Genomic DNA, 72,089 nt, shown 5'->3' with positions numbered 1-72,089 from the left:
CTGGGACCCAAGTTCTTGGGCCACCATCCGCTGTTTTCCCAGGTGCATGAATAGGGAGACGGATCTGAACCTGAGTCGCTGCTCTGGGATACAGGTGTCTCAAACATTGACTTGATCCGTGACACAACACTAGGCCCTTATGTTCCAGGTAAACATCCATGTAGATGTTGATGCCCTTTTTCTTACAAGAGATCTCGGTGGAAATTTCACCTTCAGCTCAGTAAATGTGCCCCGAGGGGAAACAGCAATAGCAGGATTCATCCCTATGAGTGGAATAATTAGTAAGATGTATTTAACGCTAAGCAGAGCATGATTAAGAGAGAGGGGAAAAAAGAAAGAAGACTGATCCACATTACTGGAAATGAAATGTAAATTTTCCAGAGACGTGATTATGGGTGAAATTGGATGTGTTCAGTGTGCTGGTTGCTATGCAGAGTGTCAGTAGGTTCATCAAGGGGGTTCTGCTTGGCACTCGAGTCTGGCTGCTGTGAAACGAGGCAGTGGCTTCGTCATGGCGTGTGCAATGCCTCTCCCATCCTCCCCTTTCCCTCCACCTTGGCTGCCTCAGCCCATGTCCATGAGTCATGTTGCGTGTGTACACATCACCATGCCAGGGGCAGGATGGACAAAACTCCACCCATTCAACAAACACGCGTGACCACCTATCAGGCAGAGTGGTCCCACATTGGCTTCAATACTCTGTTGGGGTCATCTATAAAATCTCCATTTTTTAAATAAGTCAAGCAAACCAAATCAAATGCAAATCTCTCGTCTCAGACACAGGCCGGTGTCTAGAATTCTATGTGGGCCCTGGCCATGAGGGGTGGGTCCAACAAAGTGGAAAGAGGAGAAGGAAGTGGACAGGGTTCCCTGGGTGAGGGGCTAGTTTAACAAATCCCAAGACTCAAGTGTTTGCTAGGAGAGGTTCAGTGGGCAGGAGAGCATTAGGGCCTCTGGGAGAAAGGATTCCTTCATGAGCGAGGGCATGGAGGTGCCCTAGGCAGGTGTCTTTATATATTTCTAGCAAGGTGGGCTCGGGTCTGATGGATGCAACGTGGTGAGAGAAAAGGCCTGTAAAAGACTTGCTCCACAAGTTGCTGACTTGCTGTCAAGAGGAAATCAGCTTGAGTCATTCTGCAACAAAAGCATACATGGCAACACTCCATAGCACCCCCCCCACACACACACAATTAGCACTTGTCAGTTAAATCCAATGCTCCAATCAAATGTTTAAGCACACTAGAATTCTTTTATTGCATTATGCCAATGCTCCATCTCAAGTGCAATCAGAATTTCAGGGATTCACGCAAAGGCATTGATAGTTTTGAAAGAAATTCAAGTCTTTCTATCTAAGTTAGCTTAATCTGACTACCTCAGATTGAAGCTGTGCAGTCAGGGTGTAGGTATCATACTAATAAAACTGTACAGTGGGGGAGGTGAGCCCAGCAGTGAAGACACCCACATCTCACCCCAGAATACCTGGGTTCAAGTCCTCATTCTGCTCCCCATTGCAGATTCCTGCTAATGCATGCCCTGGGAGGTAGCAATGATGGCTCAAGTGCTTGGGTCCCTGGCACCCACATGGGAGCCTTAACAGAATTCCCAGTAGAGAAGAGCCCAAAGCCTTGGGACCCTGCATCCACATGGGAGACTTGGAAGGAGCTCTGGCTCCTGGCTCTGGATTGGCTCAGCTCCTGCTGTTGCGGCCACTTGGGAATGAACCAGCGGATGCAAGATCTTGCTCTCTGTATCTCCTTCTCTTTATAAATTTTCTTTTCCAATAAAAACAAGTAAACCTTTAAAAAAAATTCATTGACTTCTGATCAGTTAGTTCTTCTGTGAATAACAGCTCTAAGGAAACACTGAGGCAGGCGTGGCAGATGATACATCACAGATTTAATGTTTTGATACTGTACAACCCTTTTCAACCTCACTAGCTATGAGCCTAAAGGGATGGCGAAGGAAATTAAATATTTATTCGTAGTTTCATGAAGTAAGGTGATAGTTTCTTCATCCTTTATTTTTTGAGTCATATGAAAGACTGACTAATTTCTAGGTTTCCTACCTGCTATATGGCTGGTTGTATTGTTATACCATGTGGGCTGATATGAGAAGGTCATGTTATACATTTTATGTCAGTATGTGTCTTTTATTTAATAAAAATACCTCTCCCTTTGAGACACTTACAACTTCACATTATGAGCAGAGCATGGTAAAGATAGTCTCCCTCCAGTAATATTATCTTTCATTTTATGAGAAAACCTTTTATCAAGTTAATTGACTAATATATTTCAAATGTCCATTGGTAGATAATGATTTTTAGCATAATGTCAACCAGCCATTAGGTTAACAATGTTTAAATGTTGACTTTTAAACAAATGAAGTGTAAATAAATTTTACTTTAAAGGAAAATATTTTATAAGAAACACTGGGCAAAATAACTCAAAGAGCAATACATGAAATGGCAAAGTTTTGAGTCAGTATCATTGGTCTTGCACCACAAAAAAGGCTGAGTGTACACCATTCACCTGCGGTTTATTTTTGGATCTCTACTCCTATTTCCCTCAATTTTTTTTCTTTTTGCAATTGGGCTGATATCGCTCTTTTTTTTCCACCTTACTTCTTGTTTGGGAAGAAGGCTAGGTCCCTTTACCACCCAGCGACAACTACTCTTATTTGAGGCTATATTAAAAAGTTTATGGAAAATGGAGTTAAAAGACGCTTATCTTGGTGCAAAGATATTTGAAGAAGTCTTCAAAAAATTCATAGAATTTTATCATACACATTATGATAAAAAGCATTATGAAAAAAGTGCATGGATCTCTCCATGGTGGGAGGGTTTGGGGAGGGGTGGGGAGAATCCAAGTACCTATGAAACTGTGTCACATAATACGATGTAATTAATGAATAAAAAAAAAAAGTGCATGGATCTCAAATTTTTTTTGTAGCAAGATAAATGTACCTTTAAAAAAAAAGATTTGTTTTATGTATTGGAAAGGCAGAGAATTAGAGAGAAAGCGAGAGATCGTCCATCGACCAGTTTAATTCCTAAATAGCTGTAATAGCCAGGACTGGGCCAGGCCCAAGTCAGGGAGCTAGAAACCCCTCTAGGTCTCCTTCGTGGGTGACGGGGTTGCAGTACTTTGGCCGTTTTTGCTGCTTGTCCAGATGCATAATAGGGAGCTGGATCCGAAGCAGAGTAGCAGGAACTCAATGAGTGCTCTTCTGTGGGATGCTAGTGCTGCTTTGGCAGCTTAATGTGTTGTGCCACAAGGCCCCTAAACTTCTCTTTAGATTCTACTTTTCATGAACTTCTTGAAGTGCCCTCATAAGCGTGAAACTGAATCTTGTGTGAGGCTTTGTCGTGCCAAGAGTGCACAGAGAAGATTGCAGAAAATTTAGAGAATAGGAACTAGAAGAGAATTGAGCAGCAATCACAAAGTTGAATTTCGAATGTCAGAAGGTAAGGAAACACTAGATGAGTGAGAATTATTTAATCTTGGGAAGAATGAACTTTCCATACAATCCATAGTCATTCCGAGTTGATGACAGTAGCAGCTCGCAGTTGGGGAGGGCGTACTGTGTGGGAACTAGGAAGAATTAGTACATACATAGACTGGAAACAAAGCAACCGGAGAGTTGAGTGTAGGGGTTCACATTTTTACGATCTACTGAAATGCAAATAGTAGAGGGTCTGACCAATGAAAAGAGGTCTTGTCCTCTTAGTGGGTGCTGCCCAAGCCTTGGCCTTTACCCATGAGAAATCACCTCCCCCTCTTCCATGTAGAAAACACCCACCCAGGCCCACGTGGTTTCCTGGCAGAGAGGGGACATCCCACCACGTTGAGAACATTGACTAACTGCATGTGAATCCTCAAAGAGGAGGAAGGAAGATCATAATGCTATTTAGGGGAACACAGCCCCTGGGACTCCTCAGAGAAGAACACCCCCTTTTCACCACATTTGCTGTACTTTATTAAAGCAATGGTGGTTATTTTGAAATATTTATTTATTTATTTATTTATTTATTTGAAAGGCAGAGAGAAAGACAGATTTTCCATCTATTGGTTCATTGGCCAAAGAGTCTTAAGAGCTAGACCCGGCCAAAACCAGGAACCAAACACTCAATGTAGGTCTCCCATTTGGGTGGCAGGGACCCGAGGACTTGAGGCATCACCAGTTCCCTCCCAAGGCGCACCTGAGCAGGGATTCTCCAGTGCAGCACGAAGGTGCCCCACGTGGCATCTTAGCCCTGCCCCAAACGGCTGCCCCTGAGAGGTGGTGACTGCAAGAGAGCCTGCTGCGTGGAAGTGTTTTTGTTCATTTCACTGGCACAGATGAAGTGAGATTCCCTCCGACAACCAGAGGCTGTGTCAGGGCGTTAGCACCTGAGAAAGGGGGTCTGCCCCAGCACTGTATCAGCACTGTGTCATTACCTGATTGTCCCAGCTACCTCCCGCCCACTTTTGGGTGATAGCAGCGTATTCCGCCATAAGTGTGCCTCTTCGACTGAAGGATTATTTCAAGTTCAAGGCTCTTGGAAGCAGCAGGTGCAGCAGAGGTTCTCACATCCTGTTTCTGTCTGAGCAAAGAAACACAGTTGTCACCGTGATGAGGACTCCAGGCTGACAGAAAGCTATACAAACCTACCCCACATGCTAACCTGGAACTTCCGAGTTGCTTTCTACAGTTTCCTGCCCCAAGTTGAGTTTCTTTGTTTTGCACTGTGTGTTCAACCTAGTCTATAATCATATAAGTTGTGCCATGTTTCATGACTTCAGGTTCCGAGTGGAGGGATGGGGCTCCCACAGGCAAGGAAAATCTGTGTGCTTTTTCCTGATAATTCTCAGTCCGAATAAAAGATCCTAGGAGGGTTGGAGAGCTAGGGTCTGGCACTGTGGCACAGTGGATTAGGTCCAATGCCAAACACACAGGAACCCCATATGAGTGCCAGCTGCTCCACTTCCTATCCTGCTCCCTGCTAATTTTCTTGGAAAAAAACATGGAAGATGACCCAAGTGCTTGGTCCTGTGCCACCTACGGGAATGAAGTTCCAGGCTTCTGCCTTTGGCCTAGTCCAGTCCTGCCCATTGTAACCATCTGGGGAGTAAACCAGTAAATAAATGACTTCAATCTCTCTAGCCTTCTTTTTCTGTAATTCCCTCTTTCAAATAAACAAACAAATAAGTAAAATTAAAAAAAAAAGAGGGTAGAAACAAAATTAGATCCCCTTTCATTGTGAATTCAAGGAAGCTTCCTGTTTGAATGAAGAGCTGTTCAGTTGAAGGGATATCAACTTCGGCTGAATTACATAATGAAAACCGAAGTTCTATACCAGGAGCGGTACTGTTGTATTTGTTTTTCTGTCAACACTCGCTAGCTTAGTGATCAGCATGACAGGGAAATGTTTCCAGAAGCCTCCAGAAGGGGATTTTCTCATCAACTTCTGAGTGGCAGCCTTTATCAGAATGAAAGCAAAAGCTTTTGATGGCCTTTGCGTTTGGCAAGTGGGGAAGCCCACTCTTTGATCACAATTTTCACCTGCCCAAGGCTATTCATGGGGCTGCCAAGGATCTGAGGGTCTGTAGTCTCTTCCTCAATATGTGTGAGTGAGATTCACTATGCACGGGGTGAGGATGAACAATGAACTGAAATTCTTTTCAGGCACATTTTTTAATTTTAATTACATTTCGTTTTATGACACAGTTTCATAGGCTCTGGGATTCCCCCAACCCCTCCCCAAACTCTCCCCCCATGGTGGATTCCTCCATCTTGTTGCAGTATTACAGTTCAAATCCAATCATGATTCTTTCATTGCAAGCATGTACCATGCGCGGAGTCCAGCATCTTATTGTCCAGATAAATTCAACAGTTTCTTAAGGAGACCATCTCTGTTCTGAAAGCAGAGCTGGCAGAATATCATCCCGACCAATTAAAAGCCACAACATAACATCAACAATAATTTGCAACATTATGGAGTTAATTGACATGTTATTGAGTGACCAATATGTTAGAAAATGCAAGTCCTTAACCACATCCTGTGACTACTTCATTGACATTTCTATTTTAGTTTATACACAACCAGCTGCTACACACCTTAAAATGGCTATAGGGTACTATTCAGCTGTCTCGTGTCTATTTTCATTTTAGTATTTAGCAGTTTATAGTGTTGAAGCATAATTTTTACTGAACTTGGCAGATTTTAGGATAGTCTAAACTGGCTTATAACTCTAACAAGGCATTTGTCAACAGCTGAGGTGCAGAACAGTTTTAGGAGGGGTGTACAGAGAAATATTCAATACCTTATTTAGGAGTAACTTATCTTTGTGTCCTACCTAGTAAGGTATATATGAGTCCAAACTGACTGTTTCCTGTCTGGTTCTAAGCTTTCCCTGTTGTTCTCTGTCTATCTAATCTAATTTTTTTGCAAGGTGGGGGGGCTCCGGAGTGACCCTGATGGTCTTTGCAAGAGAGGGTGGGGATCCAAAGTTTGAACTAAGTAAGGACCAGAGAAACCTCCCCTCCCGAATCCCAAATGGAATTTCCTGGTCTTCTGTTTCTGAGGTCCGCTCAGGGCTCCCAACTATTGTTCCGATGACATTAGATCCTGTGAGGAAGGATCTGGGCATCTTCCATCCCATGTGGGAGATCCAAAAGGGAGTTGGTGACCTCAGAGTTCTTGGCCTACAAGGGCAGTCCAATTCCCCATGGTCTCCTTGGCAGTTGGAATATAGGCCTTGGTGCCCATACTGATAGTCCTTGGTGAGGATCCAGGAGTCTCCAGGGATGGGATACAAACCTCCTCCTGTCCAACAGGCACATTTTTTAAGCCAAAATTCTGAGAGCTTTTCAAAATTCTTTTCAAAATGTTAAAAAGCCAATTGTTTTATTTCTCCCTCTCTGTAACTCTGCCTTTCAAATTTTTTTTTTTTTTTTTGTAAAAGAAAGAAAGAGAGAAAGAAAGCAAGTAAGAAAGAAAAAGGTGCCACTCCTGTGACCAAGGGCTGAAGCTACCACCTGCCGTGCCAGCATCTTTTAGGGACACCAGTTCTAGTGTGGGCTGCTCTACTTCTCATCTGGCTCCCTGCTAGTGCACCTGACAAAGCAGCAGCGGATGCCCCAAGTGCTTGGGTCCCTGATACCCATGTCGGATACCCTGGTGGTGTTTCTGGCTCCTCACTTCAGCCTGGGCCAGTCTCAATCATTGTGACCATTTGGGGATGTGATCTGTCTTTTCCTCTCGGTGACTCTACCTTCCAAATACATCTTTTTTTTTTTTTTTTGAAAGAAAACCAATTGGTGTATAAGAATGGCAAAACCATAATGATTGTCATTCAGCAAAAGTTAGCACTTTTGCACTTGGGCTAATGTCCACTCCCAGGTAGACAAATGACACAACCAATGAAGTTCCAGAAAAGGGGGTGGAAAACTTTTATGTGAGCCTAGGCTGGATCTGGAGAGGGTCCAGCAGCTCTCTAGAGTATTCCAATACAGTGGTCAGGGTCACACAGGTTTTGCTGGAGGTACAATTTGTCAAACCTGGATTTGATTAGCAGTTCCCTCCTTGTACTGCTATATGTCCTTGGATACGTCTCCTGGTCCTGCTGCCGATTTCTTCATTTGGAAAACTGGAGTAATTATAGAGCCCAGTTCATCGGAGTGTGGTTAGCAGGAAGTAGAACTTTGTTAAAAAATGAGTTCACAGGTGCCTGGCCCATGTGCGTTTTTATTCTGACCGATGCTGAGAGGGGCAGGGTGGCTGAGGGGCCCTTGCAGAATTTGCCTAATGGGCACTCTTCTTACTTTACTCTCCAAACCCTCCCTTACTGCTAAACTTAGCTAACTGAAAGCAATCCTATTTCCCAGACCTCTGTCAGCTAGAAAAATTGCTTCCTTTCCTCAGGTTTGTCTTTGATATTTGCAAGGAGAAACGAGCTTTTCATGCTTCTTTGGCTGTTTTCTGCAGGCACAAGCAAGTTCATGGGATCATAGAATTTTCTGGATCACCAGTCTAGTTTTGTAGGTGGTATGAAGTGGTAACTTGTAGGTCTTGGTTTTTCAGATTTCTTGATTATTCATGCCACGTTGATGGGACTTAATAGTGTTTGGGGAAGTTTTCCGATTCCCACTTTTCTGGCTTTAACGGAGGGAGTAGCTTCCGCATGGTAAATTCTCTGACTTCTGGAAATTTCTCCTGAGGAATCATCTAAGAGCCCACTTCTATAATGAAACCCATTTGTGTTCAAAACAGTTAATGGAGTCTAGTTTAAGCACCAAATCCTAACTTCAGCACTGAACAGAAGCATTCTAGGCTATTAAGCCTAACACACCATCTCAACGACGTTTGTGTTCTACCGTGATTTGGAGTAATTACGGATACAAGACCCCTTACAAAAACTATCAGATGAACACATTTATTCACAGGTGTCAGGCAATAGCAACTCTCAGTAAAATGTCAGTGTGCTCATTGCTCCTTGGCTAACGCTGGTCAATTAGCAAGCATACTATGAAAAGCATGCTTGAGTGTAAAGGAAACAACCATTTCCCTAGCAATCTGGCATAGGTAGCAAACCAGGACCATTCTGCTTTGCCTTCACACCGCACACCTGGGACAGGCAGTTTTAGCCAAGGTTTGCTGTGGAAACACCACAATGAGTTGCCTTTTCACATTTGGAATCCTTTCAGAAAGGGTCCTCTCCTACCCTGTTGGGGTCACCAGAGAACAGAGACAAGAAGTTGGGCATCTGTACAAAAGAGGGTTCGGTCAGGTGGATTTACTGATGAAATTGCTGGAAAGTGCCACAAAGTCTCCAGCTTCTCCAGGAAGTAGAAGGCATTTCCCCATCCCTCTATCTGGGTAGGCGTGCACCCTTTACTCCTGGTTCCTGCCTCCCAGCCTTTGCAGGCACTTAGGGCTGAATGAGTGGGTGAGAGCTCTGTCTTCTCAAATAAACACTTTTGAAAATACAAGCTCTGTTAAAAAGCAGGATTTCTTTTAGAGAGCCAGGAGTTAACATTTACCAGTCCTTATACAAGTTTGGTTGTTTATTGTTTTAAACTTTCAAAAATTATTTATTTGAAAGGCAGAGTTGAGAGAGAGAGAGAGAGGAGCGAGAGAGAGATCTTCCACCTGCTGGTTCACTCCCCAAATGCCTACAATGGTTGCGGCTATGTCAGGTCCAAGCCAAGAACCCAGAAGTCTCACAGGGTCTCCATGAGGGTGACAGGGATCTATATACTTGAGGCATGTTCCTCTACCTCCCAGGTGTATCATCAGGGAATTAGAGCAGAGGTGGAACACCTGGGGCTGGAACTGGCATCCATATTGGTTGGTGGCACAGCAGATGGCAGCTTAAACTACTATGCCTCAATGCCAGCCTCTTGGTTATTTATTTCGATGTCTATATGCCATAAAATTGGGCACAGGCAGGGTTTGTTACTGGTTCCATGGCCCAAAGACATCAAGGCTGGCATTGGTGCAGTTTCCTTACTTTTCTCTTGTGGTTCTAACATGTTTCTGCAGTTCATTTTGTTTTCTTTTTAAATACGTATTCATCTATTTATTTGAAAAGCAGAGTGTGAGAGAGGGAGAGATCAGGATCTTCCATCCATTGGTCCAGTGCCCAAATGGCTGCCACGGCCGGGCTGTATCAGGCTGAAGCCGGGAGCCAGGAGCTCCATCTAGATCTCCATGTGTCATCATGTGCTGCCTCCAGGCACACTTACAAGGGGCTGGGTCAAAAGGGGAACAGCCAGGATTCAAGCCAACACTCTTGCATGGGATGCAGGCAACCCACGCATCAGCTCAACCCCATTGACCACAACGCTCACCCCCTTCTGCGATTCTTACCATCATCTCCATCTTCTAGTAGGAAGAGGAAGGAAAGAATAAAAGGGAAGAGGTGGCATCCATGTTTATGAAACAAACATTTCTGAGAAACTTCCAGAAGACTTCTGAGATGCAAGGAGAGATAAGAGGAGTTTTTGAACTGAAGGCAGCACCTGCCCACCCTCTCCCCACCCCTCCCTGCATGGGATTTTTGTTAGAGAGTGGAACAGAGAGAATGGAATTTGAGTCGACATTTGGTTTGTGCCGCTGTGGGTTGATGGTGGGCAGCTCGCAGATGAATGATGCCTTAGCTTGTGCCCCAAGCACAGGTACTGAGGATTTGTGTATGAACAGCTCTCCTGCAAAATCGTGCACCTTTACTCATCATCATCCATTGAGTAGCAGAGGAAACTGAGACTGAGTCCAGTGTTCATTGCCAAGTGTGTGATTACAACTAGACCTTCTTCCCCCGACCCCAGTTCTCCCCTTCTGACCATGGAACTCTCCTGAGCAAGACAGTGAACACCAGAGAGTTTATCGGGAACTCCGTAAGATATATATGTATTTGACAAAAATGGGAAGGACAGATAAAATGCCAGAGAAGCTGAGGCAGTGCAGCCAAGGCTGGAGGACACGTGTTAACACTTTGCTCTATTTTTGCCTCAAATGCTTTGTATTTATAGCTCCTCACTTACAGTTGCTTCCTGATGGTAGAGCCAAGGCCAACGGTTTGATGTCTCACCCTGGGGAGTTCACATTTACTTCCTGGAATTTGTTCTAGGTAGTTCATGGCAATTATCTCAGTTTTAGTTCAATATTAGCCTTACCAAGTTCTGCTTGTTGTATAGATTAGCAAAGGCTTATTCACGGTCATCTGTAATTACAAACCTGGATGACTAAGCGTTGTCTTTGGTCCCACACACAAACACCAGGTGGAACGGGAGTTTTATTTTCGTTGTAGATTATCTATCTCTGCTGTGGAATGGTCTATTAAAAATATTCTTAAAAGTATAGGTGTGCTATAATCCCCTCAACTGAGGAGTTTATTCTCTTAGCCACTGACCTATACAGTCTCTCACATTAATGCGTGAAATGTTAGGTGGCATTTATTTGTCTAGTTGTGCATTGAACAGTTATTTCACAATACAGCTATCCTTTCTGTATTGTGAAAGGATAGGTTATTTCCATTTTTGCTAGTGCCGGTGCTCCTCTGGGAGTCCCGTTGTGTTAATGCATTAACTATTTGCTCTTCTTTTCTATATTCTGGATCCTCTGCCCTTCTGGATAAAGCGGACACCGCACTAGGATCAGCCAATTCTTAGGAACTGTAAATGATTTCTCTGAGAGTTTGTCTTTTACATGCAAATCAGACAATGCACATAGCTCACCACCCAAATATCTCCATATTGGGTTCTTCTACTGCTAGCCAATATCCATGTACCCTAATCCGTGCCTTTGTCACGGGTGTTAGCTCCTGTGCCCCACAGCCGACCCTAAACCTGCTAACCCTGCTTCCCTGTCCTCCATTACAGCACAGTATAGGCTCTCAGGGGTATCTGTCCCCCTGTTGCTGCCTGACTCACCAGGGTACTTCCCTTTACAGTCCTCGTTGGTGTGGCATGACTGCTGTTTCTAGGGAACTGTGGTAAAAACTTCCTCTTTTGTGTGAGTCTCACCATACCTTATGGACACAAGGTATGGTTATTTTGTGCAGATGCGAGTAGGACAAATTCCCACAGTTGGAATTTCTGTCTTAATAGGCAATATAGACCTTCATTTTTTCCTTATAACTTTAAATTTCAAAGGAAGAGACAGGGAGAAATAGGAGAGACAATCAGATTTCCTCTTTTGGCCCACTCCATCAATGCCCACGATGACCATGGCTGGGCCAGGCTCATGCCAGGAGCCGGGGGCTCAGTCTCAGATTTCTACATGTATGGCAGGAGCATGTGAACCACAGCCGAAGCCTGTTGCCTCCCGAGGTGTACACAGCAGAAAGCTGGAAGTAGGAGCAGAGTTGGATTCAGGGAGCAGCGTTTCACCTGTGCTATCAAACATCCGCCCCTAATGTTGACAGATAGAACCAAATAGCCCCTAAAAGAGTGGATGCTAATTTACTTGCCTGTCTGTAATGCAGCACAGAGGCCTGTTTCTCCACAGCCAAGTTAACACAGTGATGCCAACTTACTGATTTCTCTAATACACAGGTTTAAAAGAAAAGAGTATTTGTCTTCTTCTTCACATGAGTGGGATTTAGCGTTTTTTCCCATGCTTTCCTTCGCTGCAAACTTTACTCCCCTTTGTTGGTTTCTTATCTTTTTTTTTTTTAAAGAAATATTTATTTTTATTGAAAAGTCAGTTCTACAGAGAGGAGAGAAAGAAAGACCCATCTGCTGGTTCTCTCCCCAAGTGGCTACAATGGCCAGAGCTGAGCCAATCTGAAGCCAGGAGCCAGGTGCTTCTTCCAGGGCTCTTACACAGGTGCAGGGTCCCAAGACTCCAGGTTCCTGGGTTCAGACTGGCACAGCTCTTGCCATTGTGGGCACTTGGGGAATGAATCATCAGACAGAGGATCTTCCTCTCTTCTCTCCTCCTCTCTGTATATCTGACTTTGCAATACAAATAAATAAGTCTTAAAAAAGGAAAGAAACCATGATTTCTAGATCTCTAATCATTGTTCCTTTTTAAAAGAAGAAGAAAAGGAACCAACACAGATACGGTACAACAGAAGAATCAGATAATATAATATCTAATCCAACAGTAAGTACATTAAATGTGATAAGGTTAAATGTTATGATTTAAGAACAAAAATTATTAGAATTAATTAAGAAAGATTCAAAGTATGGACTGCATTAGTGGTGGGAATAAATTGAAAGCTAGAGATGATTCAAAGTCCACAAGAGATGTGGATGGGCAAGTATAAAATCTGTGTTGTGTAGCTTAGGGTTTATCCATTTGGGAAATTGCGGTTTAACATCAAAGGGGAATCCTTGAACCACTTCCTTGATGGTATTGAGGGAAAACTGTAATCTTTTTGAGGGTTTATTTGGCCATAAAAGGACAGTTCAGAAACTTTATAGAATACACTATAGTTAAAAGAAATTTGTTTTGGTGCCAAAGCATTTTGAAATCATTGTCATTTTTCCATAATATGTATTTTCCATGAAGGCTTTGATGGCCCCAGCATAGCCATCAAAATTAAAAATTGACATGACCTTTAAGTCAGAAATCGCATTTCTGGGAAATTAGCCTTCTCATACATGCCAAATATGAGAAAAAATGATGCTCATTTCAATAAACGAAAAAAAAACCACCCTTTGGTTACATTTAACATCTGCTTACATAAGTTAAGAACAGGAATCCTACTGTGCGTTGCGGTGTCACAGATTTCCCCATATTTTCATGGCGGCAAACAACAATAAAGATTTGCCGTCCTTGCACTGTCTGTGGGCCAGGAATTTGGGAGCCATTTAGGATGGCATCTCCTCTTTCTTTCTTTCTTTCTTTCTTCCTTTCTTTCTTTCTTTCTTTCTTTCTTTCTCTTTCTTCCTTCCTTCCTTCCTTCCTTTTAAATTTTTATTTTAGAGGATGTTTACATAGTTGCTCAGGGTGGGAAGGATCTAGAGTTAGGGAGAAGTGGCTGTGATCATTGTTTCCAAGCTTTCTATTTCTTCTTCCCATTTCTGGAGGGACGGGAGAGATAGGGGATAGGCCACACCCAGCCTCCCATCATTCCAGTACCCGAGGATGGGGAAGGGCCACCTGATATTGGACCCCCCACCCTTGGGCTTCACGGATCTGGCCCCCTCCATGCCGGTGGGATCAGTGACCTGGGCTAAGAGACCCAGGTCCCTTGGGGCCCCCCAACCCTGGGGCTCATGGATCCTGCACCCACTGCATAGGTGGGTCCAAGACCTAGGCCATGAGCCCCAGGTCCCACTGCATCCTCCATCCCCCGGGCTCACGGACCCAACACCCACTATATAGATGGGGCCTAGGACCTGAGCTAAGAGACCCAGGGCTAGGCTGGACTCCCTACCCAAGGGCTCACAGATCCAGCAACCACCTCGCAGGCAGGTCCATGGCCCTGGGCCATGAGACCCAGGACCCTCCGGACCACACCCCCATCCCTAGGAATCACAGACATGGCCCCACCATGCAGGTGGGCTTGGTGGCCTGGGCCAGGAGGCCCAGGTCCCTCCGGACATCCCAACCCTGGGACTTACAGACCAAAAGACCTGGGCCAGGAGACCCAGGCCTTGCTAGATCTCCTACCCGCAGGGCTCACAGAGCCTGCATGCGCTATGTAGGTAGGCCCTAGGACTTGGGCCAGGAGACAAGAGCCAGGCTGGATGCCCTACCGCTGAGGCTCATGCATTCAGCTCCCACTGTGCAGGCAGGCCCAAGGCCCCAGGCCATGCAACCCAGGGCCTGCCAGACTCCCCCACCCCTGGGACTCACAGACCTGATCCCCACCACGCAGGTGAGCTCAGTGGCCTGGGCCAGGAGACCCAGGCTGCTCTGGGCCCACCACCGCAATGGCTCATGAACCCAACACCTACCACCTCCAGACTGACACAGCTCAGCTTCCTCGGCATCCATCAGTGAGTACTACAGCCTAGTTCATTTCAACTTGCCCGCAGATCCAGCTTGTGCTAGTTGGTGCTGCAACCTAGCCTTTCCCAGGTCGTCTCCAGTCCCAGCATAAGTGTGAACTGGTTGGTGATGTGGCCTTACTCATCCCCTGCTGCACCCCATCCTGGTTCTTGGAGCTGCAAGAGGATGTTATGAACTGGCCTGGCCTGGCCCATCCCCTAAACAGCAGGTGCTGTAACCTGGGCTGGTTTGGGCTGCTGCTTGCCTTGGTTCTTGCACACATCGGTAAGGGCTGCAACCTGACAAAGGGGTTTACCAAACTCCTCTATCCTCCCAGTGGCAGATCTTGCACATACCAGTGGGTCTCTGGCCCAGGTTGACTTGGTTCACCTGTTATTCTGGCAAGAATGGTATCCTTGCCCAATTGGCCCATACCATTTCCGATTCTTACTATTGGCTGTTACAGCCCATCCACACCTGGTCTGTACCCAGACACAATACTCACTTGGTTCAACAGGAACCGAGACCTAGCCTAGCCTTGCCTAGCCTAGCCTATTCTACACCCACTCTGACTCTCACAAGTACCAGTGTGTGCTAGAGTTTAGCCCAGTCCGGCCTCCCCAGACTCAGGCCCCACCCATGCTGAGGGAGATTGCAGACATGTTTAGCGCAGGATATTACACCAACTCTGGCACTCACATTCACTGATGGATATTCCAACCCAGCCAGGGCTTTCCCTTAGCTCCTCAACCAGACCTATTCTAGTCACAGTTCTTGTGAGTGCCAGTAGAGATTGTTGTTCCACATGGGTGAGCCCACATACTTCCCTACAGATTCTAACCCCAGACCTGATTCACTCACGTAGTAGTCAACTTCATGGCCCAACCTCATAGAACCTGTTCCCCCTTTTTTGACATTCTTCGGTGGGTTCCATGTTGTAGCCCTTCAAATAGAGTGGCCTTGTCCATGCAAATTCTAGAGCAGTCATGTGATAATGCCCACATGTAAGGATGGCATTTCTTGCTCTGGATCTCACATGAGTTTCCTGGGGCTTGGCTCAGAGGATGTACTCACAGTGGCTCATTCACACGGCTCACAGGCTGGTGTTGGTTGTTGGTGCTGGTAAGATTGTTTTCTTGTTATGAGCACTTGTGAATCTCTGTCTTGAGACATGATGGCTGGCATCCCTGGTGGCAAGTGATGCGGGAGACATTAAGAAGCTCCAGTGAGATCAGAAAGTAGCCATTTGGAAAGTCATCCTTCATTCCGCATACTCTTTTGAACACACAGACTAGCCGTGAATCAAAATGGAAGAACACTGTGTAAGGACTTGAATGCTGAGTTGAGAATGGTCTGAGACTGTCTTAGATGCTGATTTCCGCAAAAGGGAATTTCCTTAATCTTAAAATGTGTGTTTACAAAAATCCCACAGTAAGCATCTTATTTGCTGATGAAATTCTGAAACTTTCTTTTGAAATTAGGCCTAAGACAAGATTGTTTACTGGAATCATTTTCATTTCACTTGCTAGATTGAAGTCTGATGTGAAGTCCCCCCAGGAAGCGGGAGGAGGAAGAAAAGAAAGAGGAGGAAGGAGGAATTATGGTGGTCCAAAAGAAAGATAAAATGATCATTACCTACACATGATAGAATATTAAATATAAATTTTTTTTTGGCAGATTTATAAAGAGACAGAGAGAAAGATTTTCCATTTGCTGGTTCACTCCCCAGATGGCTGCATTGGCAGGGGCTGAGCCAATCCAGAGCCAGGAGTCACGTGGGTGCAGGGCTGGGCCATCCTCTACTGCTTTCCCAGGCCACAAGCAGGGAGCTGGATGGGAAGTGGAGCAGCTGGGATACGAACAGGTGCCCATAGCAGATCATGTTGCTTGTAGATGGAGCATTAGTGAGTTGAGAAAATGTACCTGCCTGTAAATATAAATTTCAAATGAGTTTATAGACATACTTTTAAAGTGAATTAAATAGGAATACTATAAAATCTATGTGTATAAATAATACTTTACTATGCTAGCAATAAGCAGTTAAAATAAATTACGAACCATTACCATATCAAATAGTAGATAAAGTCAATTATTTAGGAATGAATGTGTTAAAAATGTGCAAAATATCTATAAAGAAAACAGTGCAACAGTATTTAAAAAATGAAGAAAACTTAAATGGAGTTACAACAGTATTGTCAGTTCTCTCCAAATTCCATGTTACCCCAATAGGCTTGTTCTGAGCATGAGAGAATTGGCAAGTTAATTTTGAAATCCATATGAATATACAAAAGGGACAAGAATAGAAGAAGCAATCATTGAAAACAAAGAAATTGGAAAACTTGCAAAAATAATAGTAACCCCAAGGTGTCATTTGGCTACAGAGATGAATACAGCATGTAACTGGCACATAAATAATAGACAAAACTACTGGAAATGATTATAGAAAAATTAAAAATTGACCCCCCTCATTTCAGTTGGACTGGATTTCTAAATGTGAACACAATTCAATATATTTCCTAGAACATAGCCAAATAGCTTTATCAACTTGGAATAAGCAGGTTCTATAAAGCAAGCCTTCAGCTCAAATTGCATTCATCAGAATTATCTTGTGAGACACAAAGACCACTAACATGTGGGAGGAGAGATTTGCAACATAGAACTGACAAGTGACTCATACGCGGAATACACAAATTTCTGCTTATGAATAAGTTAGAAAAGACAGATAACCAGGGACACAAATGAGCAAAAAGTTTGAGAAAGCACTTAATGAAAGAGAACATTCAAATAAGACGTGTGTATGTGTTTGTGTGTGAGAGAGGTACATGTATATATGTATGTATGTATGTATGTGTGTGTGTTTGTGAGAGAAATATATATACATATATGTTTATGAATGAAAGATTTCAATCTTATAATTTTTAGTCATTAGGAAAATTCTGGTAATATGAACTCATATATCTCATATATATATTGATCTAGTGGTAGTTTCTCAGTCATGGTCATTTGGCAGCACAGAAATCAAGATTTCTATTTATAATTGCTTTACTTCCCTGCACATGCGTTCCACTTGAATGGAAATAGTGTTTTAAAAAACTATTTACGTTCATTTTAGGTGGACTCCAGCCAGTTCCGGGATCAGGAGTGAAAGCTTACTATGGCCCTCCTGGTAAGAGAGCCTTTGCGCCATCCAGCCGAAGTGCCTTGCCACCTGTCTCCTCCGGGACGCAGGTGGGCAATGCCGGAAGCCTTATTTCTTTTTCTTCTCATGCTTCTGCCACGCAGCAGCAATCTCTCACTCTCAGGAGGGTGGCATCCCTCGGGGCACCCACAGGAAGCTCCTCCGGCCGCTGGATTTAACAACCTAATCCTGATAGCTTCCGCGCGATGCCACTGGCAGCCTTGGAGAAGCTCCAAGTTGATTCCGCGTTTTCACACTTTCCGATGTTAACTTTTCCAGTTCCTAGCGGTGATTTCTAAGCCTTTGTGGAATCTGGACATTTTTAAGACCTGTGGGCCATTTCCTCAGAAGGGAAACACACACAGGATTCTTTCCTGACAGATGGTTGCCTACCGCTGGGGAGAAGCGGGGTGGGCCATACCCCAGGGGAGTTAAAACAGCAGGATTAGTGTGATAAGTTCCTTGCCTAATCAGAGAGCCCTGTCGGGGTTACCTATTTAAATTCCCTCTCTTTCTCTCTCTCACCTTTTCGAAAATCTTTTGGGTTGTAAATGAGGCAGTTATCAATCAAGTCAGGCAACACAATATACTTCAGGAGAACAACAAGGCGCCAGAGCCGTCATCAAACTGCAAGCGAAGTTCCCCACGTGTGATCTGCCTAATGTTTTTGGAGAGGAGGGGGAAATCGCTGCTTGTGGTGGAGGAAAGCTTTTCCCTATTCATCAAGGAACCGAAGCAAAGGGAGAGTTCTGCGGCCCCGAGACTTTTGCAATTTTCTTCCTACTACCTGTCTCACTGCGCGGGGCCAGCTCTCCGGGAGTACGCTGCTTTAATAAGAAGTGGCAGGAGCGCTCGGCTTCACTCTGCCTTTGCCCTGTGACCCATCTCCCGCTCTTCGAGGTTCCGCGCTGGCCTGCTGGAATCAGCGCCCAGGGCTTCAACCAGTGCCAAGGTGAAGGTCGTGGGGGTAGGGTTTACCTAGCAGCCTCCTCTCCCCTCCCCATTCCCTAGCTGGAAAGGAGGGAATAGAATTGGTGTGACAAACTTAAATCTAAATGTAAGCACCTGTCTGTTTTCTCTTTTATCCTTCCTCATTAAAGAGGATCTTTAGGCTAGATTTTGAAATTAAATAAAAATCACCCAATAATTCCACTCATTGTCCCTCAGCTGTTCCAGGTATTTAATGCATAGGCCTAAGTGTTAGAAAATGCTTGTCAGATCTGGTTCGGTAGCCTAGTGGCTAAACACCTTGCCTTTATGCGCTGGGATCCCACCTGGGTCCTGGTTCGTGTCCAGCTGTTTCACTTCCCTTCCAGCTCCCTGCTTGTTGCCTGGGAGAGCAGTGGGGGCAGCCTGAGGCCCCCTGGATTCGCATCAGCTCATCTTGAGGAGTGAGCCAGTGGATGGAACATCTCTGTAGCCCTAATATTTTCAAAGGAAATCTTAGAACAAAACAAAACAAACAAAAAACAACACCTTGTCACAGCTCCCTTTGGAGGTTGGACAATGAGGCTCACCTCCACAAAAGTTCCTGGGCAACAGTAGGTTAGCCTGAGACTTGAGTGTCCTGTGTGGATGCCGGTTCAAATCCCTGCTACCCCACTTCCCATCCAGTTTCTCACTAATGCACCTGGGAAAGTAGTGAAATGTGGCTCAAGTGCTTCGGCCCGCTGCTATCCCTGCAGGAGACTCCGGAGGCCCAGATGGAGTTCCAGGTCCTGGCTTAGGCCTGGCCCAGCCCTAGCCCTTGCAGCCATTGGAGTTGTTGTGGACTATGCAGCTAGTTCAGGGTCACTTGGAAGCCACTCTCCTCCACTCCCACCTAGCTGTTCCCTCCTGCACACCTCTGATGCCCACCTACCACTGCCTGGAACCTGAGAGGGGCGGGATTGCATTGTTGCATGAACACTCCCATCACAAGCCCCTTTAAAGCCCACGATAGGGAGCGGCTCCCTCTCCTAGTTGTGTGTTCCATCTCTGGCACTCCGACTCTTGGCCTCCCCAGCACCTGCTTGCTCTCTGGCTTCCTGTGGACAGACTGAGCACACATAGCCCCTGAGCATGGCCCCTGTGTGTCTGTATTCCTCACCTCTGTGCACTCCTTGGGCGGGACAGTGAAGATAGCAATGCTAAGGTGCTCTGTATTTCTAATGTGTGTGCTATCAGGAGTTCCAGGAGAGGGGAGGCCTAGCAGTAATGGAATGCGGGCAGAGAAGCCAGGGAAAGGTGAATGTCTGCAGCTTTGTAAGTGTGTCCAGGTTATTCTTTGCATGTCTCTTAGGATAACTTCTATTGCTGGGGAAGCTGGGACATAGGTCTTCAGTATAATGGATGGACTTCAGGGTAATGAGCAATTGTTCCTCTTGGGGTTTCGATTATATGGATTTATGATGTGCTCATTTCTGGTGGGCCCTGTTATCACCAAGCTTGGTTAATAAAGACTCCTTGATAAACCCTAGACTTGTCTGGCATGATCTCGCTCACACCCCACAGCAGAATGAGCCAGCAGATGCAAGATTGCTACCTGTATTTTCCTCACTTTCTGACTTTCTGTCTTTCAAATAAAGTAAATCTTAAAAAAAATAAATAGCATAGAAACAGTGCCTGGAGAGAGGCAGTGTGTAGCAAGCGGACAGTTCCTGACACTGATGAACAAGCTGCTTGCAGCCAGCCTGGGTGTATCCATTAGTGTCGGGACTGATGAGCAGATTTGCAACCAGAGGCAAAGCAAACAGCTGTTTGGGCAAATCAGACCCTGACCTCGTGGTGTGCACAGGTTGTTTCCAGCTTGCTTTGCATCTCTTCTCTGCTTCTACGTGGATACTTGTCTGTGTTGGTATATTTGAAAAATCTAGACAATTTAGAAGTGTAAGGGCATCCTTCTAAATTTAACTCTGTTTCCAAAACACTTGAAGACAGAGCTACTTTTTTTTTTTTTCCTTTCTTAGAACTTGTCACACTTTCTTAGCCTCTGAGACGGGCAACGCTGCCGTCCTATTCATATCTGCATTTTGTAATCTGAGGAATATTTTTTGCACAGGGTCTCCCACACACAGGCAAAAACTGACAAAGATGATACAACTGGATAAAGCTCTTTAAATCTTAAAAAGAAAAATAATCTGCAAGAATGATTTTGAGGCTGTTCATGATACCTGATGGGTGGTTTCCATTTATAAAGAAATCAAGATTTTTTGCATGAAGGTCAAGAACATGGTCCTGGCAATATGCAAATGTCAATGGAATCACAGATGTGGTAGCTTGTTTGACATCAAAAGTTACTCCTTCCACATCTGTGTTGGAGCCCCCACAGAATCCACCATGTAGTGAGAGCGCTTGTTCTAATTGAGCATTAATATTCTACTGTTGGTGGCATGTAAAACCAGCCAAGCAAGTCTCTGTTCAGAGTGGATGTGGCCACTATTTTTGTTCATGGCTTAAAAAAGACCATGTATTCATTTTTATTGGAAAGTCAGATTTACAGAGAGAAGAGACAGAGAGAATGATCTTCCATCTGCTGGTTCACTTGCCAAAGGGCTACAACAGCCAGAGCTAAACCAATCTGAAACCAGAAGCTTCTTCTGGGTCTCCCAATACAGGTGCAGGGTCCCAAGGCTTTGGCCCATCCTCTGTTGTTTTCCCAGGCACCAAGCAGGGAGCTGGATGGAAAGTGGAGCAGCTAGGACACAAACTAGCACCCACATGGGATGCTGGTGCTTGCAAGGTGAGGATTAGCCAACTGAGCCAGTGCACTGCACCCTCTTTCTCAGGTTTTAAGCCAGCATGGATACATTTCCTATGTGCAGGGGTGAAATCCCAGACTCTTCTGGATCAACACCTAGTGTGGTATGGAGCTTGCAAGAAAGAAAACAGAAAGACCCTTGGTTCTGGGATACTTGTATAATGTGACAGATAGTATCTGGTCATAACATTTCTTCAGAACAGCCATTAAGGCAAAGGGCAAAACAGAGCAAGGGTTTGTGGTATAAGAGAGAAACTCAGCTTAAAAAATAATAATAATGCATTTTGATCCAGGTTCATACATGGATCTATAGTGTGAACTTGAGCAGGTGAGCTAACCTTTCTGTCAGAGATGAATTAATGTAGAACATGAAAGGTCATGCAGAACTATATTTTTATTATTGTAGCAGGGTGGCCATCATCTCCCAGGATGACGCACTGAAACAAAGAAAGTGAGAGTTTATACTTTCACAAAAACGCAGTGCAGGTGGTGGGAAAGCAGGTACACAGAGCACAGATCAGCTGATTTTCCACAGGGTCAGAGGAGCCCATAACAGTCCCAAGCAAAGGGTAAGTAAGTAGCTCTCCTGTGGGAAGAAAAAAAATCAGGCAACATTCCCAAGGGACAACAAAATGTCAGACTCTGACTGGGGTCAGGTCTTTGCAGCACTCCAGGCCTACGTGCCGCTTTGCATGGACAGAGAGCCTTATGTCTCTCCTGCAATGTCTGCCAGGCACCTGCATCACCTTTCATGCAACGGCTGTTAATGTTATGTTATTCACAGTACATGGAATGTATAGGAGGCCACTGACTTCGACTGAATCACTTTACTGAAGCACTGAAGGTTAACTGTGGAAGTTGCTGTAGAATGCTGTTTTTTAAGGTTTATTTTTATTTTAATTGGGAAGGCAGATATACAGAGAGAAGGAAAGGCAGAGAGAAAGATCCTCCATCCAATGATTCACTCCCGAAGTGGCCACAACTGCCAGAGTTGCACCAATCTGAAGTTAGGAGCCCAGAGCCTCCTCTGGGTTCCAAGGCCTTGGGCTGTTCTCGACTGCTTTCCCGGCCACAAGCAGGGAGCTGGATGGGAAGCGGAGCAACCAGGATTAGAACTGGCGCCCATATGGGATCCCATCACGTGCAAGGCGAGGACTTTAGGAATTGGGCTACTACGCTGGGCCCGGCTGTAGATTTTTGTCATGTTTGCAGAACCTAGAGCCCATTGTTTTCCTCCCCATTATATCTTTCTTCAAAGAACGTCCCAATAAACGGAATATTTATCTATTTTGAGAAAGTAAGATAGAGAGCATCCACTTAAAGAAAAAACTAACATGGGAGTGTGTAGAAATGTAACACACCAACTTGCAGAATGCAACCAAAGTAGAAATTTCTTAGAAATGCTTAGAAATTTCTGTCATTGAGCATATGTATTAAAAAAAAAAGCTAATATCCATCGTTTAAGTGTCCATCTTAAAGATTTATTCCTTAAGAAAAAAAGAAAAAATTTTAATCCGAAATAAGACAAAAAAATAAAATCTGAGACAAATAACATGAAAGGTTGATTCTGTGGAAAAATTAGATTCAATGTACAAACCTCCATTGGACTAGCTAAGGACAAAAGAAGGTACGATTACTTAGATGAAAAATGAAAGAGCAGCCATCGCTGTTGTTCTCATGGACATTCAAAGAATGAGAAAGATGCGATCAGTGACTGCAGACCAGATGAAATGACCAATTCCTTGAAAGACGCAATATATTAGATCTTACACAAGAAGAAACAGATAGCCTTAACAAACCTGTATCTATTAAAGACAATGTGTCCAGAATGAATCACTCCAGGGATGAGTATTTAGTAATGAGGTTAATGTATCAGCGTGCCTCATTCGAGTGCTGGGTTGGATTCCTGGCCTCCGTTCTTGCTTACAACTTCTTGGTGATGCTGGGAAAACAGTGGGTGGGAACTCATGTGACTGGGCTTCCTGCTACCCCATGTGGGAGAACTCAGTGGAGTTCTCAGATCCCTGCTTTGGCGCTCACCCAACTCTGGCCATCGTGGGCATTTGGGACTGAACCTGAAGATGGGAATTCTATTTGTCTGTCTCTCTCTAAATAAAACAAATTTTAAAAACAATCGGTCATTATTCAAAAAAATTGTTCATTACCAAAATAGAAAGAACTAGACCTAAATGATTTTACTGGTGAATTCTTCCTAAAAAGAAAAAAAGGGCAAACAATGGCCCACAGACCAGCTCTACATTTTGTAAATAAAATTTTACTTGAACCAGAGTTAAGTCCCACCCTTGAATAAAGCTGAGCAACAGAGGGTCAATCGGAAGTGCTTTGAAAGAGATGACCAGGTATCGTTCGAGACGGTGGGGTTTTTCCCAGTGGTGATGGTTTCTGTTTCAACACCCGCAGGACAATGTGCTAAGCCACATGTGATGAGAGACCCTGAGTTGAGTACAATGCAAGCTCTACAATCAGTCCACCCTGCATGCAGCGAGGTAAGATCATTATGTGCATTGGAAATGTAGGCCAATCATGGCCATTAGGCAAGGCACATTTACACTTTTGGACTGACTGGTTTGTATAATCTTTATTGTTCCTTAATGCACTAAACCCATTATTACATTCTTTTAGAAGAACTGTAATGGTAGGAGCCGTTTGTGCTGAGCGTGTTTTAAAAGCTGGGTCAATAAAGAACTTGTAAGGCTTATCCTGTCCAAGATTGCTGCCTGCCAAAGTATAATCAGAAAATCCTTCCTTTTGTCTAAAATTTGGTTTAAGAAATAGTTTCCAAATTTGCTAGAGAAAATGGGCAAATTTCCTCAGAGTCTAAATATAGCAGTCTGGGGTAAGGTCATAGATATTTGTTCCTTCTTTAAACATGTTTTCCTTTCAAAATCTCACATAATTTGTGCTAAAACCATTCTCAGGGAAGGCTGAAAAATAAATCATAAATATAATCCATTGGAACATAAGATTGACTAGCTAGGATGTTTCAAGAAATATGTATACCTGCAGGTCAGGGATTAGCAAATAAAATAATGTTTAATAATCTATGACGTTATTATTTCTCGGGTACATGTGATAGGGCTGCCTGAAGTTCTCCAGATTCTATGAACACATGAAGTTTGGGCCCTAAGCAAACTTGGTCTGAGAAGCAGAAATGGACTTGAAGAAGTAAAGCATTCTGGTGGCCATAAAAGTGAATGTTTCCAAAGAAGCACTAGCAGGTGCTGGAACAGATGCGGAGGCAAGTCATGTCAACTAGTCTGTGGTCTTTCTTGCCTTCCTCTTGCTGCTACACTGGGTGGAAGAGCTCCCTTTATGTCTCTGAATTGAGTGGATGTGACCCACTTAGAGTTTGTGGAGGGAGTTAGCCTCTCACTGGCCCAAGCAGGAAACGGCAAGGAGATGACAGACAGCCTGGTGTCTGTGGCTGGGCTTCCCCTGGGCTGTGAAAACAAACAGAACACATCAGGAATATTCTCCCTGCAGAGTGTGTGTGGAAGGCCTTTAGACTGAAGAGCAGCACTTATCTTCCTCACCTATATTCAGATTGCATGTGCGTGCATGATATTTGGGGAAAGTGGGAGAACGCTGGACATTTTGGGGTCATCTGTAAAATAACTGTCAGTGTTCCAAACAGGCAGAAAGTCCCACTGGGTGAGTTGAGAAAGAATCTTTATCGGTGGAGAAGGAGAAGGCATTGTTTTGAGAAGGTGATTAGTGCCTACTCTGTTCACTTTCTAATCAGTTGGCAGTGTTCTCACGAGCACTTAACCTGCATGCCCAATTCTGTGCTAGTGCCAAGGTGAAGAGAGAAATAACACAGGATCGCCAATCAGGAAAGAGAGGACTAAGAGATTAATCACAGCAGAATTATGAAGCTATGGCCCAATCAGCCTCCCACTCAGAACTGGAAAGTCCTTCTGTCTCTTGCTAATGGCACTTCAGGCCATCAAGCTGCCCAGAGGAGCCAAGAGGGGTGTGGGTGACCAGCCAATTCCATTTTCTTGGTATTGTCTGTGTTCCTAAAGGTAACTGGGAATGCACTGAGTCAGACTTCACCCAAGGTCACTGTGAAGTAAGTGGATCTAGTGTATGGGTTCCATTTGTGTTTGCTAGTGGAGGAGTGAACTATGACTTGGCCCCATGCCCCCCAGCCAGCAATGCCATTTTCTTACACAAAGGTAAAACATTATTCTTGGCTGGGTGCTTATGCAGGAGACAGATTAGCATAAAAGGCATGGAACTATGTACAGAGTTTCCCTATAGCGGTGACTAACAGGATGAAGTGACACGTGAGCACAATGCTTTGTCCACAGTTAGGAGACTAGTTCCCATGATTTACTGGCAGTAGCTTTAATGTTCGTGAGGACTTGGAACTGGACCCGGGACAATGGCTAAATGCACTAGTTACCCTAGCTGATATTTTCTCAACTATGAATGGAGCTCCTTCAGAAATTCAAGTACCTCCTACCACTAAAATCTCTAATTCTACATAGGGCTTTATAGAATACTTAGCTTTGTTGGTGAAGAGGAGAGTACATTTACGGGAAATTGAACCCTTCATATTGTTTGTCTCCAGGGAATTTATAATGATGAAAGAAATGGGACATGTATGTGGCGCCATGCTAAGACCCTGCTTGGGACACCTGCATCCCACCGCATAGTGGTCCAAGCCCAGTTCTGCTCCTGAACTGAGCTTCCTAACGCACGCCACGGGAGGCAGCAGGTGACGGCTTTAGGACGTGGGTTCTTGGTCCCATATCAGAGACCCAGCCTGGACTGTGAGCACCTGGCCAGTCCTGGAGACCCAGCCTGGACTCTGAGCACCTGGCCAGTCCTGACCATCTTGGCTGCTGAAAGCATTTGAAAAGTGACCCAGAGGTTGGAAGGTAGATCTCTCTCTCTCCCTTTCTCTTTTTCTTTATCTTTCCAATAAGTAAAAAATAAATAAGTACACTTGAATAAATAAATTTGAAAGGGATAAAGACACATGAATTGCCTATAATCAGAAATTATTTACAAGGCTTAAGAATTTCAGAGTGGAGTATCCAGGAGGTCTGGGAATGAAACGGGAATGTTTTAAGGAGGCCTTGGTCAGGAAGGACTTCACCTGAGCCAAGCTGCATAGATGAAGATTTGGGTGTTCTGAACAAATTAATATGTAGAACAGACTGAGGTTGCCTTATCCAAGAATGTTCATTTCACCAGCAGAAGTGGTTTGGATTTCCATTCTTTTCAGATTTCAGAGTATTTGCATATGTATATATATTTAATGAGATCTCTTGTTTAAACACAAAATTAAAACATGGGAGGTTTTTCCAATTAAGGAACTGCTTTCTGACTGATCAGATTACAGCATTATTATGATTCATACCACTGTTATAAATACCTCTGATCGTGGTAACAAAGACTTAGGCTCTGCAGGTGCAAAGACTTTGCCAACTTTTCTTGCTACCCTTGGCGACTGAAACCTTAGCTCTGTCCATCTGTCTGCATTCCTTGTCCGAGTACTTAGCTCCGCCATAGATGAGCTTCCCTTTCACTTTGAAAATATTTCGTGTGCAAGGTTCTTTCTCAAATGCTTGACCTTCAGTTCTGCGAGGTCTTGCCTTTTTCTTAAGGGTCTTAGGCACAGCAGAAACTCGTGTTTTTCCCTTTACCTCCCTCCATGGTTCCATCTGGGAAAAAGCCATCTATGTGTCACAAACCCCTAAAGCACATGTTCTGAAGGTAGTTTCATATAATACTTTTAACAATTTCCACATGAAACAAAATGTATGATGTAAAATTTTCCCCTTGTGGCATTACATCAGCCCTCAAAAACTTTCAGATTTGGGGGCATTTTAGATTTTTACATTTTCAGATTAGAAATACTCAATTTGGACTCATACAGATAGGTAAGAAATACTTATCTCTAAACGCGGAATATCTATACATTTGCAATTGTTGGTGTCGATATGTCTCTGATTCACAAATTTACACAAGAAGATGCAATTGGCAACTCAAGAATGGAACGTTCTGTTTGTACCACTTAGCTTCACCGCATGAATGAAACAGCCTACAGTACAGCAGTATGGTGATTATAAGGAACACCCTGACCTGGGAGTGGGGGGTTAGCCTAGTGGTGAAGATGCCCAGGTGTCAGAGGCCACCCGTGGAGTGCTGGCCAGAGTGAAGATTCTTGGCTCTGACCCCTGACTCCAACTTCCTGCTTGTGCAGATGCTGGGAGGCAGCAGCAGTGGCTCAAATGACTGCCTTCCGGCTGCCCACAGGGGAGAGGTGAACTGTGCTCCTGGCTCAGGTTCTAGTCTTTACCCTAGCCATTGTGGCATTTGCCGAGTGAGCCAGCAGATAGGGGCTCACTCTCTCTGCCTGTCAAAAAAGCAAGGAAGGCAGGAAGGAAGGATGGAGGAAGGAAGGAAGGCAGGCAGGCAAAGAACGAGACAAAGATTTCGTCTCCTCCTGCCAAGAATGTTTTTTGTCTCTGCCACCTCTTGTCTCAACCCCGACCCTGATGGGGCTACTGCTTCAGGAAGGACTTTGCTGCTTGCACACTCAGCCACCTCCTCAATAGCAGCACCCTCTGTTTGGAGTCCTGGGCCCCTTTTCAGAAGACAGGGATGCATTTTCCAAGACGCGGTTGATATCTCTGTCTTCAGTGCTACCCATGGAGGTGGGAAGGTGGGGCAACAGAGGAAGTGCTGATTTCAAAACCTGTGTCACAAAAATTGGGTCTGGAAAACAGACAAGGCCTGTATTTGCTGGCTGACCCGGAGAAGTGAGACTTTGTCAAAACATAGAGGACTGTGCAGTGTCCTGTGCAGCCCCATCACTGGGTGAATAAAGCAACACGCAATATGGCATAGCCACCAGCCCCGAGTAAGGCTGAGGCAGCCCTCCAAGCCGGTGCACAGTCCATGGCCTCGGAAGAGCAGTTGTTCTAGAGCTGGTGCTGCTAGAAGCAGGTGTGCGTGACATCTGTGATAAACCATAGACCGCAGTTACTTCTAGCTGACAGGATTGTGTGTGTGATACATGTCTGTATGATTGTAATTTTATTGAGCATGTATTGCCTTCATTAACTTTTCAAAAAGATTTATTTTTATCTGAAAGATAGATTTACAAAGAGAAGGAAAGATGGAGAAAGAAGGAGATCTTGTGTCTGCTGATTCACCCCCCGAATGGCCACAGTGCCTGGAGCTGAGCCAATCCAAAGCCAGGAGTTTCCTTAGAGCCTGCTGTGTAGATATAGGGGCCCAAGAACTTAGACAAACTTCTGTTGCTTTCCAAGGCCATAAGCAGGGTGCTAGATGGGAAGTAGGGCCAGGCAGTGAATTAGTACCCATAGGGGATGCCAGTGCTAGTAGGTAGAGGAGTAACTTATTGAGCCACAGTGCTGGCCCTACCTTTACTAAAAATTTAAGAAAAATTTTTGAAAAAGGCTGTACTCTTGGTTTGTTTTTTTTTACAGACATAAAATGCATGTTATTGATCATTTTAACTATTGAAAAATACAAATTAGTGCCATTAAATATATTCAGAACATTACAGAACTATTACCACTATCTATACTTAAAGCTTTTTCATAATCCCCAATAGAAACCCTATATGCATTAAATAAGCCCCATTTCTTAACCCTATTCAAGGTCCTTCATTTAAGTGGAATTCTATTTGTCTTTTTCAAGGTATACCTGTTTTCTGGAATATATCAAAATTTTATTCTTTTTATGCTAAAACAACATCCTATTACACGCAAATGCCACATTTTGTTTATCTATTCACTTGTTGGTGGACACTTGAATCATTTCTACTTTGAACGTATTGTAAAAATGCTGTAATGAATATCAGTGTACAAATCATCTACTTATGCCTCTGGTTTCAGTTCTTCTATATTTATTTCTATGGGTGACACTGCCACGTCCTACAATAGTACTGTGTTTAACTTGTGAAGAAACAGCAGGGTCAGGCACCGTGTTATGGAGGGCTGAACCTCTGCCTGTGGTGCTGGCATCCCATATGGTCACCGGTTTGAGACCTGGTTGCTCCATTTCCCATCTAGCTCCCTGCTCGTGTACCTGGGTAAGCAGTAGAGTATGGTTCAAGCTCTTGGGCCCCTGCACCCACTGGAGAGACCTGGTGGAAGATCTTGGTTCCTGGCTTCTGACCGGCCCAGCTTCAGCCATTGTGGCTATTTGGGGAGTGAACCAGCAGCTGTTTCTCTTTCTCTTTTTATAATCTGCCTTTCAAATAAACAAATAAATCTTTAAGCACACAACACAGAGAGAGAGTGAAACAAAAAACCAACAAAACAAAGCAACTAAGATATTTTCTACAATGACTACACCGTTATACATTCCTTCCCACCGTTTGCAAGGTTCTAGCATTTCCACACGCCAGTAAACACCTGCTTTTCAGGCTGTAGCCCTGTGATGGAGTGGCACGTGACTAACCTGTGGTCCTGCTACAATGTGCAGTCCATGCCTGATCAGACCATGCCTTTCTCAACCCTGAAGCCCAGAGGTTAATTCGTGTCCCTTTTGCACGACCCTCTTTCACCATCACTGTTCATATTTTGGTGCTTTCCCTTCAGGTTTTCTGCATGTGTCTCTCTGGCTATCCCTCCCCGGGCATATGGATGTACATACAGTTTGATAAGCTGCTCTTCTGTTTCAGAGATCAACTTTTTCTTCTCTAAAGTCCTCACCTTGCATCCGGCCAGGATCCCATATGGGCACTGGTTCTAATCCTGGCTGCACCACTTCTGATCCAGCTCCCTTCTTAAGGCCTGGGAAAGCAGAGGAGGATGACCTGAGTCCTTGGGACCCTGCACCTGCGTGGAAGATCCAGAAGAGGCTCCTGGCTCTTGGCTTCGGGTTGGCTCAGCTCTGGCTATTGTGTCCCCTTGGAGAGTGAACCAGCACACAGATCTTTTTCTCTGCCTCTCCTTCTGTCTATAAATCTGCCTTTCCAGAAAGGTAAAATAAATAAATCCAACTTAAAAAAAAAACAGTGCATGCGTAGTGTAACAATGGAAATGGCACAAGCAAATATGAGTAAAAGGCAAGTATCCCTTCGGCCTCTTCTCCTATCCCCTGCCCCCAGCGCTCCCAGCGCCAACACCTGCTATGCACTGACCCACTTTCCCTGGCCCATTCGAACAGATGCAAATGCACATTTATGTTCAGACAGACTATCTTTTTTTCTGGCTTGTTTTTACCCAAACATAATTAAAGTAAATGTATTCATCTACAATACTTCTTTTGATCATCTCTGTCTTGACAACCTGTCGGAAACATCCCTAGCAACTCAAGAGATACGACTCAGTTATATATTTTTTTCTTTTCTAATTTTTCTCTTTCAGTGTGTGTGTGTGTGTGTGTGTGTGTGTGTGTGTCTTTGGTTGTACCACTGTCATTTGCAGTCAGTCTCTGCTCTGCCCCCTGGTTAGCAGACCTCCTTATGATTCTGGATATTGAAATAAAGGGGTTTTATTTCCATGAAGATCAAGGTCCTATGGCCCAAAGCTTCTTCCCGGAGAACAGCACAGGATATCTGTCAGGTGGCTCATTGGCTCCATCTCCTGTTTCCTGAGCTTTGAAAGCTACGGTCTTTGAGGGCTGAAGCTCATGGATTAAGCCCAGTCATGTCACAAAACCCCTTTCTTCCTGTGTGTTGGGCACCAGTATCAGCTGAAAATATCAGCTTCCTGATGAGCCAGATAGGGGACACAGTTGAGAACCAAGGTCACAAGGCACCTTGCTCCGTCTGCCCATCCAGATCTGAGCCGGGTAGTCTCGGTGCATTGCGTCAGGGTGCGGGGTAGCTCAGACGGCTGTGCCCAAGAACCACGCAGATGGCCGAGTGCGTCTGAGACGGGGGCTCCACGTGGACATGCCTGCTTCCTGCTGCATCGCTAAGAAAGCCAGGCATTCTTCCTTATTCAGGGGAGGGGTGCAGCAGAGAGAGAGAGAAAAATGAATGTACATTTCCCCTCTGACTTTTTTTTTAAGATTTATTTATTTTTATTACAAAGTCAGATATACAGAGAGGAGAGACAGAGAGGAAGATCTTCCGTCAGATGATTCACTCCCCAAGTGAGCGCAACGGCTGGTGCTGTGCCGATCCGATGCCGGGAACCAGGAACCTCTTTCCGGGTCTCCCACGTGGGTGTAGGATCCCAAAGCTTTAGGCCGTCCTCGACTGCTTTCCCAGGCCACAAGCAGGGAGCTGGATGGGAAGTGGAGCTGCCGGGATTAGAACCGGAGCCCATATGGGATCCCGGTGCGTTCAAGGCGAGGACTTTAGCCGCTAGGCCACGCTGCCGGACCCTCCCCTCTGACTTTTTCAATTGAACTTTTCCCTCATGTTTATTTACCTGTTTTTTCTTATTTGAGAGGCAGAACAGCACAGAGAAGGGAGACAGAAAGAGAGAGATCTTTCTGTGGCTCACTCTCCAAATGTTTGTATTAGCCAGGTCTGGGCCATGTCCAAGCCAGTAGTGAGCATCTCCAGCAGGTCTAGGTGGCAAGGACCCAAGTACCCGAGCCTTCATCTGCTGTCTCCCATTAGCAGGAGCTGGACTGGAAGGCAGAACTCTAACCCAGGCACTCCAAAACGAGACATGGGTGCCCCAAGCAGCAGCTTCACCCACCATACTGCACCTGCTGCTTTTCTCTGACTTTGGAAAGGGAAGAGATCTGATTTAAGGGTTGCCGTGGGAAGATCGGGATGGGAGAGACGCCTCACACTGAAGAATGAGTCACACTCCAGGAGGCAGATTTCTCCTTCCGCCTGCTGTTCAGCACATGCGTGGTTGTCCTTTTCTCTGGTGTCTCCTGCACCGCTGGTGGTACTGGTGGCAGTTGGGTCTCTAAAGGTATGCCCTCCACTTGCAACACACACACACCCCACACACACACTCCTTGCATTTCATTGGAAAGATTCCCAAGTTCTGGGGGACTGGTGCACACCCACGTTGCAGAAGGATGGTGACGGGGTGAAACACAGCCGGAGACAGCATCCGCCCACAGCTCCCTTGGCTCATCCGTCACATGACCAGGGTGACTCAACCAGTTCCCTAAAACCCTGTTGTGCCAGCCTTCTGTGATGTTTCCTTCCCTGGAATAAGGGCCACCTTGGCCCTTAAGTAAACCGGGGAGGACTATGGAAACCTGATGAATGTCTTGCAATGACCCAGAGCACCAAACAATTCTTTTCACATGGTCTGGAACAGGAGACTTTTGTTGCTAAGGCCAGCGGGCAAGACTGAGTCACTTGGATCGCCGTTAAAGTGGCATACTCTGTTCTCTGTAAAGGCCACCTCTCTGAAAGTATCAGTGGGTATCAGCCCCGACAGTACCACCTACCCTTCCGCTATGGTTTGATGGTTGTGTCCCTCCAAAGTCCCTGTTGGAACCTAAGACTTCCTGTGACATCGGGGGGAGGCGGAGCCTGTGGGAGGTCATTAGAATGTAAGGATGAAGTTAGTGGGTGGAGTTTAAGGAGACTTCAAAGGGCAGCCTGACTGATCCACCAATTCTGCCGTAAAGGATACAGCATCCTTTGAAAATGATTTGGAGATTAGATGCTATTGCTTTGCCCAAATTCTAAATAAATAACGACTATAAAAAATGTGTGGTTAATTTTAAATTAAATAAATAGGTTTACCATTTAATGTCCAAATCAAAACTGTGAAGATGTTTCAATTTGTTTACTTATTCATTATCTTTAGTAAGAGAAATAAACATTTTAAAATATTTTTCCCGGAAATAATATTTTTCCCTGGAAGCCTAGAACAGCTCTGCCAGCTTGTGTCTAAGCTACATGGAATTCCCAGCAAAGATCCCATCATATGCCATTTTCTCTTCTTTACCAATGGCTTTTTTTTTTTTTTTGCCAGTGGCCCCTTGTGAGGCTGTTTAAGAGAGTTTGCTAATGGATTGCACTGGTCCATCCGTTGCACCTGATTTGAGGCCTCACATCTAGCAGGGTTGATGGAGCTACCACTTCTGCACTTCAAAGATTAGGGACCATCTCCTACTTATCCTGAGAAAGTGGCTTGCTTTCCTGCAATAACTTTAGTTTTTCCCACCAAGTACAGGTCCATGGAGAAATGTAATCAGAAGTTATCGATAGCTAAAGGTTTTTGTTTGTACTTTTCTTGTATAAAGAGCTCCACGGGCTAAATGCTTTCATGGACAAAGATTGCACAGAGCAAGAGGTGGTGGAGGCAAACAGCCACCTATCACTTGTCGCTGTCACCACCGGAGCAAGGTAGGTTACAGACCAACCGTCCCTAAAGAGAGGGGACAGACAGCTGCTAGCTGAGCCCCCACTTCATACCTGGGTGAGCTGAGCTTCCCAGCACCGCAAAGCCTTGAATCCCTGAAAATCTGCATGGGAGACCTGGGTTGAGTTCTGGGCTCCTAGCTTCTGTCTGGCCCAGCCTGGGGTGTTGTAGGCAGTTGAGAAGTGAACCAGCACATGGAAGAGATCTCTTCTCTCACTCTGCCTTTCAACTTAATAAAAAGAAGGAAAGAAATGAAAGCAAAGTATCACTAACTAGGAGGCACAGACAAATCAGTGTTTGCCTGATAGCTGTGGAAACTGTACAGGGGTCCACGGTCAAGGTGTTGGCAGTTTGGTTTCTCCCCAGGGCCATGAGGGCTGATCTGGGCCATGCCATTTCCTCGGCAGCTGGTGGCTTGCTGGCACTCCACAACATCCCCTTGCTTACACTAGTGTCACCCAACATTGGCCTTCATCTGCACAGAGCAGGCCTCCTGTATGTGCACCTGTCTCGCAGTTTCTTTTGAAAGACATTGGCCATGTAAGATGAGGATCCCTTCTTCCAGCCCCGTTATAACTGGATGACCTCTGTAGGACTCTGTCTTCCAACAAGGTCACCTCCTGATATTTAACAGCTGAATTTCTGAGGGAAACAAATCATGCCCTAACAGCACTGAATAACTAAGACACCCAGGGATGATGTCTGTTTCATTTATCATTGAGTGGCCCAACATCCAACATCACATTGGTCACATGTTGGGCTTTTGGAGATTTATGAGCTCGTAAACACACTTCTAAGCCTATCTCATTTTCCCTGGATTATTTTGACGGGCTTTGCAGGAGGTGATGGTTCTCTCTCAAAGGCGTCGGTGATACTTGGGATTAAGGGGACTGGATGCCCATTTAGTCAGTGATCCCCAGGCCTCGGGGTAGCCACGTTGATGTCAGCATTTGGACTCATGAACACTTTTGCTTGTGCTGTTCGACATGAACTTTTGTCTGTCCTGCCTAGAGCCTGGTAGGAGTATCCTGGGCCATGACCTGAATTTAGAGCAGTGGCAGTAGGAAGATCAAAGGCACCTGAACGCCAAGGTTGGCCTCCCTCTGCACCTACCTGGGAAATCTTGTTCTGTCTTTTGACTTCTGACCTTGCCAGGATCGGAGGACGTGTGGACTCCTGGATGATGCTGGCTAGGGGCGCGCTGTCCAGACACATGAGAAAATTCTCACAAACATCTTTGAACTGGGAAAATACTGGGCTTTTGATGTTGATGTCACAACTGCAGGAATAGCAACTCCTTGCACACAAAAGCTGAGCCATGCAGTAAATCCTGTCCGTCCTTTGTATTCCCCCATTAAAATCGTTCATGCGCATCCACAGCAGATGGCGAGATGAATGAGATGTATTACAGTCAGCAGAACAAACGGGTCTGCCATGGGAAGTCGTGCTCCTGTTTGGCAGAGCATGTCATTGTGGGCTCCCAGGGAAGATTGCTCTGTGCTTGGAGGCAGTCTGGGTATCTCTGGCAAGAGGACCCAAGCTGGGAAGCAAACCCAATTTAGAACCCATACCTTTTTCCCAAAACCTCGGAGGATTTGTATCCTACCCTTCAGTTGTTTCAGAGATGGATGGTTCAGTGTTAAAAGCAAACCAGGCCACAACACAGCATCAAGTCACTTAGTTACTTTATGTGTTCCATTTTGAAGAGGCTGAACTGACCCTCTGAGGGAGGACTTACACAGCCATCTGGGTGACACTGGAAAACATATCTGGGCCCCCTTGGTGTGAAACAGGCTTCCTCCTTGGGCTCTAAATTGCAGTGTTTAATGGAGTGGAAAGGCTTGGGAGCTGGCTGTTGACTGTTCACATTAGGAGAAGCTGTACTTAGTGTCACAGATGAGCTTTACCCTCCATGATTGGCTCACCCCAGTGAGGGCAAACAGGTCACTGCGTGTGGACACAGCAAGACCAGGGACCAAGGCTCCAACCAGCCCTGAGCCTCCTCCGGGTCTGCCATGCGGGTGCAGGGGCCCAAGGCTTTGGGTCGTCCTCGACTGCTTTCCCAGGCCACAGGCAAGGAGCTGGAAGAGAAATGGAGCAGCCAGGATATGAACTGGCACCCATATGGGATCCCAGAGCTTCGAAGGTGAGTACTTTAACTACTAGTCTACTGTACCAGGCCCAATATATATATACATGTATTTACAATTGTTAGGGCTCCCAAATGCCCACAATAGCCCGGGCTGGGGCCAAGCCAAAGCTAGAAACCGGGAAGTCAATCCAGATCTCCCATGTGAATGGCAGAGACCCATGCAGCCGAGCTACCACTTGTTGTCTCCTGGAGTCTGCCTTAACAGGAAAATGGGTTGAAAACCAAGTAGCCAGAATGTGAAGCTGGACACCTGAAATGAGATGTGGGTATTCCCAGCCCAGCCAGCCACTGCTCCAAGCTCTCCCTTTTGCCCGTTTTGAGTTTCACATATTGTTCCTTTTTTTTTTTTTTTTTTTTTTAAGACGGATATACAGAGAGGAGGAGAGACAGAGAGGAACATCTCCCATCTGATGGTTCACTCCCCAAGCGGCTGCAACTGAGCCAGGAGCCAGGAGCCAGGAGTCAGGAACCAGGAGCCAGGAGCCAGGAGCCAGGAACCAGGAGCCAGGAGCCAGGAGCCAGGAGCCAGGAGCTTCTTCCAGGTCTCCCATGCGGGTGCAGGGTCCCAAAGCTTTAGGCCGTCCTCGACTGCTTTCCCAGGCCACAAGCAGGGAGCTGGATGGGAAGTGGAGCTGCCGGGATTAGAACTGGCTCCCGTATGGGAGCCTGGTGCGCTCAAGGTGAGGACCTTAACCACTATGCTATCACGCAGGGCCCTCACACATTGTTCTTCAGTGACCATCCTTCACTTGCTTTCTTGTCTAACCTTCAGTTTTGGAGAATCCTCCATGCTGTTTCAGCTGCTGGTCTTCTATTGGATGACAATATCATCCTTGTCCGCTCGCCACATTGTCTGCCCTTCTCCACAGTCTCACCGCTCGGATACTATCCCAGGCACAATTCCCTCCGTGTTGTAACTCACATTGGTCTCACTTTCAGAGTTATTGAAAGTGCTTTTCTGTGTGTTTGTTTTCAGTTTTTCTCTTCTGTGGTTTGCCTCTTTCTGTACTGTACTCCCATCTATGGATAAATCTGTCCTATTCATCTGTAGCACTCGTTTATACAATGTGGGCGTCGCTGCTTATTAGCTCTAAACGTTGTGAATTTCTTTCCTTTGTGCCTTGTCCTCTACAGCTTTGTTTACTTGTCTTTGGGTGAGCAAAAGATTTATGGTTAAATGTAACAAAATGTACTTTAGTGATTTAAGGAACCGTTCTTACTCCCCAGAGGTGGTGAATTTATTGTTCTATATTTTCTTTGTTAAGTTTTATAGGTTCTCCCAACCTTAATTTCTGTTTTGATTGACCTGAAGTGGTTTTTTATGTGTTCTGTGACATAGGAACCTAATTTAATTATATTTTACATAAAGATCACCATTTGCCCCCAGTCTTGTTTTTGTGTGTGTGCAGTGTCCCTTCCTCCTTACGATCAAACGCTGCCTCTAAGGACAGGGGTGGGGGATGGTGCTGGTGATGCTATTGATCTTCAGAACTGAGGAAGGATGACCCTATAATAAGAATGGTCTACACAGACGGCCCTGGCAGAGTAGGCCGCAGTGCCAGGCAGTGGGGACATTCACGTCTTGACAGCTCTCTTTTTTTCTTCTCTTCTTTTGCTGTTATTTTTCGTTGATCAAAGCAGAGGAAAGCAGGAGGCGAGCGTGCCCTGGTCACGCAGTCTTTAGGTATTGGCCTTCCCTGTGTTCGGAGCAGACAGTGAGGGGCAGGGCAGGGACCTGAAGGGGAGTGCAAATGCAGAATGGCTGGCACATTTTCTGTTGCTATGAACAACCTAGTACAGGGTAATATATATAAAAAAGAGTTTTTTGTTGTTATTGTTGTTGTTTCACTCACAGATTTGGAGGTCCAAGGGTATGGTGCTGGCATTTGGTCTGCCTGGCTGGGGGCCCTGTGGCCACATCACAGCATGGTGGACCATGTCCTGGGAATCACATGAGGAGGTAAGAAACAAGAGAGGTTTGGGGCCATTTTTGCGTCCTTTTATCTGCTTTTCCAATAAAAAGAGAAAGAGATAAGAAATCAATTTTAGAAAGAATGGATGGACAGCTCAAAACGAGCCATGTCAAACAGTGAATCTGCTGCCAGAGGCGGAGCACTCGGAGGGGAGGTCTCAGATCATGCTGCACCCTCAGACTCCAGGATGGGGGCAGCGGGGAGCAGGCGGCACTGCTTGGCTGGAAGCTGCTTGTGTTTAAGAGTAAGGGATGACAAAGTGGTTCGGAAGTACTGAGGGAACGGGGAGACTGGTGAGCACCCAACTTCAGAGTAGAGGGACCCAGGTGGGCTGAGTGCTGGGAGACCCCTGGATATTAGTCTCTTGGGGTCTTTCCTCTGAGTTTTTCAGCCTTGATGGTCTCTTGTCTTTTTTTTTTTTTTTTTTTTAAGATTTATTTATTTTTACTGGGAATGAAGATATACAGAGAGAGGAAGAGATAGAGAGGAAGATCTTATGTCCAATGGTTCACTCCCCAGGCGGCTGCAAAGGCTGGAGCTGAGCCAATCCGAAGCCAGGAGCTTCTTCGGGGTCTCACATGCAGGTGCAGGGTCCCAAGGCTTTGGGCCGTCCTCAACTGTTTTCCCAGGCCACAAGCCAGGAGCTGGATGGGAAGCAGGGCAGCCAGGATTAGAACTGGTGCCCATATAGGATCCTGGCACATTCAAGGCAAGGACTTTAGCTGCTAGGCTACCGCACTGGGCCCTGCTTTTAGTTTTTGTCTGATGAAAACACCAGCAGAATTCCTTTGCTTTTCATTTAGTTTTCGTGGCACAACTTTTCCATCCCATTATTACCAATCTCTGTGTCTGTCTCTGCATGTGTGTATGTTTTAGATCTCTTTCTTTCTCTCTCTCCCATCTGCTGATTCACCCTGCAGTGGCCACAATGGCTGGAGCTAAACCAGGGGCCTGAAATGCCACTTGGGCCTCCCTCATGCATGGCAAGAGCCGAGTAGTTGGGGCATCTTCCGCTGCTTTCTCAGGTGCGCTAGCAGGGAGCTAGAGCAGCAGCACAGCAGCCAGGACCCGTGCCAAGGGGCACCTGAACCCGCTGCGCTACAATCATGAAAGTAGCAGAGAGCTCCATTTTAAAAAATGTAAATTTTATTTGTTTCTGAAATGAAAAAAATCCCTCATGTATTGTCAGCTTCTAAAGATACTAGCAAGTAAATAAACTGGAAGCTTTCTCTCCCATCTTCCCAAGCTTTCTCTCCAGCAGCAGCCAATATTATTAGCTTCTTGTTGCAGATTGTCACTAGGACCGAAGTAGGTAGAACCCGTGTGCTTCTTTCCTTATGTGGTGGCACCCATGTTCCAGTATGCCTCTCTGTTTCCTAGTGATCGTCCCCCAGCCATGCCCCCACAACTTCCTCATTCTTTGGAGTGACAACATATCAGTTTGTTTTATGATCCTGTTCTAATCTGAGCTATCTCCTATCAGCGGACTTCTAGGTAGTTTCCAATCTTTTGCTTTCACAAACAATGCTGCATAATGAATAATCTTATACAAACATTATCTAAACACAAGCAAGTTTATCTACAGGAAAATTTTCTAAAAGCAGAATTGCTGGGACAAAGGCGTTTGTAATTGGAATAGATAGGCAAATCTGTTTTCTGTTTTCCAGCATAAAGTCTAGCCAGTTTACACTCCCAGCCCCCAAAGATGTTATCAAGTAGACTGGTTTTCCTACTGCCTTCCCTTATCAGCCTGGGGAAGGTTGAGAAAAGTTCCCCTCCAAGAGCTGGAACCACAGACCAGTGGCTGCGATGGAGGTGGCCTCGGAGGCAGAGGCTGAAGGAGCAGACTTGCCGGCCTCTCCCCCGTAGGCTGGCTGTCGGGACTCCCTTTGCTGACAGCTGGAGTTCACATTGGGAAGGCACTTTCCTATGATCCAGACCAGGGTGCAGAAGTTGTGGGACATGGATCTGAGAAGATAACGCTACGAGAGTGGCGCACAGTCCCAGCTTTCTGCTACTCAGCTCTGCCCCACAGGAGGCACCTTGAGCCCTCTCCCCACAGGGGACACATTACATCCGAGTTCGCAGTAGTTCAGGATCTCTTCCTCACATCTGGACATCGTTCTTTTGTTGTTGTTGTTTTTGCTGACAGAAAAGTTTATTTGTGAAGGGACCAGGTGAGCAGGGAAGGGAGAGGGAAGGGGAAGCACCTCCGGAAAGAAAATTGGGAGGTGGGGTGCCTCTCGAAAGAGGAGGGAGAGAGAGACACCCCATCGTTCTATTTTTAAAATGTATTTTATTTGGGAAGCTGAGAGACAGACTTTATCAGCTGGTTCATCACCCACCCCTCCCCTCAAAAGCCTAGGGGAGAGGACGTCCATCCAGGCTTCCCACATGAGTAGCAGGGACCCAAGCAGCTGGGGTGTGCATGGGCAGGAAGCTGGAATCAGAAGCAGAGCTGGCGCTTGGAGCCAGGTGCTCCCAGACATGATAGGAGTGCTCCAAGGGATGGCTTCAACGCTGTGCCTGCCCCTGAATGTCACTCTGCTGATTGTAAACCCCAACGCCATGGACGTCACTTAAGCCAGATTGTTAGAGAATGAAAAGGAAAAAAAGAATTGATTAATATGACAGCATTTCAAAATATCTATGGAAAAATATAGCTATAGCCAGAGAGTGAGTTTTTTGGTACAAAAGACCTGAAAATGTATGCAATTTTTTACAATTACATGTTTTTCGTAAAGTTTATGAACCACACCCCTTTATATGCATAAATTTCTTTTTAAAAAAGATTTATTTATTTTTATTAGAAAGGCGGATTTGCAGAGAGAAGAGCATCCACTGGTTCACTTCCTAAATAGTTGCAGTGCAAGAGATGAGCTGATATGAAGCTGGGACTCAGAAACTTCCTCTGGGTTTCCCATGCAGGTGCAGGGTCCTGAAGCTTTGGACCATCCATCACTGCTTTCCCAGGCCACAAGCAGGGAGCTGGATGGGAAATGGAGCAGCTGGGACATAAACTGACTCCCAACTGGGATGCTGGTGCTTGGAGGTGGAACATTAGTCAGTTAAGCCATCGTGCTGGGCCCAATCCATGCATTAATTTAAAGAAAAAGAAAAGTTTACACCAGAATAAATTTACACTTTTCAAAATATATATTTTTTTAGTTTTTTTTTTTATGATTTTTACATAGTTGATTAGGGTGATAAGGGTCAAGGGCTACAGGAAGGTGTGTGAGATCACCATTTCCACAGTCTCTTTCTTTCCTTCCTGTATCTGGGAGGGAAAGGGAGATAAGGAGAGAAGTCACACCCAGCCTCCCAAATGCCTCTGATCCCTGGGTTCAGTCACCTGACACCACCCCAGGGTCCCCAGTGTGGGGCATGCTCCAAGGGCACTGCTCAAGAGGTTTTAATAGTTTAACAGTTCCAAATTACTGCTGATCTTTCCATTCCAAGCATGATGAAATCTCTCCAGAATCTATTGGCTCACAGTTCACCTTAGAGTCTCCATTTGCCCAGATATTCACTGCCAACACTTTGCTGGGGTAGTTGATCAATTTGCTCTGTCCTCCGTCTTCTGTTGTGGTACCAGGTGTCCTCTGCAGACTCCAATGTACTGCGATGTCCTCCATGTGCACTTGGACATGCTGTCCACTGCTCCATCTAAGCCAGTGAGGAGGTCCAGTTCTGACATTTGCACTCCAAGGTCAGACTATGGAACCTGCAGTTCTCTCCATGGTTGAGGTTCTGAGTCCAGCAGTTCAGTTGGAGGGATTCCCAAAGAAGCTTCATCTGAGGTGATCCCAGACCTGATTCTTGTGTGTGCCTGCTACAACTGAGTCCAGCACAGTCTGTCGCCCCAATCAGCTTATGCACATGCTGGTGGTTGCACTTGCTAGGTCACTACTGCTTCCTGCCCTGTTTTCTACACAAACCAGTGGGTTTTGGAGCCCAGCCCAATCCTGCCCACCACACACTCGGCCTTCACCTACGCCAGTGGGAGTGGTTGCCTAGTCAGAGCGACCCACAATAACCCCCACCAAGTCCTCCTGCTACCCTGGTTCCTGTGCTTGCCAGTAAGTACAACAGACTGGTCCAGTCTGTCCCACATCCCATTTAGTTCTCATACATGTCAATGGGCATTGAAGCCTAGTTCAACCCAATCAGCTACACTATCCAGTCCACACACATGCTGGCGGGTGTCATGCTCTGTCTAGACATGCCTGCCCCAGTCCTGGTTTTCATGCTCACCAGTGGGAATGACAACCCAAGAGGAAGGTGCCCACTGTTTCCCTGCTAGGCCCACTCCCCTATTTTGCACTCTCCAGGTGGTTCTACAGTTTAACTTAACAGAATTTGCCCCCAGTGCCAGCATCTGGCAGCTGATGCTGTGGCAAAGCCCAACCAACTCACACACTCTAACTTATGCATGCACCAGAAGGAACAGTCAATCCAGCTTGGCATTTCCTTAATCCAGCTTACATGAGGTCAACAGGTGTTGTAGTCCTGCCCAGCCTGGTCTGCCCCCATCCCAACTTACGCTGTCCAGTGGGAGTGGTGGTCCAACAGGGGAGCTCCCTGCAGCCCCTCACTGGCTTTGCCTCCGACCCCCTTGGTTGCACATATGTTGGTCAGTGCTGTGGCCAGTCTGACATGGCCCACCTCACCTTGGCATTTGCCAGTGGGTGCTGTAGCCTGGCAGGGCCTGGTTCACACCCAATTCCAGCTCACACTGGTGGGAGCTACAGCCAAGTTAAGCCCAGGTAGCCCCAGTCCTGGTCTTCATGTGAACTGGGTTGTGTTGCAATCCAACCTGGCCCAACCCACACTCCATTCTGGTGCTCGGATTCACCACTGGGTGATATGAACTGGCCCAGCCTGGTCCACCCCTGACCTTCACCAAATGTATGCCAGTGAGTACCATTCCCTAGCCTGGGCTGGGCTATTCCCTATTGTGTTTCTTGCACTCTCCTATAGGGACTGTGTCTTGACAGAGGAGTTTCCCAAGCTCCATCAGAACCTCTCCCAGTGTCAGTTCTCTCACCCATCAGTGGGTCCATGAGCCAGCCCTACTTAGTTCACCTCCTTTCCTAGCAGGAACAGTGGCCTTTCCTGACTGGCCTTCACCCATTCTGGTTCTTACTGTTGGGAGTTACAGCCCAGCCAAGCCTGGTCTACACCCAGACACAACTCACACATGGCTCAGCAGGGGCAGAGACCTAGCCTAGCCTATCCTACACCTGCCCTGGTTCTCACAAGCACCAGTGGGTGCTAGAGTCTAGCCTAGTCCAGCACACCCCAGACCCAGTCCTTGCTTATGCCGAGGGACACTGCAGCCTTGTCCAGACCAGACAGCAGCCCCACTCCAGCCTTTACACTCACTAGTTGGAACCACAGCCCAGCCAGGGCATACTCTTTGCTCCCCAGCCAGGCCTGTTCCCAGCCACAGATCTTGTACGTGCCAGTGATTGCTTTGACCTAGCTTGCATAGTCCCTCCCCTGTCTTGGCATTTGCCTTTGAATGCTGTAGCTTGGCCTGTCCTGACCTGCCTCCAGTTCCAGCTCTCATGGTGGGTGCTGGAACCTGACCCTGTTCAGTCTGCTCCCATCACTGGCTCATATAAACCAGTATGTGTGACAGCCTAGCCTGGCATGACCTGTGCTCCATCCTGGGTTCTACGCTTGCTGGTGAGCTAAAATTTGCTTGGCCCTGCCTGCTCCATCCATTTCCATAACCAACCCACACATTTGCCATCAGTTGGAGCTACCTTGCCCAGCTTGCCTAGCTTGCCCAGCTTGCCCAAGCCTCAGGCCTGGAGCACGTACTCACCAGCAGGAGTTATGACGTAGTAGGGGAGTTTCTCACATTTCCCTACTCGGCCCACTCCCAGACCCAGATCTCACGCATGCCAGCGGTACTAGGCTCTTGCCTGGCATAGCCTGCCCCCCCATGTTACTTTTGTATGAGCTGGTGAATGTTGCAGCCTGACCCGCCCACACACCCTGTTTTAGGATGCACTTGCGGGTGCTGCAGCTTGGACCTGCCCAGGCTATTCTAGGTCCTAGCTTAGCCCATCATCACTCCAATTCTTGAGCTAACCAGCAGGACTTGTATTTCCACAGGGTTGGGTTCACTTATCCCCCACAGATTCTACCCCCAGACCTGGTTCTCTCATGTGCTGGTTTTGGTGACACGACCCTACTTAATGTGACCTGTCCCCTGTTCCAACATTCAGTCTGGTACTGTGAGCTAGCCCTGTTAGACGGGCCCCTAAGCTCTAGCTTTCGTGTGAACTGGTGTGTGGTGGTTAGCCATGTTCCATGCTAACAAGTCCTACTCAGGACTCCCATGTGGGCTGGTGTATCAGTCTGACCCATACAGATCTTCTGGTCTCTCCCCTCCAAACCACCAGGTCTCAGTCCCCTCACTTACCTGCAAGTACAGTGGTCATGTTATTGAGAATCCCTTAGGAGTCATTCCAAAAGTAAACATACAGTGGCCTTATCCATGGATGTCCCTAGGCAGTAATTCCACCCCCTCAAGAGCCCAGGTGGCTACTGGGTGAAACCTGTGTCAGTTGGCACTGTGGCTGCCAGCAAGCTCTGAATTTGCCCACTGCTTGGCAGCAGTGGCTGGGGCTAGGGCCTCAAGCATTAAGTCCAACCTGATTCAGATACCTCCAGGATCCGCCAGGCTGCCGGGAGATCCATCCATCCGAGCCCTGAGGATATGTATGAGACATGTATGAGAGCAAAACATTTATTTGAAAGGTAGAGTGGCAAATGGAAAGGAAAAGAGAGAATTATATTTTTCATCCCACTGGTTCATTCCCTGAAAGATTCTAATAACCATGACTGGGCCAAACTGAAACCATGAGCCACAAACTCCATCCGGTTCTCCCACACAAGTAGCCGAAACCTACATTCTTGGGCCATTATCCACTAACTTTCCAGGTACATTAGTAGGAAGCTGGTTGAAAAGCTGAGTAGTTAGGACTGAAACGGGCACTCTGGTATGACATGCTGGTGTCCCCAGTGAGTGCTCAAACCACAGCGCCACTGCACCAGCCCTTAAACTTGCCTTGAACTCCATCTTCCAGGAACTTTTCAAAGCCCCCTCACACCTGTGCACAAAGGCAGGGCTGGCTGTCAGGCTGCATGTCTGTGACTGGCCTTGTAGCTGTCACTGGCATTCATCACTTCTTCCTCCACTCATCCCGTACTCCTCTTGCCCGATGTTGTTTGGGAATCTTCACCCAGGAGAATGATTCAAACCTTTGTTTCTAAAAGCTCTGATGTCTTGATCGCCATGTCTTTGTGGGAGCACTGCCTTCCATTGTCTTTCACTCTTGGCCATGACCAATGACGAGGTACAACAGATAATCGCTTCAGTTCCTAACACAAACTTACCTGTCCCATTGGGTACTGGAAATACCATTTACTCTGGACGATTCAGGTCATTCTGCTCAGCTAATAAGAACCCCCTTTCTCTGCTGCCTCTTTTGGTCTCATCAGAAGCCCAAAGTAGCCGGATGATGCCTCCACGTCCAGTGCTGTGACGTCAGCACATGTCGCTGGTCCTCTCTTGGTGTGAGGTAGAGAGTGAGCAGTTACTCCTCTGTCTTGTAGTTTCTGGTTCCATGTGTTCTGACCCTGGAAGAAAACATACTAGTTCAAGGTAAATACTGTACTTATTCAAACTACTTCAGAGTAACACACCAGCCTCCTTGAACTTGGATGGCAGTTTTAGGTGGACAAAGCCTGGACCTTGTGTCCAGCCGAGCTTCCTTCTACCAGCAACCTGGCTTGAGGAAACAAAGGTGTGCGTGTGACCACACTCAAGGGCTCCACCCCAGCACGGCCCAGGCAGCTGTGTGCGTGGGCCTGGAGGGTTTCCTCCCATCTGCTTCAGCCCCCTATCTGCCTTCTTCATCAGGGTGAATTCATTGCCTGGGTGCTAACCCTGTTCTTATCTGCGAGATGCAGGCCACGGGTGAACACCAGCCAGTCCTCTTGTTCCTATACTCTGTTTTCCTTCTGACCTTTCATCTTGAGAGACTCAGTGTTTGCAGGATGAATCACCCAACGCTTCTGCCACCATGCTTGGGTTTTTCCTACGGTAGGCAATTTTCCAGACATCGGCTGAGTGTCCCACAATTTAACTCCATCCACACTTTCCACCTGGTGCTTGCCTCAGTGCACTGGGATATTTGCAGAGAGAAGCATGACAACAAGGCTTTGGAAGGATGCGGGATTTACTTGTGGTGCCATAAGGCCTAGTGGATTCATCGCCGAGAGCCAGGAACAACAACAACAACAAAAGGCATTGCTTTATATACAATCTTGGTTTCCATCTCCCTTTAATGGTTACTTACATTCACGTTGGGTACTTTAAGACTAAATAGGGTAGTACAAGGTTGTGCATGCCATAGGCTTGCATGCATGCAGTTAGTAGTTAGGCCACACTGCCTTTTCTTTGTTCTTTCCCTTTGAAAGCTCCTACCCCATCAAGTCTCCCAAATGACAGGTTCACTATGCAGCTCTGGACATCAGGCACTCTGAACAAGTCCCTAGGTAGCAGGGGCCTACCCGATCCCCCTCCTCGGGCTGACAGCCCAGAGAGCAAGGGGCAGTCGCTGGCCTCTGTGTGCCGCTTGATCAGGAAGGACACAGCTGAGGAACAGCCAGATGGAAGGGAGGAAAGGATGCAGCGCTAAGAAAATCAACACCTCGGAACAGAGGGCTGGGCCTCCTACCCTCCCTCCATTCCCTCCCATGCCTCCCAGAAATCCACTGAGCTTGTCTGAGTTCTTACTGCTATAGCAATTGCCTGATCTGCTGGCCAGCTTTCCCACCCTGAGTCCTCTGAGCCACACGATTCAGGTATGAGTCAAAGATCATTCCTATCTCCGGGGAAATTCCAATATGTGGAGCTGCATGCCAGGGACTGGGTACACGGCCTACACCTGTTACACGCAGCATCACACTGCCGCTCCTTTTCTCCTGAGGCTTAGTCCTCAAACTGTCTCAACCCTTACCTGGTTGCCACTCCTGCTTCACCACTTTTGTCTTCACGTCTGTGTTTTATTCCTGCTCTTTCATTTTAGTATAGGGCCGTGATTGTCACCTTCTAAACAGTAGCTGAGTCAGGTGTGCCCCAAAGCCCCTGCCTTCCCCCTCCATGCACAGTAAACTTCTCAGAGCGCAGCCTGTGCTCCTGCTCCCACTTGCTCACCACCCTGGTCGTCTCCCACCCAGAGGAAGTCAAGCCACTGCCCCCTGTGCGTCCCCAAAACCATGGAGCAAAGGTCAGTAATGAGCCCTTACGTACCAATGTTGAGTAGCTAGTGCTGCGGCACAGTGCCTGAAGTTGCTATCTGGGATTTCGGCATCCTAATGAAGACCAGTTCAAGTCTCAGCTGCTTCACTTCAGATCCAGCTTCTTGCTAAGGTGCCTAAAAAACAGCAACAGCAGATGATCCATGTGCTCAAACTCCTGCACTGGTCTGGGAGACTTAAATGGAGTTCCAGGTTCCCGACTGCAGCCTGGCTCTATTCTGACAGTTGCAGCCATTTGGGGAGTGAGTCCACAGATGCAAGATGTCCCTCTCTCAAAACAAAACAAACAAAAAACCAAAAACTGCTCATGCCAATGATGTCTGTGGCCTTTTTTAATTTTTTATTTTTGTAAAGATTCACTGAGTTATTCAAAAGGCAGAGTTAGAAAGATGGATCTGTCGCATGCTGATTTACTCCTCAAATGGACACAATGGCCAGAGTTGGGCCAGTCTGAAACTAGGAGCCTGGAGCTTCTTCTGAGTCTCCCATGTGGGTAGCAGAGGCCAGAGTACTTTGGCCATTTTCTGCTGCTTTCCCAGGCCACATTGGTAGGGAGCTGAATTAGAAGCACAGTAGCCAGAACTCGAACTGGCACTCCTAGGGGATGCCAGCATTGCAGCTGAAGGGTTTGCCCTGCTACACCATAACACCAGCTCCACCTCTTAGGTCTGTCTGCTGGGTTCTGATGGCCTGGCTTTTCTGTATTTTCCGCTACATCCTTCCCTGGGAAACCCCTCACCTCCTTGGCTGCCAGGTCTCTGTCAGATCTCCCTCTTCTCAGGACATCTCCGACCTGGGCTTTGCTGCGTTTATGGCTACTTGACCTTCGCCATCCCCCTCTTCCTCATCCTGCTCTGCTCACTGGCTTTCTCACGTGTGTAACAAGCTTATCTTTCACCTGCCAACATTTGACATTCCTGGGGGACCAAATTGTGTTCCCCTTACTCTGTGCCCATATGGACTCTCAGCCGTAGCTTTATGTGGAGCTATAGTGGTTGCAGATGTGATTAGTTAAGACGAGCTTTGTCCCTGCGTCCAAATACTAGACTGGCTTCCTTCATCTAAAGCTTGTTCAGACAAGGCAGGGAAAGCTGTGCATAGCCAGCAGCCAGCAGAAGGTACTCCTCAAAGAGGGGCAGTGCAGGTGCCTATTCCGGACTCAAGTGAGAACCAACCTTGCCAACACGTCAGTGTCAGCACTTGGCAACTCCAGACTGAGAACGAAGGCATTTTTCTCATTTACTCTCTTTCTTTTCTTTCTCTCTTTCTTTCTTTCACCCTTCCTTTCTCTTTCTGTTTCTTTCATGCAGGGGCAGGGTACCAAGTACATGGGCCATCCTCTACTGCTTTCCAGGCCATAAGCAGGGAGCTGGATGTGAAGTGGAACAGTTAGGACGTGAACTAGCATCCATCTGGGATATTGGCACTTGGAGGCAGAGGATTAGCCGGTTGGACCAAAGTGCCGATCCCATTTTCTTTCTTTTTAAGCCAACTCTTTTAAAAAGATTATTTTATTTTGGGCCCGGCGCAATGGCCTAGCAGCTAAAGTCCTGACCTTGAACGTGCCAGGATCCCATATGGGTGCCAGTTTGAATCCTGGCAGCCCCTCTTCCCATCCAGTTCCCTCCTTGTGGCCTGGGAAAGCAGTTGAGGACGGCCCAAAACTTTGGGACCCTGCACCTGCATGGGAGACCAGGAAGAAGCTCCTGGCTTCGGCTTCGGATCAGCTCAGCTCCAGCCATTGCAGTTGCTTCAGACAGTAGATCTTCCTCTCTGTCTCTCCTCATCTCTGTTGATCTACCTTTCTAATAAAAACAATTAAATGTTTAAAAAATAGATTTTGCATCCACTGATTAATTTCCCCATATGGCCTTAATTGCTGCTTTATTTTTATTGCAAAGGCAAATATTGTAGAGATAGAAAGAGAGATGTAGAGATCTTTCACCTGCTGGTTCACTCCCCAGATGGCTGTAATAGCCGGAGCTGAGCCCATCTGTAAGCAGGAGCCAGGAGCTTTTTCTGGGTCTCCCATGTGGGTGCAGGATCCCAAGGACCTGGGCCATCTTCTACTGCTTTCCCAGGCCATTTACATGGAGCTGGATTGGAAGTGGAGCAGCCAGGACACAAACCAGCACACATATAGAATGCTGGCGCTGCAGGCAGAGGATTAGCTTCTGTGTCAGTCCCCACCCAAAGTATCTTCTGTATCCATGTACCTGGAGCTCCATTCTAGAACAATGCTTCACCACCCCAAGTCCTCCCAGCAACAACTGTTAGCTTTTATGAATTCTGAGGTTAAGGCTCATGCAATGGCTCAGTGGCTAAATCCTTGCCTAGCATGCACTAGGATCCTGTATGGTCACCAGTTCATGCTCTGGCAGCCCCACTTCCCATCCAGCTCCCTGCCTGTGACCTGGAAAAGCAGTCAAGAATGGCCCAAAATCCTGGGGCCCAGTACCCATCTGGGAGACCTAGAGAAGACTCCTGACTCCTGGCTTCGGATCAGCTCAGCTCGGACCTTTGGGGCCACTTGGGGAGTGAAGCAGCTGACAGATCTTTTTCTCTGTATCAACTTCTCTCTCTGTAAATCTGTCTTTCCAATATAAACAAGTAAATAAATCTTAAAAATAAAGAATTTTGAGGTTAGTAGAGAGCCTCCCATCATAGCCATACTTTCTCATAGGCATTTGCTGGTCTCCTTCCAGCTCTTCACATCTGCTGATTCCCTATCCCAGCATCCCTGAAAATGCTCTAGGTGAACTCTTCATTTTCCCTTCCAAAGTTGAATGACAATAAAACAAAGGCAATGACCATGATCTTGGGTCTCATGTTCTGCCTGCTGGTGTGGTTCTAACAGCTATATGCATATTGACTCATTTAATAGTGTGGATGCTTTTGGTACTTCTTTTATTACCTGTTATCAACATCTGTATTTGTATCTATACAAGTAGCAGAGAGGGAGAGAGAGAGAGAATTCTTCCATCTGCTGGTGTACTTCCCACATGACTGCAATGGCTGAGATACGCTTGAACTGAATCCAGGAATTCCATCCAGTTCTACCATGTGGATGGCAGTGACCCAACCATTCGAGCCACCATGGCTGCCCTCTCTGGCTGTGCATCACCAGGAACCTGGATGTGGGAATTGAACCCAGGCACTGTGATACATGCTGTGGACATCTCGGCTGCTGAGACACCTGCTCAAGTCAAACATTTTTCTGTACCAATTAAACTCCCTTTTCTGCATCATTTTTTAAAAAGCTCTTTTTATTATGTGAATACCAAAGAGACAGAGAGGGATCTTCTATTTGCTGGTTCACTCCCCAAAGGGCCACAACAGCCAGGGCTGGGCCATGTCCAGGCCAGGCACCTGGAATGCCTTCAGGATTCCGCCACTGGTGTCAGGAGCCTGGTTGCTTACCCAGGTGCATTAACAGGGAGCTGGATCAGAAGCTGAGCAGCTGTGACTCCAACTGGTGCTCCCATTAGACATGTCAGCATCTCAAGCAGCAAGTTACTCTGCTAAGCCATACACCCAATCCTATTTTTGTGTTTGAGTTATTTTCTCAGTGGTGTTCTAGAAATTACTACACACCCCTTAGTATAATCTACTTCAGATTAGTACTGACTTGATTCTGATTAAAAAGGCAGCTTTGCTACAATATATCCCTGTTTTCCCTTCACACTCCAGTGCCATTACTGTTACATATATCTAAACTGTCACATGTCACTTAATGACACAGTTCAGTCTTAGAAATTCACCATTCTCCACTTTTGTCATTGTGCAGACATCATGTAGTGCACTGATGCAAACTGCACTGACTGCGACCTCACCAACCAGGTAAGTTCATGGGTCCACGTCATCGTAGACCAGGGTACTGCAGAAAGTTCACTTTTGTTATTTTTAAGCTCTTTATTTTCATTTTTTAAAAATTTCAAAGTCATAGAGATGGCAGAGATCTTCCATCTGCTGCTTCACTCTCCAAATGTCTGACACAGCTGGGGCTAGGCCAGGCTGAGGCCAGGCACTGGACAACCTGGGTTTCCTCGTGGGTGGCTGGGACCTAAGTGCCTGCACCAGCACTCGCTGCCTCACAGGTGCATGTTAGCAGGAAGCTGGAATTGGCGGTGCAGCTAGAACTTGAACTAGGCACTCTGATAAGACGTGCAGGCATCCTAAGCAACAGACTAACCACAGCACCATGCATATGTCCTGAGAAGCCCAAGCTGGTGCAAAAAGAAGAAAAAATGAAATTCAGGAATAATTTCAGAGTACACATTTTCCACAGACTTGTTAAAGACCCCTTGTGTATGGTGCACCTCTGACCAAAACATTGTTGTGGGAAGCAGGGCTGTATATAAACTCAGTAATGCACTGTTAGAAGTCATGCTTGATGCAGTCTTGTGGCATTTTGCAGATAGCAGCTGACAGATCTAGGGTTCACGGGCTGAGGATTTGAGTGTGCTAGATTTTTGTTCCGGCCCCATCATGCTATGACTTTAACACTTCTTTCCTTTGATGCTCTGAACAAGGTCTGATAGTGTTAAAACAGCACTTGGGGATTCACTGTTAAGTATTTGCTTACCTGGAACCAATATCACGGCATAATAGGGTAAACCTCCACTTACAGTGCCAGCATCTCACATGAGTGTCAATTCAAGTCCCAGCAGTTCTGTTTCCAATCTGGCTCCCTGACAATGCACCTGGGGAAGTAGTGGAGGATGGCTCAAGCCCTTGGGCCCCTGCACCCATGTGAGAGAACCTGAAGAAGCTCTAGGCTCCTGACTTTAGATTGACTCAGCTCTGGCTACTGCAGCCACTTGGGTAGTGAAAATCACATGGAAGATCTCATTCTGTCCCTCCTTTCAAATAAAAATACATATTTTAAAAAAAGAAAAGAAGAAAGAGAGAACGGAAGGAAGGAGGGAAGGAAGGAGGAAGAAGAAGAAGAAAAAAAAGAAAGAAAAGAAAGAAAGAAAGAAAAAGAAAGGGAAAAAAAGCATTTAGTTTTGGATTTGACCCATCTATTTTTCTTGAATTTAAAGTTAGATTTCTAGTGGAATACATGTGAGGGAATTCAAAATCACTAAAGAAAAATTAAATTAAAAGACTAAATTTATGTTGCAAGAAAAGTAAGATAAGATCCATGCATTGTCATCTCTTTGTGCATTTCCTGTGAACTTTTGGAAAATCCCTGGTGTGGGTAGATTTTGAAAATTTTTTTTGCTTCAAAATGATCTTACCCTTTAACTCTGTTTTCCACCAACATTTTCAAGTTCTTCATATTTTGAACCTGTCTGGGAGATAAAGAGGGTAGCTTTAATTTCTTTGCTGATGCTCTTTGGCTAACAGCAAGTGTAATAAAATCAACCCTAAGATGCCCTTAGGTTCCTGCATCTTATCTCCCTCCCACAAGACAACTTTCTCCTCTCAGCAGTAACTGAGATAAAGTAAAATTGGTAGTCTAACGCCCACCCTTTGAGTCTGGCATTTGTAGCCTGGGCTTGTGATTTGTGAGCTGAGTCAACCTATCGACTCTGATCAGACTCAGATCAGATCTGAGGCAGCTGCCCTATGGTTGCTTTGCTGCGCAGATTTCGGACAAAGAAGCTGTCTCCCCCACAGACCGCTTCTCCCTCACATTCTCACCCCAAGATAGCCATCACAGCACTTCCTGCAAGTCAGAATCATTTGGAAGCCACAAAAACATTGTGGTTTGGCCACAGGAGAGAATACCATCCAGCTGCAGAGAATTTTGTAAAAGGAAGATGTTTTCTACAGTGGGGAAATATTTGTGACATAATATTAGGTGAAAAAAATCAGATCAATTATGACATGCATCGATTTTTAGAAATTATGGAAATGTAAGCATGAACATTTTGCTTGTAAAGGCATATATGTATTTGCATGCCAATGGCTATATATTTGCTCAGCAAACATAGGGTTGAGCACCTTTTAGGTACCAGACGTTGGGTTGGGGTAGTGGCCGAGGATAGGGGATCAAGCAAGGCCAGCTCCACCCCTGTCTCCTCACTGTCACCCTTGCAGAGGAAAATACCTGCAGCCAAGACCTCCCAGCTTCACCATTGCTGGTGGGTGATTACCACATTTTCTTTTTTTATTTCTGCATGTCCCAGGGTTGATACTAAATGTAGGAAAAACCAACAAGTACTATTTAAGTCTTCTGATTGTTAATGATTTTATTGATTTGAAAGGCAAAAAACTCGGAGACACGCAGACAGAGAGACAGAGATCTCCCACCTGTGAGTTCACTCTCCCAGTGGCCACAATAGCTAGGGGTGTGCCAGGCCAAAGCCAGGATCAGGAGCGCGGCCAAATTGCCAATGGAAATAGCAGGGCCTCCAGCATTGTTGCCTCACAGGAAAGGCGGCATGGCCATCTTCTTTAATATGATGGAACCAGTCAGATTTTCACTTGTGGACAATCACATGATTGCCTAACACAAGGACCCTTTTATTTTTCTTTGCCGCATGATGCTGTATGAAGGCCCTTTTCCCTGCTCTCTGTGACCCCATGTGGTGTTGGCACAGAATTACTCTTCTTGTGTAGTCATGGAGAAGGACTTAGATATATGTTCTTTTTGGTCACCTAAGTGCTCATTTCTCTGTAGTCAGTGCCTTGGTTCCAGAAGATTGGACCCTTGGAAGGGGTCATTTGTTCTCTTGAGTTGCTCAGCCATTTAAACTCTCGGTTTTACAAGCATGCCTGGTTCCAGGCAACTGGGCCTCTCAACAGGACCACTAGGTCCTGCCTTTTTTTTTTTTTTAAGATATGCTTACTTTATGTGAAAGGCAAAGTTATGAAGAGAAAGGACATACACACACACAGAGGGAGAGAGAGATCTTTCACCTGCTAGTTCACTCCCCAACTGACTGTAGCAGTCAGTCTGGCATGGACAAGACCAAAGCCAAGAGCCAAGATCTTGATCCAGGTCTTCCACTTGGGTGCAGAGGCCCAACCACTTGGGTTATATTCCTCTGCTTTCTCAGATGCATTGACAGGGAGGTGGATTGGAAGTGGAGCAGCCGGGACTTCAACCAATGCCCATATGGGATCCTGACATCACAGGGGTGGCTTAACTTGTTGTGCCACAATAGCAGCCTTAGAACTGCTGCTTTAATGCAACATATCCAAAATTGATTCTCAGTACAAGCAAAGTGTCTGGGTGTCACCTGCTTCTTGGTTATGGTTTCATTGAAATTCACCCGGATGCCCCCCATGGCTAATCTGTAACCTTTTCAGCTCATAGGCTCTTACACTAGAAGGTAAGCTGTCTGATTTTATGCCCGTTTTGGGGGGTTTGTTGGGGTTGGTAATGGGGTCCAGCTGAAGCCCCCAGGAGTGAGGACATTCTTCCCACTTGGCTCCGCTTTGGCCTGGATATAGCAGGCTGTATCTGGCATCTGTCAATGTGTTCTCATTCCAGGGAAGGACCTTATAGTCAATTCTTGGAATCTGGTTGACTCCTAGAAGAGAAATCTCCACCTTGGAGATTCTTCGAAAAGCCTAGCATTCCAGTCTAATTCATTTCTGATCTACCTGATACATTCCAGTAAACAACAAGGTAGCTGCCTGTAGGGGCAAGGGTCTTTGGCTCTGCAGCAGTCCTGGAGTTTGGCAGGGTGCTAGGAATGATCTGGCAAAGGCCACGTCCTTCCTTTTTCTGTATGGAGGCCAAATAAGAGAATTAAGGAACATAAATTCCGAAAGATTAGATTGGACCAGAACAAGGCAGCTGTTGTTTTGCCAGGGTTTAAAGGGCACGGCCAAGGCTATTGGACTCATTTCAGTTTTGTTCACTTACTTTCCCACTTTCTCCTTCAAACACTGTGGCTCTTGTCTTTTCCCTGTTGAACAGGACATGATGCAGGTCATGAGGAAGGAAGAGATGGATGTGCCCAGCCTTGGAAAGAAGAAGGAGGCAGAACACCTGCCGTCATTTTGAAGACTACCCTGGGCCATGGCCAGTGATCCCCACAGACAACATCCCCTAAAGTTTGCCAGGACCAAGGACCCAAGGACCAGGCTGGCCTGCCAACCACAGCTCCATGCGAGCCTTCTCATCTCCCCCAGGTCATCTCCCCCAGGTCCGAACTGAACAGAAAATGCTGGCTGGAACCCTTCAGCATCTTCTCCTCTTTTCCCACTTTTTATATTTGTTAAATTAAATTTAAGATGCCCAAATAGATATACAGGTTGAATATCCTTAACCCCCAAATTCAAAAAGTTCCAGAATCAGAAATTTTCTGTGCACCAACATGGTGCCACCAATGGAAAATTCCATTCCTGGCTTCATGGAACAGGTCACGGTCAAAATACAGGTGCATTACAACTCTTGCATAAAATCATTTTCAGGCTATGCGTATAAGGCTTATAGGAATCATAAACAAATTTCATGTTCAGACTTGACTCCTATCCATAAGCTATTATGTATATGCAAACATTCCACAATTTAAAAAACATCCCAAACACATTTCTGGCTCAAACATTTATGGATAAAAGAGAGGTGTTTTTCTGTTTGTTTGTTTGTTTGTTTGTTGTTTTTAACACAATGTACTGACTTAAAAAATATTTTTTTATTTTTATTGAAAAGGCAGATTTACAGAGAGATGGAGAGACAAAGATCTTCCATCTACTGGTTTACTCTCCAAGTGGCTGCAATGGCCGAAGCTGATCGACCTGATTGGGAGCCACGAGCCTGTTCTGGGTCTCCCACATGGGTACAGGGTCCCAAGGCTTTGAGTCATCCTCTGTTGCTCTCCCAGACCACAGGCAGGGAGCTGGATGGGAAGTGGAGCAGCTGGAACATGAACCAGTGCTTGTACGGGATGCCAGCACTTGGAAGAGGAGGATTAGCCTACTGAGCCATTGCATTGGGCCTGAACAAGAGACAAGCTAAGCAATTTCCTTGGCATTCATTTGAAATTCATTTTAAAGATACTTATTTGTTTGTTTATTTGAGAGAGAGAGACAGAGATCTTCCATCTACTCGTTGACTTCCCAAATGCCCACAAAGGCCATGGCAGAGCCAGTCCAAAGCCAGGAGGCTGGAACTAGAACTGAATGCCCGTGGTGGTATCACCAATTCTCTGTGGCCTGGTCTCCTGCAGATGTTGTCATCTCAGTCCAGGTCGAGCACACGGGAGAGGTCTCATTCTCTGGGCCTGAGTCTTCAGCCTAAAGTGGGCTTCCTCATTCACTCCAAGTTAGAGTAGTTGGTGTCCCCAGGGGCCTTCCCACCTGAGTGTGTGTGTGTGTGTCTCCTGACAAGCCAGGCCTCCTCTAACTCACTACTGTTCATTGTGTAGCACCACAGACTCTCATTGAGGTTGCCAGAGGGAAGTCACTAGGTGCAGAAGGGGGACGGGGCTGTGGGAGCCAGGAGCCTGCTATTCCCGGAAGAAGCCGGGAGAACAGTGTCTGTATTTCTTACGAGCCAAAGTGCGTCATGGAAAGGCAGCTGGGGAAGGGAAGTCCGCTGATGGATGATGAGCAGCTTTCTGCTTCCTGGAAGGCTTCCGCCAACACCCTGCAGTGCCTGGAGCCCATAACTCCTTTTCCATTCTGTCTGCTCCATTTTTCCAGTAACTGACAGCTGCCCGGTGGCACAGGGAAAATGCCGGGAATTCTGAGTAGGTGAACAGCAGCTGGGAAAGGCAGTTCAGCTCAGCTTCCATCTCAGGAAATGGAAGCAAAGTGAGAGGATGGAGGGGGACAACACGGCAAAATCTGAGGAATGGGAGAATTCTCTAGATCATTTCACCAAAATGCAATAGTGCGGTATAAAGTCAATGTAAAGACAGGGTTATTCCTCACAGATCTGCGAAGACCAGGGGGCCAAGGTGTGTGTGTGCACGTGCGTGTGTGTGTGCGCACATGCGCACGCATGCACGCGCTGGAAGGAACAGCAACAGCAGAAGGATTCTAATTTCAGGTCTGAGTGGGCAGGTGCCTGTTTCCTGCTTGCTCGCAGCCTCAGCAGGAGAGCAGAGGAAGAAGGAACAACCTGCAGAGGGAAGAGCTTGTGGGGCTCTTCACAGGAGCCAGGTGAGATCACCTGTAGTGTCGTGTGCAGGTGCAGAGGCGAGAAGCAGTCTCCCTGGTGAGTTATTTGGGAGCTTTCCCACGAGTCTGTGCAAACCACACTGGAAGAGTCATAAGTAACTTAAAGTCACAGGCGTGCAGCACACCGTATGAGAGGAGTTCCAGAGAGTGGGCCCAACCAGCCAGGTTTGGGGTGGGGATAGCAGAGAAAGAGAGAGCTCACACCTGCTAGCTTACTTCCTATATGGCCATAATGGCCAGAAGCCAGGATCCAGGTACCCCGTTTGGGCTTCCCACTTGGGTGGCAGGGTCCCAAACATAACGAACATCTTCTGCTGTCTTCCCAGGTGCATCAGCAGGGAGGTGCATCAGAAGCAGAGTTGCCAGGACTCCAACTAGCTCTCACATGGGACACTGTCATCGCAGGTGGTGACTGGCTTTCTAGTTCCATTATCTGACACAGTCAGGAAGACCAAAGTGTTAAGATCCCATCCAATCTCTCTCTGTGTGCAGTTTTAGAATATTCATTGAAGTCAAGTACAATTTGGATTAAAGAGAGGCTGGACTTAAGGTATTATGAGTAGTCCTGGAGAAAATGTTCAACACCCTGCCCCCTACAGGAGCCCATGCACACTGCAAGAGAAGAGGGTGATGGGATTGGGGGTTGATTTTTCTCTCCTGGGCAAACAAATCATTCTTGGCCAAAGGTTCACCATCCTCTAGGGATGTTCAACTTGAACTGAGCTCAGGGAAGATTTTCAGACTTATTTTTCACTATAAAGTCTTAGATGTTTTGGTTGATAGCCCTCCTCATACTCCCATCTTTCTACCTCTATGCCCCAGCCTCTTGCTACAGCCTGTTGGAAGCTTTTTGGGATAGTTTTCTGTTATCCCTGAAGGGTAGTCCCCCAAACCCTGAAGTGTCACTGCAGACAGACATCGGAGAAGCTTCTGCATGCTCCTAAGGGACCCAGAGCTTAGATTTGCAAGCAAATGGATGCAGCTCTAGATTGGGGGCAACTCTGGCACTGGACGCTAAACCAGCGTGAACAAGGCTTTTCTTCTTTTGGACATTTCACGGCCCATGAGAGGAACTTGCATTCTTCCCCCAGGAGTCTGTGAATCAGGTTTTATGGAGAGTGGTTGTGGATGGGGATGTTAATGCGCTTCCTTGCATGGGGCAAATGCACAATACCTTTGGGACATTGCCATTGCAGTGACAATAAAAGTGGGGGCACTGGCGACTTAGTCTGCCTTAGAGGATCAGGCTTGGATTACAGCAGGAATGGTTCAGGTGTCGCGGAGAATCAGGACAGCTCATGTCCTAACCTGGCCGAGCTGCAACTGGGAGAGGTGGGCCTGGATTAAAGGAGGGTTAGCAGGGCAGGCTGGCACCCGCCCCAGCACAGCTCACCATCTGCCACCTCCCAGCACTCACCCAGCGTTAAACAATTTCCTGCAGCATGCCTTTAATATATTCACATCTGGTAGCTCTCCCTGTCCTCGTTTTAAGCTTCATTTTGGCCTTCATTAAAAAAGCAAAAAAACTATTCTGTGATGACTTTGTGCTGCTTTGTTCCTGGGTGTGAGCGAGATGATGCCAGACAAGTCTAGGGTTTATTAAGGAGTCTTTATTAACCAAGCTTGGTGATAACAGGGCCCACCAGAAATGAGCACATCATAAATCCATATAATCGAAACCCCAAGAGGAACAATTGCTCATTACCCTGAAGTCCATCCATTATACTGAAGACCTATGTCCCAGCTTCCCCAGCAATAGAAGTTATCCTAAGAGACATGCAACGAATAACCTGGACACACTTACAAAGCTGCAGACATTCACCTTTCCCTGGCTTCTCTGCCCACATTCCATTACTGCTAGGCCTCCCCTCTCCTGGAACTCCTGATAGCACACACATTAGAAATACAGAGCACCTTAGCATTGCTATCTTCACTGTCCCGCCCAAGGAGTGCACAGAGGTGAGGAATACAGACACACAGGGGCCATGCTTAGGGGCTACGTGTGTTCAGTCTGTCCACAGGAAGCCAGAGAGCAAGCAGGTGCTGGGGAGGCCAAGAGTCGGAGTGCCAGAGATGGAACACACAACTAGGAGAGGGAGCCGCTCCCTATCATGAGCTTTTAGAGGGGCTTGTGATGGGAGTGTTCATGCAACAATGCAATCCCGCCCCTCTCAGGTTCCAGGCAGTGACAGGTGGGCATCAGAGGTGTGCAGGAGGGAACACCTAGGTGGTGGTGGAGGAGAGTGGCTTCCAAGTGACCCTGAACTAGCTACCTACCTTACCACACACAGCTTTGGGAGTCACTTTGATTGCATTGTGATTGAGTCTATAAGATTGTGGACAAGCAGAAAAGCTGAAGTTTGTTTTTCCCCAGAGTTTGTAGGTATCAGCCCTTGGAGTCAGATCAAAATCAGCTGAACCTCTTTAGGTACCGTTTCCAAGCATGATTTTGGGCCCGCAGAACAGAGACCCCGGGCCAGGAGCTGGGTGTGGTAGATCTCTCTAGGTGATACTGATACGCAGCCAGCATGACTAACAGTGGATACGGGTAACTGACAAAAGCCTCATCAGAAATCATCAATGTAGAAGCGGACCTTTGGTGTGGCAGTTAAGATGTCGCTTGGGTAGCCAGCACCCCATGACGAGTGCCTGTGTTCAAGTCCCTAGCTCTGCTTTTCACTCCAGCTTTCTCTCATTATGGACGCCAGGAGGCAGCAGGGATGGTTCAGCTGGTGATCTGTGCCATTCCTGTGGGAGAACCAGTGCTCAGCTCTGGCCTAGCTTGGAACTGACTATTGCCAGAGATTTTGACCTCTCTTGAGGGTAAGCATTTCTAGTATCTTCAACCTAAATGCTACACAGCAGGACCCTACACTTTAGTTCCATTGAAGGAAGCCCTAAGAGGGCAAGGCTGTCTTCCTCCCTCTCCTTTCCATCCTTCAGACTTGATCTGCAGTGTTAAGACCAAGCAGGTGCAGCTCCCAGCTCCTCTGATCTCAACCAAATCCCCACTTCCCCTGGCCCCAACTCCGCCTCCTGGAGGAAATACAACCAGTTCTGTCCTTTCTCTGCCTGCTCCACAGCTTTCATTTCATCTGCTTTTCAGAGCCTTGGGGCTTTTCCAGCTCAAATGCATTCACACAAAACTCTGGATTTGCAAACGTTCTCATCAGAGAAGTGTGACAACCATCAGTGACTCCAAGAGCCCAGTGGCTTCAGCATCTTTCTTACAAAGAGTCTCTTTGCTCTGACAGAACAAAATCATCAGCCCACCCCCACCCTCCAGGAGGCGAGGGGGAGGTTCCACTAATGAACAGATTTCTCCTCTTGCACCAACCAGCTGACATTCGTGGGACATCATAGGAGCCTGTTTCTCTGGATTCTATTCAAAAAACAACCTGCCACCTGGCATTATTCAAATACCCCATCACCCCAGAGTGAAATGTGTACGTGTTAATGCAGAGCCCTTGTGACAATGGCAGGACAGATGGAAAATTCTAAAAGATGACAGGAGTTTAGCAGATGGGAAAGGGTAGGAGAGGAGTGGGTGGGAGGTTGGGGGTAAAAAGGCTTCTGAGCAGAGTACTTGGATGGAATGTCAAAAATGTGGAGACAGTGAACAAAGAGGAGAAAGGCCACAATCAGAATGATGGGAGTGACAGGGAGCCAGCCATGTGACAGACATGTGGCCACAGGACGGAGACGAAGAACAGAGCTGAAAGTCAGAGTCGAAAAGGGAAGTGTGTTAAACCTGAGACTGTTTGGCTGGAGAGCCATAGAGCAAGATGAATGAGGTGGTTACAGATGAGGAAGTGCCCGGATCTCTACCGTGGAATAACCCTCATCTCTTCCCGTCTACAAAATGGATGTGACACACACTCAAGGGTATTTCTAAAGGAAGGGAGGTGACAGCAGGGGCAGGGAGAGGGGAGAGGACAAAAGAGGGAAGAGAAAGAGGAAAGGGAGATAGGGGGGAAGAGAGTCACAGGCAGAGAATTTCAGAGATATGGAAAAAAACAAAAATAATGAATGTAAGACAGTTTAGAGGAGGGACAGGAAGACATTCACTGACTTTTACTCTAATGTGGATAATACACGATAACATAAATACAGGGGTTGGTGTGGTGGCACGGCGAGCTAAGCCATTCCCTGCAATACAAACATCTTGTATCCAATCTGCGGTTTGAGTCCCCACAGCAACTCTTCCAGTTCAGTTATTTGCTGATTTTCTTGGGAGAGCTGTGGATGATGGTTCAAGTTCTCAGGTCCCTGCCGCCCACAGAGAGACCCAGATGGAGTTCGAGGACCTGGTGTCGCTCCAGCTCTGGCCTTTCTCATTTGGGAAACAAACCACTTGATGAAAGAGCTTGTCCATTCCTTTCTTCCCCTTTCTCGGTCACTCTGGTTCCCAAATAGACAAAGCAAACACACACACACACACACACACACACACAGAGTACATAGATGTAGATGCACAAGGGAATTTCAAAAAACATTCTGGGAAACAGATAATGCACATTTTGCATGAACTTTTTGAAAACCCTTCACACACATAACACAGATGTAATCCAAAAGCCAGGAAATATCTCGTCTGTAATGAACATACAGGAATATTAGAGCTACTCGGGTCACTTACACGAGGAGCAGCTGCACACAGCACAAAAACTGGCTCATAGGTAGAACTATCGAAATCTGTTTCAGCTCTGTTAGAACTTTCTTTTCCGTTACCTGCCCAATGGGGAAGGCAGTGTGTTCTGCTTCAGAGGTCACTGGGTGTAGGAGTAAAAGATGTGACCAGTATTCTAGGGGTACCTGGGTCTCAATGAGGGTGCACAGATACCCTGGTGCCCAATCAGCTCCTCACGGAACATCCCCACCCATGGCGCCCTTTGTGGGCATCACACAGTGGTCAGATTTTCAAATCCACTTCAACACCTTGGCTAATGGGCATGCAATCTGCTATGAGTAAGCTCTTGAGAAAAGAAAACTATGCTTTTCCTGGGACAGGTGAGAAGTTTTGCTTCCTGAGCTGTCAGAACTGTAAATAGTTCTTCAACAGTGAGTCAGAGTCAAAGGGGGTGGTGATGGGAGCCAGTAAAGAGTGTGAAAGCGTGGATCCCCTCAGTGAGCACTTGGTTCAAAACGAAACGTGGAGGTGCTTCACAACTTGTTTTGTGTCAGTTTGCATCTTTCAACATCTTCCACCATCACACCAAAATGTTAGAGCGCAGAAAAGTGGGAGTATTCAATAAAGATGGACTTCTTGGGGGTTCCTACCAGGTCTCACCCACTGAAATCCCCCTGGAATGCCTCATCCCACTTTGCTATTCCTATGCCCACTCTGGGTACATGGCGAGTGCCCTAGCCTTGCATTACACCTGTTATGTGTTTCTTCTCTTTGCACCTGGCACTTAGGATGTTTTGAGGACATTCTGGTGAGCATTTGTCTAGTGATCACGTGTCCCATGTTATATTCTTTTTGGTTTGGTTGGCTTAAGTGGTGTGCGCCATTATTGTTGTAGGGTTTTTGACCCCCGAACACGGCAGCAACCTCAATTCTTGTCTCGCAGGATGGAATAATTTTTGTGAGGACACAGTTTAGTTTTAAAGCAAGATTTATTAGAAAGGACAGGAGGGGGCTCTGAGATAGAAAGGACCCTTACCCCCTGCCATAGTGGCAGGAGGAAAAGTGTGGAAAAAAGACCCCATATTAATGAGGGGGAAAGCACCTTTTAAAGGCTTACTTCAAAGGGATTTTTTAAGGACAACAGGAAATTCCTGGTCCCCCTGGCATCTGGCTTTGGGGCAAAAGGCCAGTCAGGTGTCAGACATGCCCAATGATAAGGAGATCAGCCTGAGGCCCTCCCACACAGTGGCGGGAGATAATGGCTGATACTTCAGGTGGAGAGTTGATATGCTAATGTCGTCCTTGTCCCTTGGAAGAAAGATGCTCTGGTAAATCTAAGACATGGTGGGGAAAATACCATTTTGTCTTTGAGAAGAAAATGGCTCGGGGAGCCAGAATGCTCTAACCGCCTACTACCCAGTCTAACTCCTCACACATTATGAATACCCAAAGTGATCTCTATCCTAATCCCTGGAATTGGTGAATGTCATAGGACGTGGCAAGGAGGAAATGAGTTGGCAGCTGGAACCAAAGTTGTCAATTAGCTGATCTTAAAAATACAGATTAGCCTGAGTCCTCAGTAGTAGAAGGAGCCAGAAGGATAAATTGAGAAGAACCCATCTTCCTGGCTCTTAGGATGGAGACAGGCGGCCAGGCACCAAGGTGTGTGGGCAGATTCTAGAAGCTGGACAACACGAGGTAACCAGGTAACCAGTTCTTCCCTGCTACTCCCCATCCCCCACCCCAGAAACTCCAGGAGCACGGTTCTGTGTGGCTACCTTGAGTTCAGGCCAGAGATGCCCATCTCAGAAGGGTAAGATTACTCACATTGTTTCAACTACTAAATGTGTCCATTCATAACAACACAGAGGAGACTAATATAATTTGCATTTATTATAATTGAGCAATGCTGCAGCGTCAGGTGTAGGGCAGGGCAGGGGAGGAGAAAGATGAGTCCCCCTGGGTCATAGATGTGCTGACTGGCACCTTCCTGCCAGGAGGATCGGGCCACCACTACGGAGCTCCACCCCCAGGGCAGCAGGCGCCACTTCCACCAGGAACCTTCCCTTTCCTTCCACAGCCACAGGCACCCACCGCAGACCATCACGGGTACACTTCCTGTTTTCATCCTTTTCTTACCGGAAGTGTCTCTCCCTTTCTGAGAACAAGTCCACTTGACCGTGTAAAGAGAAGCCAGGCAGCAAACTTGCACCAAGGTTTCATTTTGAAAATCTTAATGTGGCAGCTGTGGGTGGAAACCTCAAGCCTTCCGCCTCTCCAAACACGCCAACACACACACACACACACACACACACACACACTCCCCAAGCAATGGTTTAGAGTCCCTGTAAGTGTGCAAGGGCTTAAGGGACCATTGGAAGCTAGCAGTTAAGGTATGTCTTCCAGCCTTCACTCCGTGAGATGTGTGAAGCCGTGAAGCCTGAAAAATCCTTTGGACTGGGTGTGGTGCAGTAGCCTAGTGGCTAAAGTCCTTGCCTTGCATGTGCTGGGATCCCATATGGGTGCCAGCTCATATCTCAGCTGCTCTACTTTCCATCCAGCTTCCTGCTTGTGGCCTGGGAAAGCAGTGGCAGATGGCCCAATACTTTGGGACCCTGAACCTATGTGGGAGACCTAGAAGAGTCTCCTGGCTCCTGGCTTCGGATCAGCTCAGCTCCAGCCATTGTGGCTATTAGGGAGTGAACCAGCAGATGAAAGATCTTTCTCTCTGTATCTCCTTCTCTGTAAAATCTGGCTTTCCAATAAATATAAATAAATCTTAAAAAAAAAATCATTTGGACTTTTCAAATAGAGTTTTGTTCGTAGAACATAGAGCTCACATCTTTGCCTCTCAGGGAGCTTATCTGAAAAGTGAGATCTTGGCTTTTGGGTTACCGGAGAGCAACACATCAAGTACCTGAGTTATTTAGGTAAAGCTATTAATTACATCGGCTGAGAGATGTGTGGTTCCAATGGCACTCATTGAATCACATCCAAGCATGCATAGCGGGACCTAAGCTCCCCTGGATGGAAACAGCACCGCTTAGAAACAGCACTTCCGCCAACAACCTGTTACCGTAGGTGGTACCTGGACAATGAATGGTTATGGGCGCTGTTTCAGAAAGCCAACAGAGATGGTTCGTGAAGTACATTTCAGTGAGAATGGAATCTGAAGTCAAGCTTACACACAAATCAAGAGCCTAAATTACAGATTTTAGAGTGTGGGGCTGGTGCTGTGGTTCAGCAGATCAAAATGCTGACTCAGGCACTAGCATTGCATGTGGGCACTGGTTGGAGTCCTGGCTGCTTCAACTCCCTGCTTAAAGTCTGATAAAGCAGTGGAGGATGGCCTGGGTCCTTCGGCCATTGCACCCTCATAGGAGACCCAGAAAGAGCTCTTGGCTCCTGGCTTTGGATCAGCCCAGCTTTGTTCATTGTGGCCATCTGGGGAGTGAACCAGAAGATGAAAGATCTGTCCCTCTCTCTCTCTCTCTGTAACTCTGCTTTTCAAGTAGATAAACCTTTTTTTTTTTTTTTTTACAAAACAGATCTTAAAGTGTCTAGCAAGAGGATGGGGATGTTATGGGGTGCAGCCAGTGATAGCCAGCACCCATTGACAGTGGGCAAATGAAATTTGGCTGTGTCCCCCAACCTCTGTCCTGAAGGTGGGTCCATACACAATGGAATAGTAATTGCATCCTCAACCACTTCTGCCACATCCTAAATGAGCCAGGATATTGGAAGTCCAATTAGTCTAGGTGTTTTTAGCTACAAGCCCAGTTCCTGTTCCTGCCCATCCTAACGAGCATTAATCAACTCTTTAGCCCACAACACTTGGGTATTCGCTCCTGCCCACCTGTGACTCACCTATCAACTGAGAGGGGACAGTATTACATGGTTGTGAAACCACTCCCCTCACAAGCCCCTTTAAAAAGGCCCATGAGGGCCCGGTGGCGTGGCCTAGCAGCTAAAGTCCTCGCCTTGAAAGCCCCGGGATCCCATATGGGCGCCGGTTCTAATCCCCGCAGCTCCACTTCCCATCCAGCTCCCTGCTTGTGGCCTGGGAAAGCAGTTGAGGACGGCCCAAGGCTTTGGGACCCTGCACCCGCGTGGGAGACCCGGAGGAGGTTCCAGGTTCCCGGCATCGGATTGGCGCAGCACTGGCCCGTTGCGGCTCACTTGGGGAGTGAAACATCAGACGGAAGATCTTCCTCTCTGTCTCTCCTCCTCTCTGTATATCCGGCTTTCCAATAATAAAATCCTAAAAAAAAAAAAAAAAAAAAAGGCCCATGAAACAGGGGCTCTCACTCTCTTTCTGGCCAGGTGCTTCTGTTACTCTGGCACCTCAACTCTTGGCTGACCCAGGGCAGGTAATCCCCTGAGCATGGTCCCTGTGTGCTGCTTAGATGGGACAATGGTTATAATAATGTTGTTACTGGTTTGTGTGCTATCAGGAGTTCCAGGAGGGGTGAGGCCTAGCAGTAGTAGAATGTGGGCAGAGAAGCCAGGGAAAGGTGAATGTCTGCAGGTTTGTAAGCGTGTCCAGGTTCTTTGTGAGTGTGTCCCGGTTATTTGTTGCATGTCTCTTAGGATAACATATATTGTTGGGGAAGCTGGGACATAGGTCTTCAGCTTAATAGATGGACTTAAGGATGATGACCATTTGTTTCTTTTGGGATTATGATTGGTTGGACTATGATTAGGTGGATTGCTGTATGGGCTTGTAATTTGCTATTGTGCTCTGTTGTCTTCAAGCTTGATTAATAAAGACTCCTTAATAAACCTTAGACATGTCTGGTGTGATCTCGCTTGCACCCTGCAACAGGGATCATTAGATAAACCATTATGATACAGTGTGCAAAGTATTGATGAAGATATTTCAGAACTTTCATGGAAATCACATCAAAAGAGAAGTTGATATGTGTGCAAACAAATGGGAAGACCATGAAATGTGTTTTCCATACCACAGGCTTTCCCATGGACTTCCTGAAGTACTCTCTTAAAGTTAACTTCCCGTTCCACGCTCCCCCTTCCAACCTCCCTTCCTTTTGTCCCTCTTCCTCTTTCCTTCACCCAGTGTTTCTTCTCCCTGCAGACACCAAAAGCTGCCCGAGGACAGATGATGGCCCTTCGTCTTTCTGACCTCCCTCGAGGCCTCCCCTCGTGTCTTGCCACAGCTTGGGTTTTCCTCTAAGGTATGAGTATGTTCTGTTTTCTGCTCCAGGTACACTTGGGGTGACTTAGGGGTGTTTTATTAACTTGGTGGCCTGGAAGGACTCTTTGTGCCCAGTTCTGTGCATCTCTCTGACAAACGTTGGTGGAGGTTGGGGGACTGGGGAGCCAGGCCTGGGAGATCTGAGCCTCATGGGTGCCTGTAGCCCTATGGCTACCCTAGGAGGTCCTTCTGTTGCCCGTGGGCGGGTAGAGTTGACCAGAAATCCTGACTGTATGTTCCCCATCCTAGCAAAAGAAAGGATGTGGCTTCAAAGATCTAGAACTTTGGGGACATTCTGTTGCAAGTTCCTTTTTCTTCCTGCTGGAGGCAGCTAAGGAGTTGTGCCCGTGCAGAGGAGGAGCGGAATGATGGCTGTTGGATTTGCTTTTCATAGCAAAGCTCAAGTGTGCAGAAACAAGATCCTCAGGAGAATCTCTCAAGGGCTTCCTTGGCCTCGGGGTGGGAAGTGAGCTGGTCCATTTGTTCTGTGGAAGGAGAGCTGCTGAGTCAGGAAGTCCGGCAGGCCCACGGGGCTCTGAGCTGCTCCCAGGCCCTGGCTGGGACACGGCTGTGCAGCCCCAGGACATGTGGCTTGCATTTGGTGTTGGGGCTTTGCTGGGACTCCTTGGCTGGCAGAACAATGACTTGTGTCCAGGGGATTATGGAGACATATGTTCCGTGACCACTTGAAGTGGCCCTTTTTTCTAACAAAGCCCCTTTCACGGGGTGCTGTGGGCGGGATGAAGGCCCTGCAGTTTAGCCCCGCAGGAGACTCAGCGCTTCAGAAAAATGAGCAGATTTTGCCATAGCATGTCTCTTGGTGCCTTTTGTGGCAGAAAACAGGGAATAACATACAAGCATCTGTGAGTGTTTCAGGCCACTAAAATGAGTATTAATCTTTAAAAATTAATGCATGAGAGCAGTTAGAATTCTATTTTGTTTTCAACAGTATATTGAATCTTCTTGGGCTATACATACTGACTATAAGATGCTATAAAATGCCTTTTTTAATTTGAAAAAGCTATCTTTTAAAATCATTTTTCACTTTCTTGCTGGTTTGGCGTTTTTTTGGAGTCAATCTAGAAGCATTGCTTCCCCCCCCCCCCCCCCCAATCCCTGGTTTCTTTCTTTCTTTCTTTCTTTCTTTTTTTTTTTTTTTTTTTTTTTTAAGATCTATTTATTTGAAAGGCAGAGAGCCAGATTGAGAGACAGATCTTCTGTCCTGATTCACTCCCCAGATGGCCTCAAAGGCTGAGGTTGACCAGCTGAAGCTGAGAGATAGGAATTCCATCCGATCTCCCCCTGTGAACGGCAGGGCCCAAGCATTTCAACTGCCATCCACTCCGTTTCCAGGCGCACTAGCTGAGAGTTGGATTGGAAGCAGAGCAGCTGGGGTTCAAGCAATCATTCTATCATTGCAAGCCGCGGTTTAACTTGCCATACCACAGTGTTGGTCCTAGTCCACTTTCTATTTAAACTAATACTTGAAGGAAAAAAAAAAAAAAAGAACAGTAACAGCCCCAGACTCAGGAGTGCTTGCAGAGTCTTGTCCAGTCTAGCTTTTGGTATTTTGCTTTCCAATTGATTTGAAAGGCAGAGTGATCCAGAAAAAGAGCGCCCACTCACTGCTTCATTGCCCAAATGCCTTCACAGCTGTGACTTGGTTGGGGCCAAAACCAGAAGTCAAGAACTCAATCCAGGTCTGTCACGTGGGCAGCTATGGTCAGCAACTCTGGCTATTACTGCTGTCTCCCAGAGTCTGCACGGGCAAGAACCTGGAGTCAGTAGCTGAGGACAGAGTCCACTCTGATATGTGGCATCCTACCAGCGTCCAATACCTGCCTCTGAGAGACTTCATTGTGACAGTTCCACTTCAGATGAGAATAAAGCCTCTTGGCAAGAATCTAGTGGGCGGGTGTTCTGATGGCTCATGAACCTGTTCCCAGACCCGTTTTTTTTTTTTTTTTTTTTTTTTTTTCTGAACCCAGGCTTCTACCTCTCTTGCTGAGGATCCTGCAGTGTGACCTGTAGTAAGGGAGGTGTTCTAAGTGTGAGAGTCTCGCCTTGTTGGCTTAGAGTAGGCAGAAGGTTTTAGAGCACTGGTGTCCACGTAGGATCCCAGCACTTTCATGGCGATCTGCTTGACGGAAGATTCTCTCAGAATGGCTCCCAGACCTAGTGACATCTGCCCTGCTAGGGGCTGAGACCTGTCCAACCTAGGTGCCTACCTTCCTCACAATCACTTTGGTATGGCACACACAGCCAGCGAGTCCCCATATAAGCTAATGGTCCTCTAGTTCCCCATGTGACCTCACTTGGGGATTTGTTGGTGGACAGCAGCCACCCAGCGTTTATATCAGCAGGAAGCTGGACAAGAAACAGAACTGGGACTTGAACCCAGCGACTCGCCTAGGGGACAAGGTCAGCCCAAATGGCTTTTACCTGCGGAGCTATCTGCGACTAGATACTCATTTTAATTCAGACCATGGACATAGAGAAAGACACTTGAAAATATCTATGTGTCTCCATTTTCCTTTTTTTTTTTTTTTTAAGATTTATTTATTTTTATTGGAAAGTCAGACATTCAGAGAAAAAGATCTTTCGTCCAATGATTCACTCCCCAAGTGACCACAATGCCGGAGCTACGCCAATCCGAAGCCAGGAGCCAGGAGCTTCTGCTGGGTTTCAAGGCTTTGGGCCATCCTTGACTGCTTTCCCAGGACACAAGCAGGGAACCAGATGGGAAGCAGGGCCGCTGGGATTAGAACCGGTGTCCACGTGGGATCCCAGCACCTCATGGCGAGGACTTTAGCTGCTATGCTATCGCGATGGGCATGCAAAACAATTTTTATGAATGATTTTTCTTAAGGAATTGTTTTCATTGGAAAGGCAGATTTACAAAGAGACGCGACAAAAAGAAAACCCTTCTACCCTCTGGGTCACTCCCCAAATGGCCTCAACAGCCATAGCTGAGCCCATCTGGAGCTGGGGGCCAGGAGCTTATTCTGAGTCTCCCACATGGGTGCAAGGTCCCAAGGATTTGAATCATCCTCAATTACTTTCCCACATCATAAGCAGGAAGTTGGATGGGAAGTATAGCAGCTGGGACATGAACCAGCACCTATATGGGATCCCGGTGCTTGGAGGTGGAGAATTCGCCAGTTGAGTCATTGCATGGCCACTATGAATGAATTTTAAGCAAAAAATGAATACTAACTTCTTTTTTTTTTTTTAAAGATTTATTTTATTTTTATTACAAAGTCAGATATACTGAGAGGAGGAGAGACAGAGAGGAAGTGGAGCTGCTGGGACCAGAACCAGCAGCCACATGGGATCAAGGCGAGGACCTTAGCCACTACGCCACCCTGCCGAGCCCAAATACTAACTTCTTAAGGAAGTTTACCTGGGCTGTTGCAGTCACTTCTGGAATCCCACACAAGTGCAAGGTTCCAAGGGTTTGGGCTGTCCTCATCCGCTTTCCCAGGCCACAAGCAGGGAGCTGGATGGGATGTAGGGCTGATGAGACTAAATCTGGCACCCATATAGGATCCCAGCAACCTTCAAGGCGAGGAATTCAGCTGCTAGGCCACCAGGCCAAGCCCTCCATTTTCCTTCTTAACAAGCATTGTCAAACAGTAATAGGATGTGAACTAAAGATGTAGTTGTCCAGGTTATATTGAGTCTCAGCACAGGAGTAAGAAGAATTAGGCAGACCCAGAATGAAAATACTGTATGGTCTTGCTGACATGTGAAATTTACACAGTTGAACTTGCAGAAGCGGAAAGCAGACCAGTAGAGGGAATGGAAAGTTACTGGTTGCTAGGTTTAAATTCCACATAAGCAAATGAGTAAGCTCTGGGAATCTAACACAAAGAATGAGTAGTGATGGAAATATGAAACAAAAAGTAAAATAGGTGAGTCAGATGAATTTGAGTACTTAGTATCCAAGCAACATAAAATTACCTGTATACATTTTACTTTCAATATTTATTAATTTTCATCTACTCAAAATACAATGAGGTGCCGCCATTGATGGCTCGCACTGCTTGTCAGGCTGACAGTGGACAGGGCACAGAAATGGAGTTTCCACACCTGGCCCTTCCTACCTTGCACCATTCAAGTTAACTGGAGGCATGAAAAGTGCACTCTGCCCCTCCTGCCTTCCACATCATTCACAACTAACAGCGCTCCAAGCACCTGGCCCCTCCTGCCTCCTAGTGCCCTAGATCAGGGTAACTACAGGAAAACTTTGGGCTCTGGTAACTCCCTGCGTGCCTGAGGCTTTGTAGGGTGAAGCTCTCATCTGATTGGAGGAAGAGTGTTAAAAACTCCTGACTTTGGTGGCTCAGCGCAGTGGCTCCTGGAGCAAGAGCTGCTGTCACCAAGCTTGGGTCCAGTGTGATCACTCTCACACTCTGCAACAGAAAGACAGCATGAAAGTGAGACAAGGAAACAGAGGTCTTCCATCTATTGGTTCACTCCCCATTTGTCTGCAACAGCCAGAGCTGGGCCAGGCTTAAGCCAGGAGCCCAGAACTCCATCTGTGTCTCCCATGTGGGTGTCAAGAGTCCAAGCACTTGAGCTATCATCTGTTGCATCCTAGCATGATTAGCAGGAAGCTGAGTGGAACACAGAGTAGCCAGGGCTTGAGCCACCATCCATCACAGCACAGAGCCCCACCAGGTGCTATGAGGGAATGTGGACAGGACCCCCAGCTGACAGCTCTTTCCCCCACACCCAAAGGGCTACCATTAGAACTTCAGTTTTGGAGTTTTCAAGAATTTCTTCTAAACAATGCCAATCTTTGTTGGGAGTGATTGGTTTGTATCTCAGGAGGAGGAGTTCGCTGGCATTTATTCACTCAACAAGTCTAACAGTGAGTACTTAAAGTGGAGAGAAGAATGGCTCTCACATTGAAACTTACAAGAAACGGCTGGGGAGCCTGCTTTAAATAGAGGTTTTGAAATGGCTCTTTCAGAGGATTCCATGGGATTGAGCGGATGTAGGAATCTGCATTCCACAGGTCTCTGGGATCTGTGGCCCA

Source organism: Ochotona princeps, chromosome 11 (genome assembly GCF_030435755.1).
Source record: "Ochotona princeps isolate mOchPri1 chromosome 11, mOchPri1.hap1, whole genome shotgun sequence".
NCBI classification, from domain to species: domain Eukaryota; kingdom Metazoa; phylum Chordata; class Mammalia; order Lagomorpha; family Ochotonidae; genus Ochotona; species Ochotona princeps.
The sequence above is the reverse complement of the archived record's forward strand: the minus strand, read 5'-3'. Positions refer to the sequence as shown.